Raw genomic sequence first — 61736 nt, forward strand, 5'->3', positions numbered from 1 at the left:
GGAGGGAGGTTTGAGGAGAGCTGGGTGTTGTGGGAGGAGGTTCTGCTTCAGCCAAGCCTCACCTGAGCTCTGGCTGTGAGCAGCAGTGGCAGGGAGTCAGCAAAAGGCAGGGAGTCAGCCCAGGGGCAGAACAGCCCCAAAATTCTGTGCTCCAAATACACTGCACTCCAAAACCACAACAGCTTTCTAAGAGGCTTGAAGAATAATGGATAAGCCAGACACTGTGAGAAGAGCTAAAGAATGGAGAAGGGTTTTTGCCTAATTGTCTTTGTTGTTCTCTATATTTTCTCTTTGAGAACAAGTACTTTGCCCTTTTAAACTTATGGTACATGGCTTTGGTTGAATGGAGTGTTACATGCAAGCCACGAGGCTGTATTGATGTTTTGAAGAGGTGCAGGTTCTGGTTTTTGCTTTGGAGAGTTAGCAGATGTGATACACTCATGACAGAATGAGGTTACTGCAGGAGTGACTCATTGTTGAATAATCAAGTGTTTACTCCACCAAAACTGCATGTAACCAGACTGCCACAGTTTTCCTGCTTTATTCTGAGATGTAGCTTTTAAATGTCAGTGCACCAGGAAGGAAGGTAAACTCCTTGGGTGGCTCAGATCTCTTTTTATGCATGTGTTTAAAGGCAGAGAGTCTTAGGGTTCTCAATGGAGAATAAAAACTACTGAGCGCATCAATTGAGACACACATTAATCAGCTGAGGAAGGGAAATTAACTGGAGAGGAAAACAAAATCCTTTCCTGAAGTATTTCTGAAGTAGACCAGATGGAGAAAGAACAACTGGTGTGAGGTTCTGGTATGGTTGTTTCATACATCCCAATCTAGTATCCCTCCTGACAAAAATGTAACAGTTTGAGAAAGCTTCAGCCAATAATTTCTCTAAAATTCATTTTTTCCTAACTACCTTCTTCAGCCTTTTGATTTTTCCTTTAAAGAAGTTAATTTGATGGTGCTTGTGCTTTCTCTGGCTCAAATGTATCTTGTCTAGCAACAGGGACCTAAATCAGATGAGGAAGAACTGGCTGGAAGAGCATCTCAGTCTTCTGACGAGATAGAGGGCCCAAAGGTTAGGTTCTGTTACAGGTCTAAAGTTCAGGTCAGGATGTAAATCCAGATCAAAGAGACTTTGAGGCCTTTCTCTAATACTCACTGTGTACATTGGGAGGGAGCCCAGTGCCTTATATGGCTGCTGGTTCAGCCCCTTCCCTGTTTAAAGGGCAGGAGGAGCAGGGCTGAGAGGCAAATCCTGGATCATACCCAAGTGCTCCCGAGGTTATTTGGGAAGGTCCTCCACCAACATGCAATCAAGGTGCTCTCTTAAAAAAAAATAACAGATCATGCATATTCCTTCTGTGTGGATAATCTTCCACGGAATAGAGAAAATTCACTCTGTGAAAGCAGGAAAGAGCTGAGATGGAGCTTCTGGAAGTTCCTCAAGTTTGAGTCTCCCATGGTCAATGCCCTTCTGGGAAACAGACATTGCCATCTTGCAGATATGCTCTAATATCAATGTCAAGTCAAGAAGTTGGTCTTAAGAGCTAAAATCCACTGTATTCAGACAAGAAGTAGTGCAGCTGCTCATAAAATTAAAGTTAGGTGAAACCTTGTCACAGGAGCAGTGACAGAAACTGGAATTTTAAAAGGTCTTGCTACTCAGACAAAAGCATAGCAGATTGAGGCTGTTCTAATTAGTTCTTTGCAGTCAATTATGTCCTGATCTTCCATCACTGTTTAAGTCTCTTATTGCAGATCACTACATAAAAAGAAAAAAAGCCTGAATTGTTCCTGGGGGTAACATCATGCAGGTTCCAACTGAATGAAAGTGCCAGCTTTAGAAGTCCAACTGGCTACATTTCTAAATCACCCCTTGTCTTACAGACCCTAAGTTACATTCAGAATCTTTATCAGATTCTCCCATCCTCCTTCTAATAGTATTGGATTAGGTTTGACTCTGTTGGATTGACTGTGCTGTTATGTAATGCTGTCAAGTGAAAATCAGGTCAAGTACCGTGTTAGGGCTTCCACACTAAGTTTTCCTGCCAAGTTCTGTGCTACACTGGTTTTGGGTTTAAAGCCACACCTGTGTTTTGGGTTTAAAGCCACACCTGTGTTTTGGGTTTAAAGCCACATCTGTGTCACTGCAACACGAGCTAAATTTGGAAGTGCAGTGCCCAAGCAGGACCTCAGTCGCCTGTTGATAGTGGGTGCAAGCAACACTTGCTCAAGCTCAGAAGCAGATGTGGGATCATTGACAAGATCACTGAGAAGCCCAGCAGCAGCCGTGGTGCAGGCTCTGAGCAGCTGTTAACCCCTTCCTTTCAGCCGTGCTCCCTGTGAAGGGCATCTCCTGCTGTACAGCCTCTCTCATGTACAGCCATGCTCCAGACAGCAGAGGAGGAGCTTCTGGAAAGGATGGAATGTGCAGGTCTCAAACAGTGTCTAGTTCTGGATTGGAATGTGCAGGTCTCAAACAGTGTCTAGTTCTGGATAAAGCTACCAAGAGCATTGCTTCCAGCCAGAAGAGGCCTCAGTTTGGTCCCCAAGGTAGCAGTCAGAAAGCCATGGCCCTGCATTCCCTGGGGTCACTGAAGGAAGCCCTTTTGTGACATTTTCTTTTACCAGCCCAGGGGAAGAGCCCAGGCAGTATCAGTGGCACAGAGCAGGAGCTGAAATTCTGGTTGGTGGTGACTGAACAAGAATGACTTAACCATTTCATGGAACATTCCCAGGCAGGCAGTTGTAACTGCCCAGACATTTCAAACACAGAGTGGAAGGCAGTCAATCCTGGCTGCACCACAAATGAGAGCTCCAACTGTGTTTCTATAGATTGTGCCCTGCACCAGCCTGCACGGATGGGAGAGATGCTGTTGCACAATCTCTGACCCTGAACAGTCCTCCATCACCATGTTCTCCTTGCTCAAGGTTTAACCCTCTGCAAGAGCAGCTGAGTTCTGTGCATCAGACACATTTGTTCATGCTCCCTGGGCAGAATTAGAAAGATTACAAGGCTTATCTCACCAATGACAACCAACAGCACAAGCAGTAGCAAACATTGAGCATTCAAGAGCACACCATGGGTCAATGACTTTGAAAAGTTAAACACGTTAATTTACCATACTTCATCACCACACAGGAGGAAATAGTCAGGAGGAAACATTCTACAACCCACTAGAAGGTAGGTTTCTTAACTCTTCCTTGCAAATTCTCACTTATATTTAGCAGTCATCCCCATTAGTTACAATTTTGAGAGAGAATAGGTCCACATTCCACAAAGAGCAGTTTCTGTTCTCCACTCTCACCTAAAGGTGAGATTTTATTTTGATTATTAACTTGCTTGAACTACATTAGCTGGGGGAATGTGAGCTTTGCATCCTTGTAGCACGTCCACTGCAGTTTCATGTGGGAGCTTTGTGTGTTTGCAGCTAGAGGATTCAAACTCTTTGATGTGTATTTGCACTCCTATCAGCTGAGTATCAGTTCAGCCTCCCAGAGGAGAAGGAACATCTGTATTAAGGCTCAGTATCAGCATTTCCCCTTCCTGATTGCACCACCTCCAGCAAAAGCTGTCCCCATCTCATGAGTGTGTTCAGCAGAGAAGCCCTGGAAGGACACCACGCTCAATATCAATATCAATAAGAATACTGATATTGATAATATCAATTATCAATATGAATAACAGGTGTGGGTGGCAGGGTCCCACGATCAGCAGATAATTCCTTCAGATCAGATGTCAGATAACCTTAGCAGTTTAACAAGGCTCCTGAAGTTGGATGGCTCATTCCTCTCCCAGTGAAAGCTAATGCATACACAGTTGTGTCACCTCACAGAGTCAGGTCTTTCATCCCTGCTACATTTTTGTCCAGCCCAGGAGGATTTCTGAATTGTTTGGGTTCTCACCCAGTGAAGGACTGAATGATCAGGGCATACCAGGGAGTCCAGTATCACATTAGTAACTTTGAATATTCAGCTTCATTAAGACTGGGGCCACTTTTGACTTAATGATATGAAGTAGTACACATGACTGGAAAGTGATAAATATTTAGGGAAAAATGCAACTGGAACCTTTCAATTGATCATTACTTATTCTCTCTGCAAAATTCTACTTCAGCACAGTTTATATGTAGATTCACAGCAACCAACTGGTCAGGCTCTCAATTTTTTTTACTCTAAACCTATGTCAAGAGAAATACTTCTCAGTGGGAATAATTACACTACTATTATCACTGTTTCTATTCCCTAATTAAATTGCAGACAAAAAACCCCAACCCATCAAATTCATTATTTTTATTTCTATGAATTCTTTTTAGAAATTCTAAAGGAGTTATCCTAAAAAGACATTTTCCTGAATTTCCTGGCTCAAAATTTGATTAATTCATTTTTAGTTTGGTTAAGGATGATTAAACTATTCACTGTTTTAAAAAGAAAAACAAGAAATTCACCAAAGCATAAAGAACTTTCTTTCAAGCCACAATATATAATTTCTTTTAATTACATCAAATGTTAGTTTAAATTAATTGAGTATAATAGGTATCTCAGCTGAGCACTTTACAAAGATGACATAATAGTCTATGAACTATCCACATGCACAAATTAAAATATATCTTTTTAAAGCCTATTAACACCCCTACTTTCAACAGTGTTTCTGTTCTTTCCTCTTCTCCAGGAAAGCTTTGCTAGGCACCCTTCCCTTTCTCAGCCTCTCCCCACTGTTCCCCCCTGCCTCCTTCCTGATTTTTGAACCATCCTGGCAGTGGGGACCATTTCTGCAAACTGCTGCAGAGGCAGCTCCCTCCCCAGGGCTGGGCAGACATCACCAACACTGCTCATGGGCCTCAGGTCAGGGCCCAGTTATTGGGGATTGGCATCCCAGAGATGTCCCTGACAAATGGGACCTTGAGTTTTCAGCAAGAGACTGCACCTGAGCCATTTGTGGTGCTTGCATCACCACTTCTGCATTTCCCTTGGCTTTTTCAGGACTGTGCTAGCTAATGCTTTTTGGCTGTCACACAGGGTTTTTTTTCCTTTCTGGCTTTCATATTGAGGCCATCTTGCTTGTTTAGAACACCGAGAGGTGTTTTCCATGAGGAAAAAGATTAAATCCATAAAAGGTGATAAACCAGTCTTTATTTATTTTACTGCAGACAAGGTTTTTAGACTTGGATTCTACATCTAAGCTCAAAGAAATCTGTGTTTGGTTGGCTAAACTGAAACATGATATCTTACATGAATACTTAGAGGTATCACTCTCTTCAATAGGAGTAGCAGATACATCTGACAATGGATTTTGCCATCCAACTTTAGAAGCTCAGATTGAGAATTTTGGTCCTAATGTTTGCTGCAACCTTAGATTTGGGTCCAATTCACCTGGCAGTGTCCCTTTAAAACAGGAGCTTCTCCACAGCTGCATTCTCTGATTCTGAGATGGTTTAGGATGCTTTTCATATACTACAGTTTCTGAAGGTCAGTGCGTACACATCTTAAGACACAGTGATTAGACAGTGTATGGAACTACTTGGCAGTATTTAGCTGGTACAGTTTCTTGTGGAAACAACAGAATTCCAAAATACACCACACTGAATGCTTATGGGTTATTACAAGCAAAAATCCCAAGACAGCGGGAATTAAAAAGCGGAGTTCAACAAAGGAACACTGATATCGTCGGTTGATATGAACAAAGGTGTGCCAAGTCTTCCTTCTCTGCTTTTTCAAGTGGAGAAATAAACTGGGAAATGAAACAGAAGGAAAGAAAGATTAAAAGAAAAGACAAAACCCAGGAGTTATTACAGTTAGTGTTGTGCTTTGTCTCACAGCAGTGTGTGAGGACTGCAAATACCCTTAGCACATCCCAGCTGAAGGAGCGTGGTGTGTGGCAGACACAGGGATGCTCCTGGGGAATTTGGAGGGGAAACTGGGGTAGAGAGCAGGGGAGACTGTGGCTCAGAAGGCAGAAAGGGCAAGGTCTGGCAGTGATGTTATCTGCTGTCCCCAGTACAGCAAAGCCATGTGCTGTACTGCATCCTCCTGTAGGCAGCACCATGGCAGCTGACAGGAATGGCTCCATTTGTCTGCACCCACAGCCACCCCCGTGGAGGGGATGGCCTTGCTCCCACTCAAATCAGACTGGAAAAGCCATGCAGGCCTTGTCTGACAGCACCTGGAGGCTTGATGTCTATGGCATTTAAACATATACTTGAGAGCTACTGGAAATAAACACAGCATTGAGTTAAATACACAAGGTCCTTCGTGAAGCTGCAACCTTTAGATGCAACTTATTACAGAGGAATCAAATAAACTGGGAAAATAATTTGAACAACAGGTACACTCAAATCTCACTGACCTGGTACTGGATCTCACTGTGGTGAGCTACAGCCTGGGTTGAATAATGTGACATTCAAGTTTGTGATTAAATACCCTAACTCAACCTAACCCACATCAAACCTGCACTGGCTTTTTCTTCTTCTTTTTTTTTTTTTTAAATTTAGCAGAACAGGCATTCAGCATTTTAAACCAGGATGAAACAATGTTCCTACTTGTATATGTTTCAGCCTAAACTTCCATGGAGGTTGATATGAGCTATCTTGACCACATTTTACTTTCTTAAAACTCACATAATGCTCAATGAGGAATATATACCCAGCAATTAGTTCAATGGCTGCACATCTTTTGTCTGGTTGCTGCACAAGGGCTGGTCTTTCTCTTGAGTACCCAGTTAATATAGTTAATTAATATCTAAGCATTTCCCATGCTTACTGTATCAGTGTTACGAAACCCTGGAATTATTCTGGGTCGCTCTGGTGCCAGCATTCATAGGGCTAATAAACTGTCACATGTATCTCATTCCTTTTAGTCATGTTTACAGGTGATCCTGCAAGCTTTCTTTACAGGAGCAACAGAGGAAAATGGAAACATGCTGAGTATCAGGCATGTAACTTGAGAGCTGGGAATTAACTCACATCCACAGTCTGGCCTTCTGCTGAATCTCTTCTGGGTTACCACCTGCATTGTGTATCTGAAGAATCTCCCTTTTAGGAGTTAATGCCATATTACAGTTATGTCACCTAAAAGCTGTTGCTAACACAGGGTTACATAAATGAAATGTTCAGTTCCTGTCATTACAAGGTCCCTGAGTCCCAACCAGCAGGACTGCTATTATTCATTCATAGCTACCTTCCCTACACAACTGTGTGGAACGAGATGATCTTTTGAGAAAAGAAGTCAGTGAGACTTTGGGCCATCTTTTAACAACATTTCGGCATTTGAGGTGCAAAAGGATCTTCAGAAACACTGACATCTCAAATTCTAGCTGATATGGCAGAAACCAGGCACCTACATGCTTTTAAAAAATTCATCAGATGCCTGTTTGCCTTCACCCTCTTTTTATAGGCATGAGGTATTTCAAGAATTACTGTTCTTAGCAGAAAACACTGGGACTGTGGCAGTCATCATCATCATCATACTGAAAGGAAGATCTCTGAGACTGCATAAAAATTTATTTAAAACATAAAAAGGGAGAGCTTTTAATCCTAGGGAAAGTTATGTAACATGCTAATGTTAAAAACATTAAATGTCAACAAATTCTGCCAATATGTGTCCAGGGAGTTTGCAGTAATTCTCACTATAAAAGCATAACACTAGAAGGGAAATTTCACAAATTAATCAGTTTAAATATTTTATATCCATTTTTTTTGTTACTTTGTTTTTTAATGTATCAGCCATTCTTAAGTCACAAGCTATTGAGAACATAAATAAAAGAGAAAATGAATTACTCACTTATAATTATAATGAGAATGACTGCACATACTACACCGAGGATGATCATCATCTATAAAAAGAGAAGATATGAGAAAGAAAAAGAGAAAGTCAGGTTTCCACGTCAGAGACATTAACCCCTCCATTTTTTTTTTCTTTTACTTAATGACTCAATCCTCATACTTTTAACTCTGTAAAGACTTACTCCAACAGAGTTGCTAAGGCCCCAGATTTATTGCTGGTTTTAAAATGAACCATGAGCAGAGCCTCTTGTCAGAGCTGGCCAGACACAGGTGGGTGCCAAGCAGAGCAGAGGCAGCTGTGCACAGCCCAGAGCAGCAGGAGCTGCCCAGAGCCCCCTGAGAGCCCCTGGGAGCCCTCCAGGGAGGCTGCAGCCCAGTGGCCATCATTACCCCAGAGAGCAGAAAGAATGAAAAACAGCAAACATGGGAATGTCAAATCAAAGCCTTCATTCCTCCCAACACGAGGACAGAGCCAGCCACTGGCTTGCAGGAGATCCTTTTTAAATTTCTTCCCTCTCTTTGCAGAGTTTGGGAGCCCGAGGAGGGGCAGGGGGATTGTTTGGCAGGAGAAAGCAGGAAAGGAGAATGAGGGCAGGTTTGAAGGTAGTGCAGCTCACTGTGGTGACTGCAGGCACATGGGTGAACCTAACTCCAAACCTGTGCTTGTAGCTCCCAAAGCCCTGCTTCCTGCACTTCTGGATTTATCAGTTGGGCAACAGCTAAAAGAGGCCCAGAGGACCTGCTAAGCTAAATTTCTAATGTAGATCCTTTTATTTCTGGAGTGTTTTTACATGTATTTTACCCAGAATATTTGGTATTGCTCTACATTTCATAGCACTGTGGATTGAAGAGACAAAGCAGACAACAGCCTAGTGAGGGACACATGTGGGATTCCCCCTTGGGAACAGCTGGTTTGATTTGGGTGGACATAAGTGGTCAGCAGGAAAGTTGGTGTTGAGAAATGGAAATCAAGCTGAACTTTTGGCACAGTGTTTGTGGTGGTGGTGCATGGGCAGGAAGAAGCAAAGACATGAGCCTTAGAAGAGCAAGAGAAGATGAAGTTTCTGGGTCCAAAATCCACAAATATTGGAGAAGGTCTGAAAAAGCAAAGGAGAGTGAGGCTCCCTCTGCTCTTGGGGAAGGATTAGACTTTGGAGACAGCAGAGAAGGCAGCTGGTTGATCAAAGTCCTGCTCTGTCCTCACCAGCCCCTCTTCAGAAGAGACTGTCATTTTATCCCTTCTCACAGCAGTTTGCAGAACCCAGTTTTGGGGATTTTTTATGGTTTACAATCCTGAAGAAAAATCAGATCAATGATCCCCACAAGGAAAAAACTTCTTTTCTCCCACTGCTAGAATTCACTGCACCTGATCAGGTTTTGTGATTCCCACAGAGAACTGACATGAATTAACATGGAATGGTTTCCCATCCCTATTTGAAGGCACTGGGGAAGCATTAAACATTGTATCTACATTTTATGTACTGCAGAAATTATGGGTTCTGGTAAAGATCAGAGTTGCTTGACTGCTGGAGCCTTGAGGTCAAGGCACCTCCTTCTCACCTTGACGAGAAGAGATGAGTCAGAGGTGCCATACTGCAGGCAAAGTCCCACTAAATGCAGGTGAAAGCAATTCCTGCCATGAAGTGATTCCAAACAAGGGTTTCTATTTCTTACCTTGCAATTTTTCCACCAGTATTTCCTCTTCAGCTTGGCTGCACTGGTCTCAAACTGTGAGGCACCTGCTTGCAATGCATCTGCCCGGTTGTCGAGCTCTGACAGCTTCTGGTCCCTTTCCAGCACCTTGTCCACGTTCATCCTCATGATGTCCACCACCTGTGAAGGCACAGACACACCTGAGACCCCTCCCACAGGAAAGATGAGAGGCAGGTCACACCCTGGAGTGTCACAGCTCATCCTAAACCCAGCTGTGGGAATTGGAGACACAGAAAATTCCACAGACACAGGAGGGTTGGATCTGCAGCCTTGGGAGAAGCCTGGATTGATGTAAAGATATAATACACAGACATTAAGCAGAAAAATTATAAACTTATGTTTCTGTAGTTGTAAGTAAGAGTATGCCTGAAGTAAGTGAGAAACTGCATTGATAAGGTGGTGAAGGGTTCTAATATAGGGGTATAATTGTGTAGAGCAGCTCAGAGTTTAGAGGTTATAACAGAAGCATTTGTGTGCATGTGAGACAGGAGCCCATTGGGTAAAAGTAACCACACTGCAGCAAAATTAAGTAAAGGTGACAGATTAGAAAAGCAAAATAAACCCAGTGGCAACTGTCCATTGGATCAGAAGGTTCTATATTGCCTTGTAATGAAGAACTTGTGACTGCTTTGAGCTGTGGCTGACTGCTTGCTCCTCTAAAATCTCACAGCCTCTGAGACTGATGTTTATCTGAGCAATATATTATTCTCAGCCCCAAAATAGTTCTATCCTTCATTAAAAGCAGCAACAGTGATGCCCAGCCTTTTGCCATGTGGTGTGTGTGATGGCATTCCCTGAGCACTGCCTCAAAACCCCAGCCTGTGGAAATACCCTCAGTGAGCTACACTGTGCTGGGTGTCTTTAAGGGAGAAAATAAACAGACCTCATGAAACACCACATTTAGTTTGATTAAAGTTTTTGACTTCTTTTATACAGCTACAAAGACCTGATGAAGATCTCTACAGCACAATTTGGTTGGCATCACTAAGAACAAGCCATTGTTTTCCTTTACATTTAATACCTTCCTTACCTGAAGTAGAGAAAGCAGACAGACAAAAGCCACTCTAAAGGGAACTGGGTGCATTTCCTTACCAAAGCATTTCCTCATTCTGCAGATCTTTTGGGCAAGATGACTTCTCAGCCATCATCTGAAGTCCTGCTTGGAAGTGGAGGAGGAGAACGTTTCACCTGAGCCAATTCACCCAAAGAGCAGCAGAGAGCCAGGATGCAACAGGCAAGGGCTGCTCATGCATGGATTTTATACATTAGCTAAGGTGAAAATCCTCTTCTAGCAAGCCAATAACTAAATAGGAATCCTGCAGAAAGTCACCACTAATGGAAATGTCAGACAGCATCACAATCTCTGTAAAGCTGGGTCCAATTTTTCTAGCAGTGAATGAGGCTGATGGTCTGTTAATTCTCACACTCTATAATAAGGAATTCCATGTTATACATATTTAATAAAATTTAACTATTACCTGCAAAAATCCAGAATTATTTAAAGGATACATTATTCAAATACAGCGAGAGGAAATTGATAGTGAAAGAATCTTTAACAGGACTGGAGAAGGTCTCAAAAGACTTGTTTCACTTGTCTACCAAACCTAAACCAAAATGAAATATTTGGGTCAATCCAAATTTTCATACTTGCTTTTCCAAACCAAAACCTTCCAAGCACTTAACTTCATATAAAACAATGCTAATTTTTTAAATTATTGATTTCTCAGCTAGTAATTAGTTGAATTCTGTCTTGCTACAACGATTTGTAGTGAAAATTATAAACTATTTTAAAATGCTGATACAAAATATTTTGCTATTTCCTACCCATTATCTTCATTTTTTTGGGGTTTTTAGTTGGGCTTTTTTGTTTGTGGTTTTTTGGTTTGCTTGGTTTTTTGGGGTTTTTTGTTTTGTTTGGTTGGCTGGTTTTTTGGTTGGTTTGGTTTTGGTTGGTTTAGTTTTTTGTTGTTGGGTTTTTTGTGTTGTTTTTGGGTTGCTTTGTTTTGGTTTTTTTAGGTTTTGGTTTGGGTTTTTTGGGGGGTTTCTTTTTTTGTTTTAGTTTTGCTGGGGTTTTTTTGGCTTTTTTTTGTTTGTTTGTTTTGTTTTTTGTTTTGTTTTGTTTTTTTTTTTTTTGCTTAGTTTTGTTTGTTTGTTTGTTTCCCTAGAACTACTTCTTGAATTTACCCTGGCTGCAGTGAACACTCACCCAGCTGGGATTTCATTTTCTCAAATAGATAAATGTTTGTCTGGGCCTTAGAAAATAAACTCTAGAGGAATCGGGGGGGAGCCCCAATAGAGGAACAGCTGAACCCATCCCCGGGCACTGGGGCAGCATCACCGGCACCGGAGATCCCCGAGCCCGGAGCTCTGCCCGGGCTCTGCCGCCACCTGCGGGCGGCACGGAGGGAAAAGAGCCGGGACAAAGCCAAGGTGAGGGAGAAAAGGGGTTTGACTTCGGTATTTCATGAGTATCGTTGTTGTAGTGAAAAATGCGTATTTTATGAGTGGCTTTTCGCAAGTATTAAAATGAATATTTTATGTGTTGTGTTAGAAAGTAATGCTGTATTAATTCTCTTAAGTAGTGTGTTAAATATAGTTTTAGGTTATAAAAATTGTTAAAATAGAAACTATGCTATGTTGGATACTCTTTTTGAAAAGAAAGGACTCGCAGTGAGACAGCAGCCCCAGGACACCTGAATCTTTCAGAGAAAGAGAATTTATTGCTCCACTATCAGAAGAAATGAACTTCTTCCTGCCTCAAAGGCACTGTTAGGATTCAGAGGAAGAAGCTGACACTACCCAGACAGAATCCTGTGTTGGAATGGAATTTATGCATCATGTATGAGGTGTATGAATATGCAACAGGCTATTGTTTTTAAGGGTTAATCCTCTGTAAACGTGGGTCCTTCTTCAGGCTTGTGCTGCCCAGAAAAGGTACCCAGACCTCCGTAACTCTTTGTTTTTATTGTCTCATATTTTCCTAATCCAAATTGTCCAAATTATTGTTACTGTACTTGTATTACTATTTTTATAACCATTTCATTACTATTAAACTTTTAAAATTTTAAAAACAAGTGATTGGCGTTGTTCACAGTAGTGATGCCTCTGGATTTTAGCTTTTATATTTTTCACATCCTGTACTGGATCAGTGCAGAACTCTAAACTCACTGTAAACTCCATAACCTGTCAGCTGCTGTTCTCCCTTTTATTCAGACAAAACAATTCCTCTCCAGGCCTGGAACCCAAGGACACCCCACAGCCTCAGAACCCAAAAGGTACAAACAAAGGTGAATTGGGGGGAGCAAACTGGGGGTAAATGACTTCATTAGCTGAAGCTGTAACTGGAGAATTAACCCCTGATATGTGAATGGACCAAACTTATAATTGTCTGAAAAACTGGTGCCCATTGTCCAGCTTGGGTGTAGCCTCTGGGAGGCTGTGGCTGCCCAAGGTGTGGCTGTTGAAGGCCTTTAATAAATCCCCACTTTATTCTCTAAATCTTGTCTGGCCTCTGTTCTAGGCAGCCCCTCCAAGGCATCAGTACAACAATTCATCAGGTGCAATGTGCTGAAATGCACACACACAGGAGATCATGTATGTAAATGTACAGACCTTGCAAATTAGCATGTCTAACAAAGATGCCTCAATTAAAGAGGCTTAAATGAATGGCCTGACACCTCCCTATTCTAAAGTATTCCCCCCCAGAGGGGCCTAATTTTAGTTTACAAGATATTTTAGAGTTTTAGAGGGGGCCTTGGTATCTCAGGATAGTGTGAGGCTTTCCAGTCCTCAGCTGCAAGGCTTTTCAGATGTTTGGCCTTCTGGCATAGCAAAATACCAGGACTATGTTAAGATATTAAGTTTAAAAAGTTACAAATATGCTTGTTAAGGGTATTGAGAATGCATAAAAGGCATATAAAAATAAAAGTAAAAAAACCCATCATGGCATCACACACTGGATCCCTTGGTGTTACAAACCAGCATCACTCCAGCAACCTCACAGTGCTGGAAGTGCCAGCTTGCCTCCCTTGGCTATGCTTATATTGTGATTTCCCTGCTAAAAAGGACCTGCTGACCACGTGCTACCAGCTCCAAACCTGTGAACAATTCTTCACAGAAAGAGTGACTGGGCACTGGAAGTGTCTGCCCAGGTGGTGTCACCATCCCTGGAGTGTTTAACAAAGCCTGGATGGGGCACTCAGTGCCATGGTTTGCTTGGTGAGGAGGTGTCAGGGCACAGGTTGGACTAGATGACCTTAAAGTTCTTTTCCAACCCAGATCAGTCTGTGGTTCTGTGACAGCAGCAGCCTCTCTCTCAAATGGCAGCAAAACCCCCACGAATCCTGGATTTCACCAACATAATCCTCAAATCCAAGGACTACTCATTGCCCCCATACTGGGCAAGAGTAACATCCAAAACTATCTCATCTTCTCCACAAAAAGACAGATTTTCATGGGTCTGAGTGAAAAGAATCAGAATACAGAGTATCTTAAACACAAAGCAGGGGTTCACTACCCTCACTGATGCCATCTCTACTGATCTACTTGAAGAGCCCTATGTATCTGACAGGCATCACTCATTTTAAGATAATAAAAGGCAATTTTTATCATCTTTTAGGGATAGTTACTTTTGCTGCCATTCACATAAACGATTACAGGGCCTTCATGATGGAACATATTGAGGACAAGAAATTTATTTCATTATTCTGACCAAAGACAAAAGTTAAAATGTAACGTTCCTTTCCCCACTGGAAGAGGAAATAAAGAGATTAAGAGAGAACCTAGTCTAGACATTTCTGCAGGCATTTCTGCAGCCAGAGGATGTTGTGAACACATCTGAGCACCAACAATGGGAAGACCAGAAAGTTCCAGATTTTCAACAAAGAAAAGCTTCTCAAAAAGACACGGCCCATTTTGACAGGTGTATTTAACTCATCTTAAATTCATTTGAGTTGGATATTTTGAGGTCTTCTCTACTATCTTTAAAGCGTGCCCAAAGCTTTTGAAAATAGAGGCTTTTAGGCATGTAAGTTATTGTATTTGCAGGGTGCCCTGTGGCAGGAAGGATTGATGAGTCTGACTCCACGTTCTCAGAAGGCTAATTAATTATTTTATGGTACTATATTGTATTAAAGAATACTGTACTAAACTATACTAAAGAATACAGCAAGGATACTTACAGAATGCTAAAAAGATAATAATGGAAACTCCTGACTCTCTCCAGAGTCCTGACACAGCTTGGCCCTGATTGGCCAAAGAGTGAAAACAACTCCCAGCAGAATCCAATGGAACAATCACCTGTGGGTAAACAATCTCCAAACACATTCCACATGAGCACAACACAGGAGAAGCAAATGAGATCAGAATTGTTTTCCTTTTCTCTGAGGCTTCTCAGCTTCCCAGGAGAAAATCCTGGGCAAAGGGATTTTTTCAGAAAATATGAACATCACAGTAAGTACATATTTTCTAATGTGTATTTTATCAGATTGGCTTTTAAGAATCACACAAGCTCTGTGCACTTCTCCACAGACAGTAAGCATGAGTGACTTCAGCCTTTGGAGGGGTTGAACAATATTCTTTCCTCAATAGCCAGCACACAAAGGCCCCCAGCAGGTGTGTAAGGATGCTACAGCTGCTGCTTCCTCCTGCTGCACCCAGGAGCAGTGGTGTGCTCACTGTTCCCATTCCCACAGCAGCTGGAGGGACTCTGGCATTACAGCCAAGACAAAAATTTAAGAATGTGCTGGAACAGGCACATGGCCCCCCAAGATCAAGAGAAGGAGTGGGGATTTGTTAGAGATGCTGTTATGACATCATGTGTGGGTGCCTTTCTTTGGGAATAAATTGAGATGATTAATTAATAGAGCTCCTGCTAATGAACACCACCCTCAGTAGCTCAGTTCTGGTGGTTTTAATCTATCTGGGAGAGGCTGATGCTCTTCTGTCTCTGTGACACAGTCTGAGAAATTAGCATCTAACCTTTAGGAGTGCAGAACACACTACAAGAGCTGCTTCCACTATGACATCTCCTCCTGAGCAGACTGGGAGGAATTGCTGAACTGGCAGTGTTGGGGAAGATGAAACAGGAAATCTTTATAAATATGATTGCCAGGCAAAAGATATTGAGAATATAGAAATTTTAAGTGAGATTGAAATGAAAGCAAGCTTTGAGATACTTTAATTACTGAACAACTAGAAAACAGTGTATGGCCAGCTGAAGGCAATCCCCTTTTGATGGAACAACACCCTCTGCTTGCAGACAGGCCCAAGGGTCAGAGCAGACCCTGCCAGCTTGGCAGAAGGGGCCCAAAGAGGAGTTTTTAGGGTTTAGAATGTAACACAGTATGGTAATGTAGTGATTCTTACAGGCTGTATGGAAATGCTATAGGATTTGTATCTTGTACTAGATTGGTTAGTGAGAATCAGAATATTCAGCACAGAAGAAGATTTATTGTATTGTAACGGGAACCTCGCTCTCTCATCCATCCTCTTTTACTCTTCCTTGCTCTCTCATTTTCTCTTTACCACACTCTTGCCTTCTCTCTCTTTCCCTCTCTCTCCCTCTTTGGAGCCTGCTCTGAGCTGTGCCTGGCAGCTCCCAGCAGGGCCCTGCACCCAGGCCCTTTGCAATGAGCCCCAAGTTCCTGCCCTGGCTGCAGAGATCTCTGCTCTCTGTCCATCCCCACCATCCTGCCCCTGACACTCCTGCATGGCATTAATGCCCACATTTAATCTGCAGAGCTGTTCCTGGTGCAGGGATGTTTCTATCCAGGATCTCTCTTTACTCTCTGCCTCCTCTGGTAAATCTCAAGTTCTGGATCCTTCAGAAGAGCAGGAGCTGCACAAGGGGGGACCAAGCACAGGAGTACCTGGTGCTGAGCACTCACCTCGTCCACCTGGGCTTGTGTCTGCTGCAGCCTCTTGTTGCTGGACACGTTGGTGGCAGGAGGGGGCCCTGCAGCCCCTGCAGCCCCTGCAGGACCCTGGGCAGATGCTGGAACAGACCTAGGGCAAAACCAGAGAACCTGAGTGACCAAACCATCCTGACTGGCTCACAACCCCTTTTCTGGAACTCATAAAATGTACCTTTCTCTTCAAAGAACTTCTGAAGTTTCAAAGCACTTTCTTTTTCTTCAAAGACCTTTTCCATTATTTCAATCCATGTTTTCCATTCCTGGATCACAACCCTACTGTTCCATTCTGTCAGACAGTACTATTTTCTGACCCAGAGATGGCATTTTAAACACTTTTATTCCATTTTCAGTCTCATGGGAAGGGTGAGACAATACAGATGTTACAATTCACACCATCACAATCAGAAGCCAACTCTTTTTTAATTACAAAACACTCTAAGCCTTTCTTGGCTTATCAGCTTTTAGCCACACCATGCTGCAGATGCCTTAAAGCCAATAATTTAAAAAGCCCTCATGGGTCCTACTACAGTGCCTCTTTCATACTTCTATTTCTCCAAAGTATCCAGTCTTTTTTATAAGGCCATCCTTTGAAACTTGTTTCTAGTTCCATTTCTCTCTCAACAATTCCTGTCCTATTCCATGGCATTTCTAAATCAGCATTTCTTATCTCAAGGTTTATATACAGAGGCATGCTATGTGAACCTGCTGTCAAGTTTTGAAAATTTTCTACAAATCTACTTCTCACACTATTCCTTCTCATACCACAATCAGTTTTTACACTATTTCTTGATGGGACTTTATCAAACTCTTCCACCTCCCTTGCTGCTTTTTTAAATGACAAACAATTCAAGTTATCTACCCTAAGTTAGGCCAATGGCCAAAGTGACCACAGGCCTGAGTAGCAGGGCAGAGCTTCTGTGGCACAAGGGAACCCCCTGTGCTCTGGGCACTCTGTGTTACTGCAAGAGGGGATGGGCTGTGACCCTCTCAGTGAGCTGATAAAGCTCTGCCCTGCTCCTCCTGTTTGGAGCTCACCAAGCCAAGAGAAACAGAAGGAAACAATCTGAAACAGGAGGAGATCACATCCATCACAAACAGGAGAGAGGAGAAACAAAGAGAGTGTCAGAACTCAGTGCATCCCTCTGGGTGTCCAGAGCTGCTGGGACCACTGCCAGGGGCTCAGAGACCCTGGCACACAGCCCAGAACACCTGGGGGTTTGATTATGACCCCTGGAGCAAATTACCAGCTTTGGATGAAGACCTGAAAGCCACAGAAGTTTAAATAATGTAATAATAAAATTATCACTGGGTGAAGGGGTAGATTTTGGGGTTTTTAGAATGGGGGTTTTGGGGACAAGATGGAGGGACTTGGGCATGTCCAGCCTTTCTTCTTCTTCTTCTCTCCCTCCATCTTCTGCTGTGATGTTGGCACTTTTGGATTGGTCTAGAGTAGAAGCTCACTGTCTAACACAGGTGATAGGTATAGGAAAGTAATTGTAAACATGTTATCTGTAGTTTGTAGTATAAAGAGATAACACCGCCCCAGGGGCGGGCAGAGCGCCGCTGTCTGTCCTGCTGAGCGCACCTCGGCTGGACAGGAGAAAAATTTAATAGATAAGATACAACAAACAACTCTGAGACTGAGAACTGAAGAACTCCGACTCATTCTTTGAACGTGCAGTCTGAAACAGGGACTTTTCCCGTGTCTCGGGGCTGCAATAAACAGCAAATCCCGAGAACAGAGGAGGAAATGGGGATGAGAATTGCACACAGCATGGGGTCAGTCACTCTGGCACCAGCGCTGCTGACCCTCCCCATCTGGTCCCCAAATACCCCCAGAGCAGCTCCAGCACCTCCACAGCCCTGGAGGAGGAGGTCAGAGCCCTGCAATGATGACCTTCCCCATCTGGTACCCAAATGCCCCCAGAGCAGCTCCAGCACCTCCACAGCCCTGGAGGAGGAGGTCAGAGCCCTGCAATGATGACCTTCCCCATCTGGTACCCAAATGCCCCCAGAGCAGCTCCAGCACCTCCACAGCCCTGGAGGAGGAGGTCAGAGCCCTGACCTTCTGCACAGCAGCTCCCAACCTCCAGCACTGCCCTCCTCCAGGCTGCTCTGTAACAAAGGACAAAGCAAATGTCCTGAAAACCCAAGAGCAGATCTGCTCTGTCTCAGAGTGTGAGTTTGCGCACTCAAATCTGCCCCCCAGAGCAGGGTCCCTGAGCCTCAGCCAGTCACACCCACACTCCATCCTGTGGAACCTCAGCTCTCCTTGCAAGGGACCCCTCACTGCTCCCCACAGGGAAATAAACCCTTCCTCAAGCTGCAGAGGAAATCCCTGAGCATGTGAACTGCAAAATATCACAAATCCCACTCATGCATCACCAATGCCTTCCCACAGTGACAGACTGAGAGAACACAGCGTTTCTCTGTGAATCATTCCCTTCTACATCCTGGGCTCTGATTAATGCTGCTGGAATTATGGCCTCATTAATGCACTGTCAAAATGCCTGGGGCACTGAAGTTGGCTCCCCAAAGGCGCCTTTGGCTGCAAAATTCAGTCTGGCAGTGTTGCCTGAGGGCTGGGATCCCTGTGGGCAGCAGTGGCTCCAGAAGCTCCCAGAGCTGTTTGCAGCCCTGCTGGGGCTCACACCTCACCCCTTCACTGGGGCTTGAGCTGAAAGAGCAGAAACTGAACCTTGCCCACCTCACAGCCACTACTAAAACCATAAAAACCAGAGGCTGCTGCCACCTGCCAGGGAACCACTCCATCCATGGCCACATCCCAACAGGATTTATTTTGAGTTGCCACAAAGGATCAAAATCTGACTATAACACACATCACACACAACACAAAACAAGATCTCCCTGGAGCATCAACAGCCTCAAAGGAGATCCTTCCACAACAACAGAGCTAAAATTAAAATTGTTAAACTTCTTTGCAGTTAAGGAAGCAAATAGGCATTTTCCCAATCAGCACAAGCAGATTTTCTCCTGTGGAAACACTGTGTCACTACTACAAACGTCAGGAGAGCTCCTCTCTTGAGTTATGCACTGTTGGAATCCCAGAGACCACAGAAGAGCAGTATGTGAGAAGAGTTTTTCCCTGCCACATGTTTTGCTGTAAGCAGAGCTTATAAATTCAGTGATGTTCTTGGTCAGAGCTATGAGATAACTCCACATTTGGAGCTCTGCCAAGCACCTTTTCTGCCTAGCAATTCTCATCTGTTTTTGGCAGCTCCCAAGCTGTCCTTAAAATGACTTGACATACAGTAGATACTTTCAAGGTTGTTCTCTTCCAGCATTCTTGCTGCCATCTAATTTGGTTTCAGCTGCATTTTCTGAGCTTCTCTGCTCCCTGCACAAGGCAGGAGATGATGGGAAGGATGGGTGGGTTTACAGCTGCAGGAGTTGCAGGATGTGGAGCTGTGAGGGTCCCCAGGACAAGGTGAGAGATGAGAATCTGACTCCAAGTTCTCAGAAGGCTGATATTATATTATTATTATATTACATTATTACATTATTACATTATTATATTATATTATATTATATTATATTATATTATATTATATTATATTATATTATATTATATTATATTATATTATATTATATTATATTATATTATGCCATACTGAAACTATACTAAAGAAAGAGAAAGGATATATCAGGAGGCTTAACAAGAATGAATAATAAAAACCTGTGACTGACTCAGAGAGTCTGACACAGCTGGCTGGGATTGGTCATTAATTAAAACAATTCACCTGCAACCAATCAAACATTCACCTGTTGGTAAACAATGTCCAAGCCACATTCCCAAGCAGAAAACACAGGAGCAGCAATCAGATAATTCTTGTTTTCATTCCTCTCTGAGGCTTCTCAGCTTCCCAGGAGAAAATCCTGGGCAAAGAGGATTTTTCAGAAAATATGACAGTGACAGCAGGAATTACTGCAGCCACCAAAGAGAGGTGACAATCTTTATGCTCAGGCACAGCAAGCTTGTAATTAACATGCCCATCCTAATTAATTACCTAAAATCTCATCCAAGCTTTCTGGTAAAGAAGGGAACTGAAGGCCTGCATCACTTGAAAGCACAGACATTCTCTGCAATATCACAGAGCAAAAATTAAAGCTGGAATTAAAGTCCAGCCTACATTTACATCATTCTTCCTGCATTTACATAATTCTTCTATTATTGCCTCTGGACCATGTCCTATCAGCTTCTAATTTCTCAGAAGTGTTAGTCAAAGAAATTTATGCAAAAATATTAGCACTGTGTTGTAGAAGCTCCCTTTTGAAATAAATGAAGCAACACAACTTTAAAGTATAATTTCTCATGGTCTGGCATGATTTTGGGGAGCTACAAAGAATGCAAAATCCATATAAAAGCTCCATCACTAGGCCCCCAGCCATCAGACTTGTGTACATTTTTTTTAGGAAAAGAAAAGAAATTACCATTGGTGCTGAGAACTGCCATTCCCAAGAACAAGTCAAATTATTTTTGAAAGAGGAACAAAATTCTGCTATTGTTGCTGAAAAAGGCTACGAATCCCTAGGAAACACTCTTGATTGGCAGCCACCCTGTGCCATCAGAGCACCAGGAGATGTGGGTCAGTCAGCAAACTGGGAGCACTGCAGGCTCTGTGTTTGCAGCTACCTTGGGAGAAACGTCCAGGGATTTTCTGAGTGATTCAGCAAAATGGGCTCAGCTGACTCAGACATGCTCAGCTCTCCCAGCTGGGCCTGGAACTGGGGGGTCAAATCCATGCCTGGGAGGTTTTGTCATCTCACTGAGATGTTTTGGAAACAACTTGCTGTTTGGATCTGACAGTGAAAGGCAACTCTTACTTGAGAGAGAATTGGAGATACCCAGTGTTACTGGTTTGCATTTCAGCACTGGCTGAAAGAACATTAAGGATGATTGTGTATCTAATATTTTGGCAAGCCATCTGACACACACTTTCATTTTTGTTCATATGTGTGAGCTACAGAGCAGAATTTTTCCCTTAGTCAGGATAGGGAAGGGAGAGGCAAATACCAGGAGGATGCCAGGCCTTGGTACAGTTCACATGAGGACCTCCAAGGCTGCTTTCAGCATCTTTTATCTATCCAAAGTGCTTCTTAAAGCCTTCAGCTGCAGCACCTAATCCCTTCAAAGGCTTTATCCTGACAACAGACACTGAGCTAAGGAGCAGCTGCTATCCCACACATGCCAGGAACAGGTACAGGAGATGAAGGGGCTTCTTTCTCCCTGGCACAGAAAGCTGGGGCAGAGCAGCCTCCTCACTGTCCTCCTCCTGCTCCTCTCCCCTCTGACTCCAGTCAGAGCTCACAACCTATTTCTAGCAGCAGGAGTTATTTTCCACCCCTCAGACTCAAGCAGTGAGAAAAGCTGAGGCTGTGCCCATGGAAGTGAGAATCCCATCAGGCAGCTCCAGGGGGTGTCAGTGGCACAGCCCAGGGGAGGGGCACTGACTGTGCACCAGTGCAGCACATCTGACTCATGATCCCTACCAAAAATGAAAAGAATTGTTTAAGAACCCCAGTCTGAGTCCTCTTTCCTCAAACTCTTTCCCTGTTGTTCAAATAAAAAAAAATTGAACAGCCTCTCTCCCCTTTTTTATTACTTTCTTTTTTCTTTTTTTTTTTACTGTGCAGGTATGATATTTGTGTAGTACATATTTACTGCTGTAACTTACACATATTTAAGACACTTTTTCTACATGGACCCCTTCAAAAGGCACCCACCCATCTGGGCTTTGCTGTGGGAGCAGAGTCTGACAGTCTGTGGTTTCAAAGGCACTTGAAAAATACACCACAAACACCCCTTTGTTCAACTGTAAAGTAAATCAGAGCACTTCCATAGCTTTGTACTCTTCAGATTTAACTCTAAAACAATGACTAAAATTAGCTACAAATGCACATTTATACACTATTTTAGTGCATGTCAGTGAAGGTTCTGGCCCAAGGAGCAGCTGCAGAAACAAACCCATCTCCCATTGTCCCTGGTGCAGGAATGTTCATCTGGGAATTGGGATGCTTTGAGGCACAAGGGTCTCTAAAGAAATAAAGGAGCTCCACAGCCCTGGGGGTTTGCTGTTAGTTTTGGGCTTGCCTTGTTTATCCCTATGCAGTAACAGCTAAACCAATTTTTCCACTGCTGGTTTGCAGGGAGGGAGTTTTACTGCCTGTGCTTGGAGATTTCTGCATCCTGGGGGAATTTGGAGCTTTCCAGATGTGTTAATCCCACATGGGATTTTATTTCTGCATGGAGTCAGTTTAGCCAAGCCTAGCTCAAAAATCTTTCTTCCCAATCAGCGTGGCCATGTGAGGTTTGGCACCACCCTAACAAAAGCCAGCCTGACAAACAGAGCAGACTCAAATTCTGTGCTCCTCTATTCAGGTGTCACCTCTCAAAGAATTGATATTTAAACTCCTTAAGATTCTGAGCCTTCAGACTCAGAACCAAGCTCAACATCAGCATAGGTCCACCACAGCTGTGGGAGGACAGTCCTGTTTCTCCTTGTGTCCAGGAAAGAGACATTCATTATCCACCCCAGCACCTCCCACCAATGTGTTTTTGCTTTGCCACAGTGAAATGGGGTAATGCCAAATGGCAGGTCCTGCTACTCTTTGAAAACCACACACTAATTCTGTCAGGAGAGGTGCAGAGAGACTTCCAGCACCCCCATAAAATTAAGTGTTCTTCAGGCTCTCATTCCTCTCACAGGTAGTTAATGAAGTTCTCTGCCTGCAGGGTGAGGACTCTCCAAGGACAGCCCTGGCTGGAGACCATCCCCTCCCACTTCTGAGATGCTCTCAGAGGGGTAATTTGCTTTTCAGTTCAGCTGTATGTATTCCAGATTTCTAGCCCATCTTCCCCCCCCAGTTACTGCCCAACCTATTTTAATAAGCCAGGTTTCTCCTTGTTTGCATTCTACTCCTCTCACTGCTGCAGGGGAGCAAACAAAAGCTGCTCCAGGGGAGTAAAAAAGCCACGATATCATAAAACTGGTTAGGCTGAGGAGATAAGAGCTGAGTGACAGAGGAATATCACTGCTGGGCTGGTGGCCATCTGCAGGGATTTTCAGACTACAGGAAGATGATTTCAGCCCTCTGAGATCTCTAGAACTAGCTCCCAACAAGAGCAAAGAGGCTCCCTTCACCTACAAGAGAACAGAGATTGCTCTTCATTGTCCTTTTTTTCTATCTGAGCCCTTCAGTATTCAGTAAAAATGTGACTATTGACAGGTAAATGGCTTCAAGCTTAGACTAATTCCAGTCCAGGACTATCAAGTTTCAAATTATTCCTCATGTTTTTTGTAATAACTGTGTCATGATTAATAGTGAATTGGTGGTAGAACAAAACCCCAGGTATAAATAATTAGCATTTGAGATGTCTTCATTTTGGGAAGAAAGTTCTGCTTTGAACACAGCTCTGTTCTCAAATGTGCTTTTCATGTATTACCAACAATATTCTACAAGGACTCTCCCTTATTACCAAATATTTACTCTGATCACCAGCCAAAGAATAATGCTCTGCATTTAATGTCCTGGGAACACACTTAATTAAATATTCCCACTAGTTTATTATGACTGCATTAACCATCTGGTGTACTAAATATGCACACAGAGGAAAAGAAGAGGAACCCTAAGACATCATCTTTAATTTGATCAATGTTTGTTAGGTTAGTGATGACCAACTGATTTATCTTCTCCAGTATCTTCTACTCAAACCAAATGAATGTTGCTTACTAACTTGAAGGATTAGAGGAAATTCTGATCTACAGTGATATTTTTAAGAACATTCTTTCATCATTTGAAGCCCTTGGATTTACATACCTGCACCTTGAAATTTTTTTCATAAACACTATTTGCTCTCTGTGTTGTGACTCTGAGGTTTTTGTGTTTCCTTTCCTACCAAGAACAGAGAAATATTTTTATTTGTCACATCTTCATTTCTAGCATCTATAATGTCGTATTCATTTAGAAACACTTCAATTTCTGGACACTTTGCTGCTGGATACAATAACAATGCAGATCTCAGTCTCTATCCACATGGTTCAGCAGTACAGAATTGATGCAGGTGACTGATGGAGACTTTCAGCCATGCCTTTAGATCCCATTTGCCCAGTCCCATCTTCACATCTGCAAATTTATATACTCACATGCAGAACAATGAAAAAAACCCAAACTAGCTCTAAAGTAAATCTCCTTTTGTGGTAATTTCCACAGACTGACCTGTGACTTCAACCAATTTTAGTCCCATACTATGTGCTTTTTCTTAGAAAAGGGTTAATTCTCATTGGCTGGTATGAAACTAATTGTAATTTTTATACTAAATGAGATTTATTTTCATTAGGGAATGAAAGCAAATACAGGTGTAAGCAATAATAAAAAACATTTCTCTTAATATTTATAGAGATATTAACATTATATTTTAAAAGGAGACAAATGTCATTTATGGTTTTCTACATTTTGCTTGTTTAAATTCATAATTTGCTTAATTTCCATCCGGCTGCTTTCAGACAGAAATTTGTTTAGTAAAACATATGGAAAATAATTTCTGTGATATGTTCATAATAGTTAAAAATAAAATCTATCTTCAGTGCAATATCTACAGAAAAGAACACCAAAACACTGTATTGCACTAAAGTCAGCTTTCAGAAGGAAGTGTTATCTCTAGTTCCTAGGTAGTATTGATTGCACCTTCTGTTAATTCTTACAAGGTTTCAGAATTGCCAGGTTGCAGGGTCCTGTAGTAATTTCTCTTCACCAGCTGAAAGAACACAAAACTTCTTTTTTTCCCCTTTTTAATTTTTTTGATGCTTTTCATCTTGTTAACCTTGAGTCATCTGGGTGAAGATGTGGGCTAAAGGCAATAAAACTGGCACAAAGATCAGCTCTGTGATCTCCTTTTCTCTCAAAACAGTTACTATTTCAATACAGATGAAATCTAGTGGATGTAAATGGACACACAGTTACAAAAAACATCCAGAATTTTCTTTTACCAAGGTTCCTTATGCTCCATTAGCCCCATCAGTTATGTTAGTGGGGTTCATTGGAGCTGAAGTGGCCCTTAAATCCCTTTCAGCACCTTCAGCTCTGTCCTGCACACTGAGGTTACACCCCTGGAAAGAGAACCCAAATTCTGACCATCACAGGAAGAGGTGCACTTTTCTCCCCAGAAAACTTTATTAAAGGAATTTTAGTTTATAAATAGGAAAGTGCTTTTACTGGGCATAAGAAGACACAACCCCCCTCAGCTACAGTGACAAAACCCCAACAAACCAAAACAAGAGAATCAGCAGAGAAGTCAGATCCTGGATAACACTGGAAAAATAAAAGTAAAATAAATAAATAAAATAAATAAATAAAATAAATGAATAAATCCTGGATAACACAAAGCCTCTTTTTCTTGCCCTAAGTTACTGATGTGAAATTAAGGAAAGAAAAAGGTGATTGCAAACACACACCGCTGGATTGGAGCATAAATCACCAAAGTACAGCAGTACAGAGAGAGAGGAAGCCTAACAGAACAAAGCTTTACTCAGAGCCTTGGTGAGACACATCTGAAACAAAGCAAGAACAAAACAATAAATGAGTCACTGTCACTGCTGCCATTTCTTACTGGAAGCTAAGAAATGCAATCTGCCTCCATAGCAAACTATAGGGCAAAGACATAAATAGCAAACACGTTGCTAGAGAAACGTCTCCGAAATTCAGGACTCCAAAGCTGGAGCAGATTTGAAGAAGCCCAGTGAGGTTGAACACCCTGGCATGGTCTGGCAGAGTTCCAGACTCACAAACCTGGAAGGAGAAGCTTGTCCTTGATTGTCAAGCAATTTGTATTCTATTTGCCATCTGTATGGCAGTTGTGTTCTGTTCACTGGGCAGTTTTCCTTATCTCTTCCACAACTGGGGAGACATCTGCTGATAACAGCTATTGAATGTCACTGCATGGCTGATAAGAACTACAGCATCCCATTGGGAGATGTGAGCCCAGGGGGAGGAGCCAAGCATTCCTACCTGGATATAATCTGGAGATTCTGGAACACCAGCACGGCTTCTCCACTGGATTCCCAGAGGAACAGCAGCTGCCTCTTGCCCTGGATCTTCAGAGGCAGAGACTGCACCTTTCTCCAGGATCCCTGCTCCAGCAGAGCCACCCCTGACACTGCAGGAGGGCTGAGCCACAATTCCAATGGGACTGCTGCCAACAGCCTGACCCACAGGGTGTCAGGCTGGGTTCTGACTCTGTCAGTGTTGTTCCAGTCTACTGCATTGTTTATTTTATCCTTTCATTTTCTTCCCTATTAAAGAACTGTTATTCCTGCTCCCATATTTTTTGCCTGAGAGCCCCTTAATTTAAAATTTATAAAATTCAGAAAAGGTGGGGGGGGGGGGGGGGGGGGGGGGGGGGTGTGTTACATTTTCAATTTCAGGGGGGGCTCCTGCCCTCCTTAGCAAACACCTGTCTTTTGAAACCAAGACAAAGCACCAGAGAAGTCCCAGACAACACAGGTCAGCTCTAAGCAAAGTTCCTGTCTCTGGGCAGGTGTTACCTGCAAAGTTCCTCTTTTTTATGTGTCACCTCAGGGTTGGACATCACCTGTGCAGAGAAGTGAGAGCATCCCCTGCTTCCAGCTCCGTGGGGGTTACTCCAAGGAGTACCCAGGGAGCAGCTGGGCAGGGCTGGAGGGGAGGAGCAGGGCAGCCTTGGCTCAGCACCCCTTGCTCCTGACTCACGGGCTGCTGCTGACATTTTTAAAAGAGCAGAAACATAGAGGGAAAAGATTGGTCAAACAGTACAACCCAGCTTGTGATGACACTGTTGACACATGGAGCAAGGCTCAGAGAATTGCAGGTGCAATATTCTCACCTCAGGCAGCGTCAGGAGCAGCCCTGGCCCAGCTGGATCACATGGGTTGTTGGCAGAGCAAGCAGGCTCGTGCCAGCTCCCTTGCACTGAGGGACAGGTTAACAGACACCAACAGTGTGAGAGGAGCCCTTCTTCAAAACAGGGCAGCAATTGATTATTTATTGCTGACACATGGGCACAGGTGTGAAGAGTTTGAAGGAATGTGCTGCATGAACTTGTCTGATCACTCAAAGTCAATTCATGAAAACATAAGGCAATTGCAAGAAGATATGGCCAAACTTGGAGAAGTTACTGGATCTTGGCTAAATAGTGTGTTTGATTTCTTTGACCCTTCACCATTGTGGAAGGAACTTTTGAAAACAGCTTTTTTACATTTTAGTAGAGCTTGTAATTCTCCTGCTCCTTTTGCCATGAGTTTTTCAGTGCATGTGATGGGCCATGAACAGGGCTGCAAAGGAGGTGTTCTTGGTGCAAACAGGAGAGGGAGATGCCAGAACCCAGGACATTCCTCTGGCTGCCCTGGAGGACTCCAGACCCTGGCAGGGGCTCAGAGACCCTGGGATGGAGTCACAAACACCTGTGCCTTTGATTTTAGCCCATGGAAACAATTCCCAACTTTGTGTGAAGAGTTACAAGCCACAAGGGTTTGAGTAAAATGACAGCGAATTTGTCACAGGGTGAAAAAGTAGAATTTTGGGGATTTAGAATGGGGGTTCAAGAGGCAAGATGGAGGAATCTGGGCATGTCCTGTCCTTCTTCTCACCCTCCATCTTCTGCTGGGATGGTGGCATTTTTGGATTGGTTTAAAATAGAGACAGACTGTCTAACATAGGGGATAGGCATTGGAAAATTATTGTCAATAAAGTACAGGTAGCTCTTGGTATAACAAGCCAACACCACCCCAAGGGCAGTCAGTGTGCCTCAGCCTGACCTGCTGGACAGACCTCAGCAGGTCAGAGAAGGAATGGAACAGATAAGAGAAAATAAACAACCTTGAAAAGCAGAACCAATGAATCTTGACTTCTTCTTTGGTCACAGGGCTGGGAAAAAAGACCTTTTAATACCTCAGGGGTCATCCCAACCACAGAAACCTGGGAGCTGCAGCCAGGGAAAAGGGAACTCTGACACAGCAGCAAGGAAGGCTCTCAAAGCACTGCTGAGGCTGATAAGCTTTCCTTGCTTTTAAGCAGTATTTCCTTAAGAGTGAAAGATGGTTTTTCTTCCTGTCATTTAAGAGACTCAGATTAAAACCCAGAGAGACTTCTAGCACTCCCATAAAATTAAGTGTTCTTCAGGCTCTCATTCCTCTCTCAAATGGGCAATGATGTTCTCTGCCTGCAGGGTGAGAGGACTCTCCAAGGACAGCCCTGGCTGGAGACCATCCCCTCCCACTTCTGAGATGCTCTCAGAGGGGTAATTTGCTTTTCAGTTCAGCTGCCCACTAACTGTATGTATTTCAGATCCAAACCCAGGAGGCTTTGGGGCTTCCCATTTTTCTGTACATCACTTCCCAGCATTGCTGATTTAGAAGCAAATTTTAGAATGAAATAATTTTAGAATTTCTGCATTTTAGAAGTAAATCAACTCTTAACATGTTTTTTGTTTGTTTGTTTTTAAAGTCCCAGAAACAACAAAGCAGCTGAAAGAAAGTCACATTTCCTTCAGCAGTGAAGAGTTTTTGTAGCCTATGTATTTGCCACTGCTATTCAGTGGCAGTTTCATCACAGCTAAGCTTCACGGGGTAATTACCACCTCTACTTAAATCTTAATTATCAGGAGGCTTGTTAAGTTGAAATCTTGTCTAGCTACTTGGCCAAGCAAACTGCAGTGAATATTTTATCCCACCTATTCATTACTTAAATAGCAGCCTGTGCAAGTGTCAGAGAACAGCACAGGGATCTGTACAGAGAGCCAAACTCTCACCCTCATTGCTCCCAAAAGGTCACACTCAGTTCCTGAAGAGCTTCCATGAAGTGCAGCTATCATTTACAAGTGTCTGTCACAGGGGCTGCACCTTCCCACAGTGATATATTCACACTTAATATCCCTTCTTCCCAGTTTCAACAGCCATCAATTGCTAACACTGGATTCCATTTAACCAATGAAATACATTGAACCAATAAAGGGTAACTTCTCACTTCAAGTTCTCATTGAATTGAAAAAAACCTCTCCAAAACCACAGAATATTTTGAATAAAACAAAGTCAGAGCTTTAAAGATCTTTTTTAAGATTTTTGAGATTATTTGGCCAAATAAATTGCTTGGTAAACTGATGTAAATTCATTACATACAGAAAACTATGAACTATATTGAAACTTCAAATATGCCAAGTAAGATTGGTCTATAGCATTACAGCCACCTCTCCTGAGCTCCTCATCCTCATGGGATGCCCAAGAGCCCTGTGGTTTCTCCTTGGGCTAAGCTCCCACTTTTATTTTACCATCTCTCTTGCCCTCCAACTCTGATTTTTAAAGATCCTCTTTGCATTACACAGAGCCCATGTTTAAATCCCATTTCCAGAGCCCTGGTGTGGTTTCTGGAGCTCACAGCCACGCTCTGTGGATTAGTGCTGTGAACATCTGCAAAATGCCACAGGCCAGAAACTGAAATTCAAGTTTGCTTTTCTTCCCCAATAAATCTATGAATATCTACTAATTCAGTAGAGACCAGTTTACTCTGGTTGTATCTTTCAGGTTTGGTACATTCTACCTCTTGCTATTTGTGAAAATGCCCAAACATTTTCCTGCCTGAAAATCCCCAGAGATTTGCAGCATTCAAGCAGCCCTTGGGGCTCTCTGGGTAAATGGAAAGAGTCTCCTCCCTGTCTGCTGAGGGAGCATTTCTACTTTACTTTCCATTCCTCTGAAACTTGCAGGTTAATTACTTCTACAATACTTCAAAAGTAATCACTTGTTCCTCATGTCCTTCTTTGGAAATAAAAGCTCCTTGCGATTGAGAAGTTTGAATTTATGCTTTAAAAGTCAAAGACTCAATAAAAATTTGAATTGCCCATGTTATTGAAGTGACAAGAAGAACTGGTGACAATCATACTTGGGACAAAACAACACTTTTCGAATCAGCCATAAACTCCTGTTGATATAAATAGAGCAGAAATCAGCTGACTGGAACATTCCCATGGTTGGCATTCCCTGCCCTCAAAGCTGCTCTTCAGGCTCCCTCAGTCTTTCCATCTGCTACATCATTTGAAGGGCAAAGGATTACCTGCTGCTACTACAATTCTGATACAGATACAAACTTTAAAAGTTAATGTTATTCATGCATTTTATTTCCATAAAACTAAATAACTTTCTACTGCTAGCCCAGCTGAATATAGGGAATTACATCCACCTATCCACAACAAATTCAGCCTACCTACAGCAAGATTCAATGCACTGACAGAGTTATTGCATTTTATTACTATTATGGCCTCTGTGTCCTTGTGCAGTGCAGTCATCGCTCTGGGGCAGTGCTGGGCTGTGGGATCCAGCCTCCAGTGCTGCTGGAGCCCTGTGGATGGGATGGATGCCTTGTAGAATGCCTCAGGATTTCAGCTTTTATATTTTTCAAATCCTGTGCTGCATTAGTGCATAACTCTAAATGTCATATAAAGTGTTAACTACCGTCTTCACATTTTGGTCAGACAAAACAATCCCTCTGGGCCTGGAACCCAAGGACACCCCACAGCCTCAGGACCCAAAAAGGACAAACAAAAGTGAATTGGGGGAGCAAACTGGGGGTAAATGACTTCATTAGCTGAAGCTGTAATTGGAGAATTAACCCCTGGTATGTAAATGGACCAAAGTTATAATTGTCTGAAAAACTGGTGCCCATGGTCCAGCTTGGGTGTAGCCTCTGGGAGGCTTCTGCACTGCCCAAATTGTATTTATTGAAGGCCTTTAATAAACACACACTTTATTCTCTGAACCTTGTCTATCCTGCTCTAGGCAGCCCCTCCAAGGCATCAGCTGGCACACCTGACAGGCAAAGAGAGGAAGGAATGAGCAGGGCTGGAGCCAGTTCCCTAGGTAACCAAGAGATGTTTTAAAAGGGAAAGTGGTGATAAGTAAATAAATGCACACAATAAAGGCCCACACACATGACTAACTTTCCTAGATACCATGGACAATGGAGGGGCAAAACATGGAAATTCATCAATCTGTGAAGAACCAGACAAAATTCTCCCCCCTGAAATGGTTACATAATACCCTCATTCACAAGCTCCTTGTGATGCCTGGAGGTGGCTACCTAGAACAGAGGCTAGACAAGATTGAGAGAATAAAGTGGGTATTTATTGAAGGCCTTCAATTGTTGTTATTGAGTAAGAAATGATACAGACTTACTAGAAGGGTGACTGGTACAACATGTTGTATATTTGGATTTGTTCTTTTTTATAAGTTGTTTTGATCTAGGTGGATGTGATTGGTTATTTAGTTAACACATTTTACCTGATTGGTTAATTAACAAGATGCTTTTCTTATAAAAAAATCTTTGAGGAAAACAAGAAAATGGAGAGTAGGAAAACAACACCTGTGGGCTATTTATAATAATAAGCTGTTGTGTTATATATCAAGAGTTCTATTACCATTATAGTGCAAGGGTTCCATATCAGCCATATCAAGAGTTTCTTACCTCCCTGATGTTCCTCGTGGGCAGCTCCTCTAAGCACTGACTGTTCCTGGTCCTTGCAGTAACCCTCTGACTCCAGATGCCACCAATCCACTCTTTTATGCCACTGTTCTTATTGGCTACAGGTGTGGCCTGTTAACATCAGGCCTGCTCCTAACCTTTAGTAATTGGTTCAGCTGGAACTCGTTGGGGGATAAGATTACATCCTACACCACCTTCATTTACCCATACTGTATCCCCCTACAATAACCTATTATTGTTTATTTTTAACTCCCTAAAGTCTCTCAGGCCAGTTCTGGGAAAACTTATTTGGTTTTCTCTCTCTCTCTCTGACCAGGCTGTCACATCCACATTCAACAGCCACACCTTGGGCAGCCACAGCCTCCCAGAGGCTACACCCAAGCTGGACAATGGGCACCAGTTTTTCAGACAATTATAACTTTGGTCCATTTACATATCAGGGGTTAATTCTCCAATTACAGCTTCAGCTAATGAAGTCATTTACCCCCAGTTTGCTCCCCCCATTCACTTTTGTTTGTCCTTTTTGGGTCCTGAGGCTGTGGGGTGTCCATGGATCTCAGGCCCAGAGGGATTGTTTTGTGTGACCAAACTGTGAGGACAGGAGCTCACACTCTGTGTGGAGTTTGGAGTGATGCACTGATGCACTACAGGATCTGAAAAACACAAAAGCTGAAATCCTGAGGCATCACTTGCAGGCAGGCAGGAGCACTCTGCTCCCCTTCCCTCCCCATGGCTTCCCCACCTCTCCCATCTCAAGCAGCTCCTGAGCAGCTGGAGCTCTGCAGAGCTGAGTCACTGCCCTGTGGCTGATTTTCTGTGTGTGGAGCTCAGCCACCTGTCAGTGCTCAGCCCAGTGCTCCCAGAAATCCAGCAGGATCCCTGAATGCAGACAAGCTCAGGAACCAGCCCTGCTTTAGAAGGATGCAGTTTTAAGCCCCACCTTGAGCTCTGTCACACTGATGGTTCTGGCCTGGGCAGGGACTGCTCCCTGCAGATTGCTGACACATGGCAGCAAGCATTTCACACCAATAAGGCACCTTGAAGTTAAATAAACAATAGATTAGTGTTGGAATAGTAAAAAAAAAAAACCCTAGATTTTATTTGGATGACAATAGGAAATCATTAGGCTTTGGAATGATAGTAAAAATCATGGGAACTCTCCACACAAGGTCAGTCAGTTCCCAATGTGAACAACTGATTTTGACATGACTGGGAGTGTTTCTGGCAGGAAATTCCCTTCTGTATGAGGTTTTAATTTCTTTTTTTTTTTTTACTCCCCCTAAGACAACAATGGAAAAGAGAAAATTGATGTGAAAAAGGACTGGAGAGGCCACCCTGACACCCCTTGTCTCCAGGGCTGAGTGAGTGCTGCTTCTGATCTGCCCCTGCCTTGTCTGTGCCCTCCCCAGCAGGATTTGTGTTGGACATTCTGGGGCTCTCTGAGCACTTCTAACCTTGCAGGGATGCTCTGCAGTGCTCAGGGTCCCCAAAATGCACCTGCAGCATTTCAGCCCCTGCAAGCAGGAATCAGCTGGGAGACCACAGCACCCAGAAAAGAAAGAATTTTGACTTGTGAGGACAAGGAAATCCTGGTGCCTGCATGAAAACCTTAAAGTCAAGCTCTTTATTTTATCCATGAAGCCCTAGAGTGGCTGAATATCCATAGAGAAATTCAGTACAGAAATGAATAGGAGTAATTTTCTCTGCTAAAATTTCCTTGGATAATCTTTCCTTTCCTAATCTTCCCTGGATAAAGTTGTACCTTGATAGAAACCACACTTATTCTGGAGAAGTGTCTATGAAATCACTGGCAAAGTACATTTTACCCTGTTCTGTGCCCCCTCTCTTTATATCTTTATAGCTTTGATTCTATATATCTATATCTCTTTACATCTTTATAGCTTTGATTCAATTCCCTGGTCTTAATCAGAACTAACTATTAAAAATAATTTAATAATATACTCATCAAAATGTTGAAATTTGCAGTCTGTGACCTGCTGCCTGTGAATATTTAAATTATTTAACTAAGGCAATATTATCAGAAATACAAACTACAGAGTCATTGGGAAAAAAGGTTTTGAAGTTGGATTCCAGCATTGAAATGGAGGAGAAAATAACAGAACTAGTCCAGCCTAGATGAACAGACCACATTTCCATTTTTACAATAAAAATTTTTAAAAAAATTAAATTTATTTAATTTAAATTTATTTATTTAAATTTATTATTTAAGTTATTTGAATTTAATTTTTAAGTTTAAATTTATTTAATTTAAATTAAAAAATTTAAATAAATTTAATAATTTTAAATAAAAACCACCAACAGCTTGTGAGTAATCCACTGAATAGAAGTTCCCAGAGATTACTTCCAAATGATTAAAAAAAAAATTAGATTATCAGACTTCTCATAGGCAATTCTGAATTGAAAATTTAAATAATAAACTGTGAGGTATTCACTTCAAAATCACAGAGGTTACTAGCACAAGAGTTTGTTATGCTACTTAGGAACCTGAAGGAATCCCACAAATATGTAAGCATGGATATATGTGCATGTGTACCTCAAAACCAGAAACCACCAGAGCTCAGGGAGATGTCAGACATTAGATTATTCTCCAATCTAGTCAACAAAGTCACAATGATCCAGGATTAGTGGGTTATCAATTTAAATGGTTAAATGAAGGCTAAATTTCAATTTTAAAAAGTTGAACATCAACACACTAGTCCCTGCTGTAATTCAAAAAAGTTGTAGTGGCTTAAAGAAGCTAGACTGTGAAATTATCTACACAACACAATAAATCAGGGTTTAATGGCATTTTGGCCTTAGACTGTGTTCCAAGCTGCAGTTCCTTTGAAAAAAAAATCAATTTCTAGCTGAAACAATTTGATTTCTATCAATAGCTGTTAAATTAAATTCAGATGAAGTATATATTTGGTGATTATGCTAATCTCTCCACCTTGCTACGTCCAGGTTATTTAAGTACATGAATTGTAATCTGTAACTTGCAGAAAAAAAACCCCAATTTTGTTGACAATCTCACCTTCTGGGTTGTTGCTGATTCTGAAGGCTTTGATTTGCTCACACACTGTTTATTCACTCACTGAGCACTACAGAATCCTTTAGGAGTGAAAAGAGCAGCATTCCCTGTCCAGAATGAGCCAATAATCCCCACAGTCTCACCAACACCATCCAACCAAGCAGGGCTAAATTATCTTTTACTCTGTGCTCACACAGGGAGCAAATATGGGGAAAAAAACGGGATCCAACTTGTTTTATCAATGGAAAAACTCAGCAGTTTCTCCTCTCCTGCATCTGCTCTGGATAAAGCTGTCCCAAACTCCCAGATTTCCCCCAGGCAGTCTCCTGAGGAATCAGGACCTCACAAATATTGGAACAAATATTAGAAATATTAGAAGTGACTGCACAGCATCACAGCTTTTTAACAACAAGTGCAAGTTCTTTCCAGTTGCAATGATTTTGTTGCACTCCATCCCAGCAGCACCAGGTGCAATGCACCCCCTGCCCATGTGGATTTACAGCAACACTTCCATGCTTCCAACCAGCATAAAAGAACAGTTTGGGAGTTATTTTGATATTTTGACACCCCATAAGAATATGGGGTTCAAATATTTTGATATTTTGACACCTCATAAGAATCTTTTATGGCAGCGCCCCAGAGAAATGCAGCTTGTTTCCATGCACAGCCTTCCTGAGCAGCTCTAGAGTGACAAAGAACCTTCTGACACCTTTTCTAACACCTTTAAACATTTTTAAATGAAGATTTTTACTTACATTTAATAGGATCTAAGAGATTTTAATGGCCCAGTTTTCTTAAAAATATTCTTTTCCAGGAGTTTGTAGTACCCCACTTTGTACTGGGGTTTTTTGTTTGGGGGTTTTTAAGGTTTTTTTTCTTTCTGTTTTGGATTTTTTTTTTTGTTTGTTTGTTTTTTGGGGTTTTTTTTCTGGTTGTTTTGTTTTGAAAGAGCTTCAACTCTGCCTCCAATCTTGAACTTGCAGAGTTTTATATCAGGGATTAATTACAGGCATTATGCAACTCCCCACCTGATGGTTTGTGCAGGTAGTTCAGAGATTTTGCTTGAATTCAGCAGGATTACTGTTCTCCCATCATAGAGGGAAAGGGGCTAATCTGACACAGGTATTTTCCTGCTGAGAAATGCCTTGATGAATTGCTTTTAATCTGAAGAACTTTCCAATCATGTAAATTCAGAGCATTCTGTCAGTGAGCAGGCCTGAATCACACATCTTTGGTTTAACTCACACAGAAAAAGTGACAGCAAGTTCAGCAGCCTGTCATCTCCTGAGGAAAGCAATTATAGTAAAATATTACTGTCACTGCTCCAAAGTCTATCAGGCAATGTCCAAGGGGCTTTTAGCTCCATCTCAGCCCTTCAGCCTCCTCTGGTGCAACTGCAGACAACAGTCAGTGTGCAAAAGGAAAGAATATTTCCATTTGATTATCATTTCTATGTTAGTTTGCTTGGAAATGAAATGCATCAAAGCAGGACAAATACCCCATCCATTGGCTTATTTATTTATAGAACAAACTTATGGTATATTATCACACTTTTTCACTTTGCATCAATTTCTGCCTTTTTTTGTGGTTGGGCTCCCCTAGGAGCTGTTATTGATACTGAGCCTTATCCCTTCTCCTGGTCTAAAACATGAGAATTACTCCATTTATCCCCTGCTTTATGATGTTATAATTATCAGCAAAAAGAACCTTTGTTGCTGCATTATGAACTGTTCCAGGAGGAACTAAACCAAGAACGCCTGGCTCCATCCCCAAATTCTACATCCCACCAAACACCTTCAGCTCACCTCTGTTACAGGCCTTGCTTACCTGCAGTTCCTGCAGTTCCTGCTCCATCCCCAGCCCTGCTCCAGCCTCTCCCTGCAGGGAGCACCAGCACAGCTCAGGTGAGGTCCCAGCACGGCTGCAGCAGCAGGGAGAGGCTCTGAGCTGCTCCTGCCCTCTCCTCTCAGCTGCCACCACTCCATGGGCCTCTCCTCCACCTGCCTACTGAATTTCCCACCTGCCTACTGATTGATTGATTGATTGATTGATTTTCCATCTGGCTACTGATTTCCACCTGCCTACAGATTTTGCACCTAGCTACTGATTTCCACCTGGCTACTGCTGATTTCCCACCTGCCTACTGTAGGGGGTTACAGTATGAGTAAATGAAGATGGTATAGAATGTAATCTTATCCCCTAAAGAGTTGCAGCTGAACCAATTATTAAGGATTAGGAGCAGGCCTGATGTTAACAGGCCACAGCTGTAGCCAATTAAGAACAGTGTTATAAAAGAGTGGATTGGTGGGAATTGGACTCACTTGGCTGCTGTGAGGACAAGGAAGAGTCAGTGCCCAGAGGAGCTGCCCACAAGAAACATCAAAGAGGTACAAAACTCTGGTAATATGGAACCCTTGCAATGTAATGACAACACCTACTGACTTAGCACCTACTGATTTTCCACCTGGCTACTGATTGATTTCCTACCTGCCTACTGAATTTCCACCTGGCTACTACTGATTTCCCATAGGAATCTGCATCTCTGAGCTTTTCCCCACTCCATGGAGTTCAGCAGCATGGTAAAAGGGCAATCACACAAACTGGCCAAAGCCAGCACCGTTTAAAACCCTTGTATGCATCTCTTTTTAGCCTCTGCTGTTGCTTTTGCTCCTCAGTTTTCTGCCTCAGCCACACCAGTGGCTCCCAGGGGAGGACACTGTTTATTTTACATAAAAGTGGTGTAAGACATGAGCAGCAATCATTCACCTTCCAAGGAATGCTGTTGCTCTGCTTTTCTTCTGCGTTCAGTCACTCAGCTGCCCTGAATGAAGCAACATGAAAAATGTGGGGTGCTTGGAAAGTACAAATAAAAGAAGCCACCACAAATGTTTGTATTGATCTCAGTTCAGAAGAAATTTAAAAATGCTTGCCTGAAAATCTAGCTCTATGGCTACTGAATGTGTAGACCAAAGATATTTCCATTAAGAAAGATCCTACTGGAAAAGCACAATAGAACAATTCAATTCTAAATAAACACTCCAAGTCCTGTGAATCTCCTTACAGAAGTCAGTGCCAAGGAGTCCCATTTCCACCACAGGCTCACACAGTAAAAAAGGAGCCAAAAAATGTTTATTGGTTAATAAGTAGGCAAGTACATGCTCTTGTGATCAGTTTGATGACAGGTTTTAAGAATTTAATTTTGAATTAATTTTCTAACAACTCTTTCAAAATCACACACTTGGGGGTACACATGAAAACATGTACAGACACCAACTGATTAACATGATGGGTCTTTAGTTTCTGTAATTTAGCATTAACTGATCACTGATTTTCTTCCAACCTTATGCACATCAGTCAATATTGTACTTGTTTCCATTGGTTTTTAAAATCTCTTAAACATTTTAAAATCCCTAGGGAAAAAGGAAGTGGGTAGCTCATTAGAAAAAAAGAAAAGCTGGGGCTTCAGAGTCACTTCTCTTTGTAGCAGCTGAAGATCAGCCTCAGAATTTATCCAGCAAAAATACCAATCTTCAAGCACTGTTATGAAAAGTTTTGTGGTTTTTTTCAGAGCTTGTAATTGGGTGAAAGGTAAGTAACAGGTGCCTTTTGCAACATCTTTAGAGTTTTACAGATGAGTAAATTAGCTTTAAAAAAATCAATTCAGGATTTCCTTTAAATTTTATCTATTGCTGCCTGCTGGAGTCTGTTGTCTAAACTGAACAAATATTTCTAAGTTATTTATTACTAAGAGTATTGGCTATGAAATCTGCCCCTTATTCAGCACTTGAGTATTTCACACTCTGCATTTTCTCCTGTTTCATTCCTGATCCAGACAGCCCAAATGTATTTCCCCCCACAATTCAATTATTATGAGGGGAAAACCCTCACCCCACACCCTGTGTAAGGCTTGCACATTACATTTTCAACTTGTGAATGTCTACTTCTCAACAAGATCAACCAGACAGTAAATGTGCTTCTGCAATTAGTTCTTTAAAGTGAGATGTATAGTGAGATTCCTGGTATTGCTTGGTTTGTAATCTTTGGAATTACTGAATTCCCATCCAATTAGGCACAAGTTCTGAGCAATGAGCCACCCTGACTCAGAGTATCTAGAATGCAGATAAAAACCTCTTGTTTATTCAGCTCCTTGTAAGGACAGGGAGCATCTCCTCAGTATTTGCCCATGATCAAGGAGAGCAGAGACTCTGAACTCCCCTGTTATACCAAACAATAACAGTTTTAATGTGGGTCTGATGCTCCTTTCAAGCAAATATGGAAATTAAAGGAACACCCAAAGCTCTATCTCAACCACACTAATCCTGTGAAAGCAGTGACTCACCTAGTAATGGCTTTCCATAAATTAGGCAGCTAAAAACGGGTAGGAAGCATGAAATCATTCACAGTTCCTATAGTGTAAATTCTCTCACTGCATGTGAAGAAAATCTATGGCAGTAAAAATAAGAGATGAAGGTGTCAGCACCCGTCATGTTTAAGTATGCTGTTAATAATTCAGATTTTCCTCCCTTGGAGCCCATGGCTTCAGAATGAATCACTCTATTTCCTTCCTCAAATGAAAACTGAGCTGCTGTTGCTTCTTAATCCGTTTTCTTCCCAACCATGAGAAGAGAAGAAGCCAAGGTGGCCAAATGTGTTGTTCACAGTGGAACAACGATGTGAGACAGGAATGTTGATTTTTCAATATGTCCACAGCTAATTCTTGCTTTTATCCCACCTTTATTTTCTGACACCTCTTGCAGCAGCACTGTGTGTGCTGTCACCTTGCACCCTCCACACTGCCATGGACATGACTGATGTGACCAAAAGTGACCCAAAAGCAAAGCCCCTCAGAGCTGAGTGAAACAGGAGGAGTCACTGCATCTTTGGGAGCAGCACTCCCTTGTTCCTGCTGCTCTGGGCCTGGCAGGGACACAGTGCCAAGGGCTGCCCCTCTCACTGCTGCTCTGCACAGGTGCACCAGGGTAAAATAAGGGTTAAAACCCTTAAGGGTGGAAAACTGAAATTTTGGGGCTGGTATCTAAGCTTAGCTGGGAACTAAGATAGCAAAAAACAAACCCCAAAAACACAACGAAAAAGTGGTGCCAGACACAACAAAGTGTGCAATTTTCTCATGACACAGGAAGGACTATAGCAGAGCATCCCAGAAAAAAAGGTGGGAACACATGGCCTCACACGGGGAGCTGGCAAAGGCCTCGACACTGTGACAGTTCTTGACATCTGCCTCAGTCACCCTGTGGCCCTGGCCAATCACTCATGTGAAATTCTGTTGGCATCCAGCTATCAAGAATTCTGAATATCAGATATTCACCTCAAGGTCTCTTACCTTCTCATTTCCAGAGCAATAACATCTCTCATCAAAACCATTTGTTCTATCCAACCCAGTCTTGCTGCATCTACTTCCCATAACTTCTTGGGATTTGTTTATACTTTGCCAAGCTAAACAAGATCTTGAGAGAAGATAGCAGTGCTTTGCTATTGAAGGCTGAATTTTGCACTCATGTTGCTCCATTCCTTCTGGACCATGCACCCACTGAGATCAAATCCTTTCTCTAATTCCTTCTGATCATGGGGACAGATGAGAGATTGCTCTTGCAGTCACTCTTGCTTTAACACAAGGGAAAATTGCTAGTTTAAAGTAACTGTCTAACCAAAAGAAAAGCTTAGAATTTATTTTTAATTTAGTTACATTTTTTTCATTCCAGGTTGTGAGCTGGAAGCAGCAAATGACTACATCAGTTTAGGCACTTCTTAGAAGAGCAGAGGAGCACCCACAAAGCACAGGCTTTGTGCTTAAGGAGGAGCCAGGGCTGTGTGACAGATGAGTAATGCAATCATTGACTCTCACAATTAACAGACAAATATCACGTATATAGGCTAAGAAAAGTTTTATGTATTTATAGTTATGTTTTACCCCCTCACCTGGTTATCAAGGGACACCTGGGAGGGCTGGCTTGTCACTATGGAACACCTGACCTCCAATGAGGATTTGAGGAGGAGATCTCCACCACTGGACAGCGAAGAAGGGGCTGATGGACAGAACTTTGGGAGGGGTTAAAGGGTTAAACAGGGAAAACCTCCATGGTGAGGGGGCTGAGCACACGGTGGGGAAAATCTTTTGCTCCCAGCGCTGTAACCTTTTTTCTTTATTCAGTCTTCTGTTGTATTCTTGATAAGGTTAATAAACCTTCCTAAACTATGAAAAGTGAGTAGTTATTTCTCATAGCTGGGATTTTCTAGGGCTTCCATTTCCCTCTGTCCCCATCTGGTACCAACACCCCTCCCACAGCAATGGCCACAGGCACAGCTCTAATGGGATGTGCTGAAGTGCACCCCAGGATTGTTCAGCTCTCCATCAGAGCAGCAACACAGAGGTGACACACATAAATAAATTTGCTGTGACCCTTCCTTAGGGTCTGTGAAAAACGCCAATCACTTGTTTTTAAAATTTTAAAAGCTTAATAGTAATGAAATGGTTATAAAAATAGTAATACAATTAGAGTAATAATAATTTGGACAATTTGGATTAGGACAATATGAGACAATAAAAAAAAAGAGTTACAGACGTCTGGGTACCTTTTCTGGGCAGCACAAGCCTGAAAAAGGACCCACGTAACAGAGGATTAACCCATAAAACCAACAGCCTGTTGCATATTCATACACCTCATCCATGATGCATAAATTCCATTCAAAGGATTCTGTCTGGGCAGTGTCAGCTTCTTCCTCTGAATCCTAACAGTGCCTTTGAGGCAGGAAGAAGTTCCTTTCTTCTAAGAGAGAGCAATAAATTCTCTTTCTCTGAAAGATTCAGGTGTCCTGTGGCTGCTATCTCACTGTGATTCCTTTCTTTAAAAAAAGTATCTCACATAGCATAGTTTCTATTTTAACATTTTTATAACCTTTTTTTAAAACTATATTTAACACACTACTTAAGAGAATTAATACAGCATAACTTTCTAACACAACACATATAATATTCATTTTAATATTTGCGAAAAGCCAATCATAAAATACATGCATTTTTCACAGGTCACTATACAAATCTGCTGCCTTTACCCAAATGAGCTTCTGCAGACAAAGACAAGAGAGGCAGGTTGTTCCTTAAAAACTGAAAAGGCAAAGGAGCAAGTGACCCAGGAGAGAGGGCAGGCAGGTGCTGCTGAAGGGCACTGAGTGTTGTTTAGGCAGGATGGCAATGAAGGAAACAAGCAGCAGGTTTCTGGAATGCTCCAAAATTGGAGCAATAAACCAGAGAGACCAGCAGCAGCACCTGCAGGTGGCTCTGAGGGGCTCTCAGGACATCCAGCACTCTGTGCTTAGGGCAGCTGAACTCCTGGCTCAGGTGAAGCCTGGCACAAACCCTGGCACTGCTGCTTTGTGCTGAGGCTCAGGGAGGGATGGGATAGGAACAGGACAATGAGGTGCAGCTCTGTTGGACCCAGCCTTGGACAGAGTCACTGATCTCAGCTCCTGGAGGCTTGGCAAAGCCTGATTCCCCCTGATGTGCCACTGACAGGGACATCCTTGAGACCTGTCTCTGCTGCTCAGCTTTAGCTGCTGTGGCTGTGACAGAGGAGAACTGCAGCAGTGAGTGAGGCTGGGCACCTCCAGCAGGGCAGGGGATCTGTAGGGGGACACAGTAAGGGTAAATAATATAGAATGCAATCTTATCCCCCAGTGAGTTGCTGCTGAGCCAATTACTAAAGATTAGGAACAGGCCTGATGTTAACAGACCACACCTGTAGCCAATAAGAACAGTGGCATAAAAGAGTGGATTGGTGGGAACTGGAGTTAGATGGTTACTGTAAGGACCAGGAACAGTCAGTGCTTAGAGGAGCTGCCCACGAGGAACATCGAGGAGGCACGAAACTCTGGCGATATGGAATCCTTGCACTATAATGATAATAGAACTCTTGGTATATAAGATAACAATGGTGACCCTGATGTGATTTGGGACTAAACTGTATTGCCCTGTGGATTCAGGATGACCCATGGATTTGGGACTAAACTATATTGTCCCATGGATTTGGGATGACCCATGGAAACCGGATTTGAATACTAAACTATTGGCAAAATTAATCAATTACAGCTATTGGTGTTTGTTAAATATGAGTGTAAAAGACCTTGAAGATAAGTGCTATGTAAACTGGGAAAAGCTATAAAACTGAACTAACATTTAGAAAAATACATTATATATATCTGTACTATAATATGCTGTTTGAACCTTTGTATAACTCTTAGTTCTAAATGAAATATATGAATTTATTTGAATATGTACTTCTGGAAATGATGCAACTCTGTGGTTAAAAGAAAAAGGGGGAATTGTAGGGGGACACAGTTTGGGTAAATGAAGGTGGTATAGAATGTAATCTTATCCCCCATCGAGTTGTAGCTGAACCAATTACTAAGGATTAGGAGCAGGCCTGATGTTAACAGACCACACCTGTAGCCAATAAGAACAGTGGTATAAAAGAGTGGATTGGTGGGAGCTGGAGTCACAGAGTCAGATGGTTACTGCAAGGACCAGGAACAGTCAGTGTTAGAGGAGCTGCCTGTGAGGAACATCGAGGAGCTATGAAACTCTGGTGATGTGGAATCATTGCACTGTAATGATAATAGAACTCTTGGTATAGAAGACAACAGGGACCCAGCAGGGCAGGGGATCTCTGCTGACATAACCTGAACCAAAGTTTTTTCCCAGAGCTCTCCACCCATGAAGATTTCCTAGCTCACCAGATGCATTTCTGCCTTTCTTTCTGGGATAAGCTCCATGCTGTTTCTGACCCTGGCAGGACCTGCTCAGACTATTAAAGTGACTTTTTAAGATTAATTGCAATTATGTCAGTCTCTTGTCAGTCTGTCAGGATCTGTTTGCAGGGTGCATCAGGCTGCAGTCACTGCATAGGGCATTGCAATAGGGCAGGAATTTAGGACTACAGCTCCAAGGTTATTTTGACACCACAGAAGCGGAGGCTGCACCAGACAGGAAAAAAGCCCCAATTCCCACTAATAACCCTTTAGCTACAACATATAATCTCAAGTACTTAGCCAGCCATCAAACTACCCTTTATCTCCAACAAAAAACCCTACTCCTTCCTATTCCCCTCTTTTATGTTTGAACTAACTATTTTCTCCAGGTGTTTTTTTACCTTGTCATAATCCATTACCTTCATATGCTTTGATCTTTCCATAGAGAATTTATTTTCTCTCTTCAAAGATCTTTTCTAGTCAGAAGATATTTTCCTCACTCCACAGGCTCTGTTCCATTCAGACATCCCAGCGTGATGCTTGTTTTTCCCTGCTTTTTTAAATTTTTTTTTTAATTTATGAACATTTAAGAACTCAAATTTCAAATTAGAACCAAGCCAGGCAAGTTTATTCCTGATGACACAAGAAGTGGCCTCTGATGAAAAATCTAAAAGACACACATTGTGTACACACTGCTGGAGCAAATTCACTCCACAGAAGGTTTTGTGAGGCAAAATAGTTACAGGAGAGCAAAGATATTCAAAGGTCAGTCCTAGACCAACAGTTGTTATTCTGAAGGAAAATAATCCAGAAAATATATTCTATACAGCTACATTTGCCTTAGTTTTCCAAGGAGATTTTAATTCTTCTTTGGTTCATTTGTCAATGTTTTTGTTGTGTAAATCTGTGCAGTGCTGAGGTTGCCAGCATTGCAAGAATCAATTTGCTTTCCTTACCATGTACATGACAGACTGGGCACAAACAGGCAAGAGAAAGATGCTGGATGCATCCTCTTCCACCTGGTAGGGTATTGTATTATTATAGCCCAGGATTTTCTTCTTCTATGAACAGGGCCAGTTCCTGTGCAGGCAGGGGTCACCCATTGTCCTTCTGTGAAATAAATTCTCCACTTCTCTGATGCTGTAAGCACAAACTTAAAATAATTGTTCCTGGTTTGTTGTCATTAGATTTATTACAAATGATACCTTCATGTGGAGAGGGTGAGCACCAGCAGCACATCCTGGGTAAAGCAAAGTGACAAGAAACAAGAACTCTGCAAAGCCAGATCCCCAGCCTGGACAGGAGCCACCCCAGTGCACTGGACCCCAAAAACAAAATGTTAAATTCCAGCATTTAAATTTGTCAAGTAACTTCTCCATTGTAGATATTCTGAACAACAAACAGAACAAATTTCCCATCCCAAACCAAGGCATCTAATGCACACACCACCATAGAAAAACCAGCAGCCTCTCAGAGCTTGATTTCTAAAGACAGAACAAAACACTGAACTGTCAAACAGAACATGCTTGAAATCATAATGTTCATATGTAAAATAGCTCTTGCACCGCATCATGGAAAATTCTGAACTGATCTTTCTTTATACACATTTGCACAAAGCAACTGTCTTTATAAATAGCAGCAATTTGAAAAAAAACATCTGCATGCTCCCAGACAGAGGTGTTTGTTCCTGTGCTGAATATCTTCTCACCTTAAATCTCACACTTCTTGGGGAGTGTTAATATCTTCCCTTAATCCTTGCAAGGTCAACTTGTCTTTGTGATGTCTGAGCTATGCACCCTGAGCGTTTATCTGGACACACCCAAGAGCAAATTCTGTGTAAAATCTATGTAAAAAAAATCACATAGATATTTAGAAATACAAAATACACCACAAGTAAAGTAAAGGCTTTAAGTAAAGGCCTCTCAAGAAGAACCCTGCTTTGGGTATAAGGAGTTCCCAGCTCCAAACAAGCCCCCACTACTTGGGCAATGGTTTAATAATTGAAGATAACTAAACAAAGTCCTTTTCTTTTTTCTTCTTCTTCCCTTTGTTGTGCTTTGCAGACCGGAGGCAGAGACAGCAGTAATTTCATTCTCTGCACAACAGAGAGGCAGAGTGATTTCTGGGCATCCCAGCCAGGCTGTCCTTGTGTCCTCCTCACTTTGTCCATCATGACAATTCTCAGTTTTCTGTGCTGCTCCCAAAAAAAAGGATCTACCAGGTAGGAGCTTGTCAGAACAGAAGATGCAAAGGCTTTAGAGAAATTCAAAAGTTCTGTAAGAAAGAGTCGAGGCCCTCACCTCAATCCCTCACATATTCTAAATTAATTTTCTTCTGACCCCAGCCCACATCCAGTCTGTTCTGTTATGAAAGAATGAGCAGAGTTTGCCTAGTTTGTTCTCTCCAAGAGACAGCCAAGAAGAATAAATGCAGATTATTCTACTTTGACCAAATTGAAGGAAATTGTAGCTCAGAGCAGAGGGATTCCCTTTGTTCATCTGACAACACAAAGGAATTACTGCAATCCTGTCTGCTGTCACCACTGACAGGCTGTTGGATGTGTTTCTGTTGCTACTCCTTCCTCATTTACCTTCAAAATCCCTTCAGCAAACTGCACCATCAGTTTCAAAGCAAAACAAAGATAACAGAAATCAACCTCAGCCACTGCAGAAAATCCCTTCCACTGGAGGGGTTTTACAAATGGTTACATGTGCCCAAACAGTGAAGCACAAACACTCTGCTCCACTTTGAGGAAACAGCTGCCTTTGCTGTAAACACACAAGAAGTACCAGAACAGACCCAGAGACAGGCACCAGCACCAAAGGACAAAAAAAACCCAAAAAAACACCCCCCAAAAAAGCAAGAAAAAAAAAAAAAACCTAACAAAAAACCCCACAAACAAACCAAGGGAAAAAAAAAAAAAAAAAGAAAAAAAAAAAAGAAAAAAAAAAAGTGAAGTTTTAAATTAAACAAACACTTGGCCAGTCACATTGATGTTTTGTTAAATGTCTAATATTTTGCAATATTTGGGGATTTTTCATGTTCACTCAGCAAAGTACTGCTCAATTCATTGGGAGTTACCTTCTAAACTACTTTTGGCTACTTTTTTCGTGTTTCCCTTCACACTGTGCAGTGCTCCTGCAGTGCCTCAGAGGGAAAGCCCCTGGTACAGGAGGATTTGGCTCTGAGCTGAGCCTGATCCACTCAGCAGCCACGTTCTGAGCATTCTGGGTTTGCCTCCCCACACAGATCTGGCCTTCTGCACCCCTTTTCCCTTTGCTGCTTAGCACTCATCTCCTCAGGGCCTTCAGGCCTTGCAGCCCCTCAGTGCCACCAGATGTGTGAGTGCTGGTTCCTGCCCTGGACCAGGGCCTGCAGGTTCCTCCAGGACCACAGAGAGTTACTGAGAAACCCTGGTGCCCCTTGGTCCCTGCCAGCACACAGGAACGGGGGATTCCAGGAGGAGCTCTGCTCTCTGGGGTCCCTGTTTCCTTTTCCAAGGTTTTTCAGAGGGGCTCTGCTCTGTGGGTTCCTTGTCTCCTTTTCCAAGGTTCTAGAGATGAATTTTGCTCTGTGGGTTCCCTGCTTCCCTCTCCAAGGTTTTTCAGAGGGGCTCTGCTCTGTGGGTTCCTTGTTTCCTTTTCCAAGGTTCTAGAGATGAATTTTGCTCTGTGGGTTCCTTGTCTCCTTTGCCAAGGTTTTTCAGAGGGACTCTGCTCTGTGGGTTCCTTGTTTCCTTTTCCAAGGTTCTAGAGACGAATTTTGCTCTGTGGGTTCCCTGTTTTCCTCTCCAAGGTTTTCAGAGGAATTTTGCTCTGTGGGTTCCTTGTTTCTCTCTCCAGGGTTCCAGAGAGGAGCTCTGCTTTGTGGGTTCCTTGTCTCCTTTTCCAAGGTTTTTCAGAGGAATTTTGCTCTGTGGGTTCCTTGTTTCCTTTTCCAAGGTTTTTGAGAGGAGCTCTGCTCTGTGGGTTCCTTGTCTCCTTTTCCAAGGTTTTTCAGAAGAACTCTGCTCTGTGGGTTCTTTGTCACCTTTTCCAAGGTTTTTCAGAGGAATTTTGCTCTGTGGGGTCCCTGTTTTCCTCTCCAAGGTTTTTCAGAGGAATTTTGCTCTGTGGGGTCCCTGTTTTCCTCTCCAAGGTTTTTCAGAGGAATTTTGCTCTGTGGGTTCCTTGTCTCCTTTTCCAAGGTTCTAGAGATGAATTTTGCTCTGTGGGTTTCCCTCTCCAAGGTTTTTCAGAGGAGCTCTGCTCTGTCGGTTCCTTTTTTCTCTCTCCAGGGTTCCAGAGAGGAGCTCTGCTCTGTGGGTTCCTTGTCTCCTTTTTCAAGGTTTTTCAGAGGAAGTTTGCTCTGTGGGTTCCTTGTCTCCTTTTCCAAGGTTTTTCAGAGGAGCTCTGCTCTGTGGGTTCCTTGTCTCCTTTTCCAAGGTTTTTCAGAGGAATTTTGCTCTGTGGGTTCCCTGTTTTCCTCTCCAAGGTTTTTCAGAGGAATTTTGCTCTGTGGGGTCCCTGTCTCCCTCTCCAAGGTGCAGGCTCTCTCTTTGTGTTCACACACACCAACACTCAGAGTTGTTCTTCCTTCTGCCCCAATATTTGGTGTTTGATTCCAGTTGTTGTGTTTTACTCCAAGCCCTTTCTGCAGGACAGGTTTCAGCATCCAGGCTGCTCCTGGAGCAGGAAGGGCTGGGCTGCCACAGGCACACCAGGACTGAGCAGGATTTGTCCCCAAAGCTGTGCTGGTGAAGGAGCTCTTGAGCAAGCAGCTCTCTGGGAGTCAGCACCAAGGAAAACACCAAGTGCAGAGTGCCTGACTGGCTTGGCCAGGTGGGGTTCAACAGGAAAAGCACCTGTCAGCTGTGATTCCTGTTAGGAGATCATCCTACTGCTAAGACATCTCAGTCTGCACAGAACTTAATCAAATCTGCTCATTCTCCCCCAGAGTCAAGTGCATAAGGGTGTTTGTCACTGCAAGGGCAATGAAGATGCTGATGGAAAGGTCTGTGCTGGAACATTGCTGCTGCTGAAGCCACAGATCAGGCACAGAGATGAAATACAAGAGAGCACATCACCTCATGTACATGCAGCAATGAGGCTGATGTGGAAATGTCATTCCTGCCAGCATGCCAAGAGGTGTGGGGCACATTCTGCCTTCCCATTCCCTCCCCCATCTCCCTAAAATGTTCAATGCAAAGAAAAAAGCATCAAGGTGTTAAGTGACTTGAAATATTTTTGTATTTGTATCATCTAGTAAACAAAGTTGCTGAAAAATGTCATTGTGTGATCTTCACATGTGTGTGGGAGACCAGCTCAGCTGTCAGGGAATGACTGTACAGCTCCCTGCTGGAAAGAAGAAGTCAAACATTTCACAAGCAGACTTTTATAGCCTGCTGGGATCTCTGCTGAGCACTTGGGATATCCAGGCTGGCAGTGGCTTCCAGGAGGGTGGATATCTGCTGATTCATGCTGGCACTGCCCACCCCACGGGAGCTGTCCCAGGTGCCAATCAGCAGAAATGCTCCCAGCACAGCTCTGACACCAGCTCAGCAAATTCTGCCTTCAAACCCTGGGTCAGCCAGTGGGACAGAGGGCACCACCAAACCCCAAACCCCAAACCCCATCACCTTCTGAGGTGCAGGAATCAGCCCAGCAGCCAGAGCCTCCTGGAAGGGCTGCTCTGTCACTCAGTGCCCTTGGGATGTTTTTGCTGCTATTGATTAAAGCTCTTTGTTCCTCTGCTTCCCTTCTCCTTTCCCCACCTCAGCTGTCACAGGGTGGCAGCTGCTGGCACCAGGTGCTGTCTCTGGGCACACCTGGAAGTGATTCTGCTGCAGATGTGTGAGGGGAATCTGTCAGAGTATCAGCAAACCCAGCTGCAGTTCAGAAACAGGTTCAGTTCAGAAACAGGTTCAGTTCAGAAACAAGTTCAATTCAGAAACAAATTCAATTCAGAAACAAGTTCAATTCAGTTCCCACAAGTCAGCCTAAAAAGAGTGAGGGGGAGAGGGGATGAGAGAGTTGTCTCTTCTTTCAGTGTTGCTCAGATCACTGACAGCAGTAAGGAATGTACAGGCACAGAATGCCCCTTAAACTCCAAAATAATGCACAGAACACTGACCCCTGCAGCAGTCTGTGCCACCAGCTGGTGGGGCCAGCAGAGCAGGTCTGTGCCCTCTGCCTTGCTGCAGCACACTGGAATTCAGGCCCTGCACAGGGCAGTCACCAGCAGATAGAGAGGAGCTATTCTTGTATGTGAATCCAAATGAACAAATGCAATTTCTAACCATTGACCTCCTGTAGTAGATAACAAGTGGGTTTAGGGATAATTAATAATTTTCATAATTTCTAGGAAAGCTTTATCAGGATCCTTACATTTCTAAAATGCTGACACATCACACGACCCCAGACCTCAGTGTGTGAAAAGCACTGAGTGCATCACAGCACCCCCAGCTCCCAGAGGTTTCTGTGTGTGCAGGGGGTGCTGAGAAGCCCAGGCAGGTCCCAGGACCTTTCCCTGATGGATGCACAGCTGCCCTCACACAGGCTCCATGCTGTGAGCTGAGCACTTTGATCACTCCCTGGGAGGGTTCAGAGATTGATTCCAGCAAGAAATGCAGTTGGCATGGGAAACTCACTGCTCACCTCCTCCAGAGGCACACAAAATCTACAGTGAGGAGGGAGATCTGAGAGGCAGGGAAGGTGCTGGGCTAGGGATCCATCCAGCTTCTGATGGTGCCTTAAGATGTCAGCTTTTATATGTTTCAGATCCTGTAGTGCATCAGTGCATCACTCCAAACTCCACACAGAGTGTGAGTTACTGTCCTCACAGTTTGGTCACACAAAACAATCCCTCTGGGCCTGAGATCCATGGACACCCCACAGCCTCAGGACCCAAAAAGGACAAACAAAAGTGAATGGGGGGAGAAAACTGGGGGTCAATGACTTCATTAGCTGAAGCTGTAATTGGAGAATTAACCCCTGATATGTAAATGGACCAAAGTTATAATTGTCTGAAAAACTGGTGCCCATTTCCAGCTTGGGTGTAGCCTCTGGGAGAAGCCTCTGTAGCCTCTGGCTGTTGAATGTTGATGGGACAGCCTGGTCAGAGAGAGAGATTCCTTAGGATTTTAGCTTTTATATTTTCCACATCCTGTACTGCATCAGTGCATAACTCTAAACTCACTGTAAACTCCATAACCTGTCAGCTGCTGTTCTCCCTTTTATTCAGACAAAACAATTCCTCTCCAGGCCTGGAACCCAAGGACACCCCACAGCCTCAGGCTGCAAAAAGGACAAACAAAAGTGAATGGGGGGAGCAAACTGGGGGTAAATGACTTCATTAGCTGAAGCTGTAATTGGAGAATTAACCCTGATATGTGAATGGACCAAAGTTATAATTGTCTGAAAAACTGGTGCCCATTGTCCAGCTTGGGTGTAGCCTCTGGGAGGCTGTGGCTGCCCAAGGTGTGGCTGTTGAAGGCCTTCAATAAATCCCCACTTTATTATTTGAACTCTGCTCTAGGCAGCCCCTGGTGCCCTGGCCAGGGGCACTCCCTGCCTGCTGTGGGTGACCCCTCTCCATGCTGCAGGGGCAGGGATTTTCCTTCTCCTCTGCTGTGGCCTGAACACCCCACTTGGTACCATTTGGTTTTATTGAAGTGACCACTGTGCTCTGCTGGGGCAGCACTTCCAGGAGCAGCTCCAAGGCTGCCCCCAGACCCCCAGGCCCTGTGACCCTTGCAGGGAGCTGGGAGCTGGCACCAGGCTGGGGCAGCCTGTGCTGAAGGTGAGAGATGGCAAAGCTCACTTGCAGAGAACCTGGGTTTTGTTCTCTGTGGGAAGAACACAAACTTTTGCATCCAAGACAAATTTAATAATGCATTTTTCCAAGCTGCTCCATTCCCTCCCTTCCTGAATACCATATGTTTGCCCATTCTATCACAGGGATTTCTGTGGCATCCACTGCCAGTGGGTTGAAAATCAAAGTTATCATGGATGAAACGTCAGGATCTTGAATGTTTGGGAAACAGCCAAATGTTAGTTTAATTAACTCCAACATACTCAATTATGAGTGACCTTTTCAAAGAGAGCCAGAGAAGCACTGAGGCTGGAAGCAGCCTCTGGAGATTATCTAGTGCAACCATCTGCTCAAAGCAGAGCCCATTGCATGGACTTGCTCAGGACACCATCCAGTTAGACCTTTCATTATCTCCCAAAACAATTTTCCAAACATCTCTCCTCAACACAGGCACTGCAAGAAGTCCTTCAAGAAGTTACTTCAAACCAAATTTTCCAACTTCCTTTCCTTGAATGCAAAGAAGTGTTTTGATAATTCTGTAATGACACATTTTCCAGAATAGGAAATAAGAAAAAAACACTTTTGCTACAATGACTGCATTTTTAATACTGTTTGCTTTTCAAATTTCAATTACTAATTAAAAATGTAACATTTCAATATACAAATTCCCACCTGGATCTTGTGTAAGATCACATCTTAAAAGAAAACCAGCACCTCTCCAGTACCAAGCACTGAGAAGAGCCCAATTCAACACTCATCACTGTGTGTTTCCTCTCTTCAGCTCTTTTCCAGATCACATAGGGAGTTCTGGAAACTCTGGGGACACATTTCTGCCTGCTCAGACTCCAGCCCATGGAGCCTCATCCTTTTTAGGGGCCACTGGATGGGACAGGACCCACCAGAGCCTCTGGGCTGTTCCCACCACGCAGCAGCTCTGCCTCTGTCTCCAGCTGCTTGCAAAGGCTGCTGCAGTTCCCTGTGCTTTCCACTGGCTCCAAAACAATGAATTTCCACTGAGGGTCACAGCACAGACCCCTCACAAACACAAACTTCCAGCTCTCTGGTGCTTCCAAACGTGCAGCGCCCACATTTTGGAAACCATGACCATGCATCTACTGGTTCACACTGGAAGTGCACTGCAATGCAGTGAGAGAGATGAGAAAGATGAGAATGTACTTAAAAAAAAACCAAAAACCCCCAAACTAAACAAAACACAACCCCTGAAATGTTATGGGATTTTGGGATTTATCTTCTAAAAGGTTGTCATAGGAGAATCTCTGCTTTCCAGAAGAGTTCTCTTTTGATGCTGTGATACTGAGTCCAGGTGTTAAAACACAGATAAATTAAATTTTTCTCTCATTTATTCTGAAATATAAATACTTTTATTTCACTTATTAAATTTTCCATCCAAAAAGATCAAGGAACTGGATCATGTAATTCAGATTATTTGGTCAGAAACCTCCATTCTAAATATATCACCCAGCACAGAAGCAGCAATATAACTGCAACCAACCAAACACTTGCAAAGGTACAGACAGCTCTATTTCAATGAGTTACTCACTAATTTACACTGAAAAAACATGAGGTTGTCATAGCTGAGCAGTTAAAAAACCCCACCTTGCAATCACTTGATGCTTCTGCAGTGAATAATGCAAAAGGGTTTCGAGTGCTCAGCCACAGGCAGAGAAAAGGAATTGCATCATTCCAGAAACCCAGGCCGGTTAATTGCAGGTAATGGCCATGAATAATGACAGCAGAGAGTGCTCAGTGACGTAGGAGAGTAGGAGAGGCAATATTCTCCCTCTGAGCTGGAGCTGCTTCAAACAAACACTTTGGTCAGCCTGAGCTCACTGGTGCCTGTCTGTGCTGCTGGAGCTGGAGCTGGGCAGGTTGGGCTGGCAGGGAGCAGCTCCAGGGGCTCTGCACCCACACACTGGCAGAGGAGCACAGTGGGGTTCAGTATTTCTGATTTCTCTGTCTGGTGGTTAATGACTGGAATGCACAGAGCTGATGCTTTGTTGGACTGGTTGCTCCCTCTTTGCCAGGACCCAGAGCATCCCTCTGGCTGTCCTGAGCAGCCCAGACCCTGCCAGGGGGCTCAGAGACCCTGGCAGGGAGCCCAAAACACCTGTGGGTTTGAATATGACCCATGGAGCAAATTATCAGCTTTGTATGAAGATCAGCAAGCCACAACAGTTTAGGTAGAATAATAGTGAAGTTATCACAGGGTGGAAAAGTAGATTTTGGGGTTTTGGTATGGGGGTTCAGGGGGCAAGATGGAGAGAACTGGGCGTGTCCAGCCTTTCTCCTTCTTCTTCTTGGCCTCCATCTTCTGCTGTGATGTTGGCACTTTGGGATTGGTTTAGAGTAGAAGCTCACTGTCTAACACAGGTGATAGGTATAGGAAAGTAATTGTAAGCACTGTACACATTGTAGTTTTTAGTATAAAGACATAACCCCACCCCAGGGGCAGGCAGAGTGCCTGGAACTGTCCTGCTGGATGGACCTTGGCAGGGCAGGAGAAAGAATTTTATAGATAAGAAACAATGAACAACCTTGAGACAGAGAAATGAAGAGCCCTGACTCCTTCTTCAAGCACCAGGCTGGGAAAAGAGACTTTGGAACTCTTCTTGGGGTCACTCTGAGCAGCCAGAGACCCCAAGAGCTCTTTTTTCCTGCCTTCCACCCTTCTTCCCACTTGGTAGAAAGCCCAGTGGCAGTCAAGGAGAGGGAGAACATGGAACCCATTCCTGCCCTCAGCCCTGCCTGTTCATCCCCCACCCAGGAACGTTCTCCACACCCCTGCACACAAACGTGGCTCTGCCTGGTGCTCTACAGCCTGATCAGGAAGACATTAATTACAGAAAGAGTTCCTGAAGAAGGAGAAATGTTCCTTTGCCAGACCAATTCATCTGCTGCTGCAGCCACTCTCAGTGTCCTGTGAGTCACTCCACAGCTGGAGCTGTCTGTGAAAAATGCTGGGAGTCAAGGGGAACAAGCTGTGGTGATGCACAGCAGAACAAGGTACTTGGGTTTCATCTATTTCACATTAGCCAGTTTGGAAGAATGTTTATTAGGACACAATCTTTGCCTGCACTCGTCACATATCCTTCCCATTAGCTCCTTTCTGAGATTACTTCCTTGGCTGAGGCCCTCAAGACACCACACAGTTTGATCTCCACACTTTCAAACACTCATCACCCAAATATCCAAAAGATTTATGACCTACTTGGGCCACCCTTACTTCCAAGAGCAAGGTGAGTGTATGAGGAACAGCACCTCATGTGAGCTGGAAGCATTTATTTCTATTGCAGTACATGGAGCTGATCTGTGTCTGCATGATGCCACAAGGGAGCAAGTCAGGGGAAGCCAACAGTGAATAAAACACCTGAATCCCCCTGGTGATGTCTCCAGGCAGCAGATTAAGCAGCAGCTCCTACTCCTTAAAGGCTCTTACAAAGAGCTGTGAGCCTCAGAACCAGCACAGGGGTCAGGACAGAGCTGTGCTGAAAGTTGGGCTCTTCCCACTCCTCAGCATCCTTTCCCAATGTCCACAGCCCTGCTGCTCTGAGCTCAGCCTGGTTATTTTCAAGCTCCATTACAGGCCCTGGATGAGAAGAGCAGCTCCACAGCCATGGCTGTGTGAGCCAGCCCAAGCCATCATCTCTGGCTGCCTGCAGGAGGGGCAGAATGGCAGAAATGTCACCCCTGACCTGGGCTGGCTGGGAATGAGCACTGGCCACCAGGTATGAAACCCTGACAGCTCCAGGGGGCTCCCATCTTCCTGCACCCTGGCTCTACAGAGCCCTTGTGGAAGACATTTCTGAGGGAGCACAGACACAGCTGCATCCCTCTGAACGTGTATTCCCCCATCTCCTGCTTGCTGGACCTGCCCAGGACATGCCCTGGCTGAATGCACTCCTGTAAGGCACTGAACTCCCTGCAAGCAGTGGATCAGGACTGTGAAGAGGATTATACTGAATTGTTTGTCTCTGCTGATTAGTACAAGAAAAGGGCAGGGAGATTTTGACAAGTTTTATAAAATTATAGCCACAAAAGCAGGGCTAAGCACTGCTCTGCAAACAACAGGAGACAATAGTCACGACATTGTTCTCAGAGAAACTGAACAGACACTCAACCAGAACAGACTCACTCTGCTGCTGGAGCCATTTTAATCCCACCCATCCCCTCCTTGCTGCTCTAAAACAAGCACAAGAATAATTTTTTTAAGAAGCTCGAACTGCTGCCTGGGGAATGAGGTAGGACTTTGCCCCAGGTGCTTTTGCTGTCTCACAGAAGGTGTCCCTGCCATGGTGCTGCACTAATGCAGCCAGAGGCACCCTGCAGCCTGGCCACTGAGCTGCCTGATGGCCCCATGCCTCCAGCTGCGATGGTATGGGATTGCCCATTGAGCTGTGTGAAAAATGCATGTATTTTATAATTGGCTTTTCACAAATATTAAAATGAATATTATATGTGTTGTGTTAGAAAGTAATGCTGTATTAATTCTCTTAAGTAGTGTGTTAAATAGAGTTTTAGGTTATAAAAAAAGTTAAAATAGAAACTATGCTATGTAAGATACTTTTTTTAAAGAAAGGACTCGCAGCGAGACAGCAGCCACAGGACACCTGAATCTTTCAGAGAAAAAGAATTTATTGCCCCATTATCAGAAGAAAGGAACTTCTTCCCACCTCAAAGGCGCTGTTAGGATTCAGAGGAAGAAGTTGACACTGCCCAGACAGAATCCTGTGTTGGAATGGAATTTATGCATCATGGATGAGGTGTATGAACATGCAACAGGCTGTTGGTTTTAAGGGTTAATCCTCTGTTAATGTGGGTCCTTTTTTGGGCTCGCGCTGCCCAGAAAAGGTACCCGGACATCTGTAACTCTTTTTTTTTATTGTCTCATATTGTCCTAATTCAAAGTGTCCAAATTACTATTACTCTCATTGAATTACTATCTTTATAACCATTTCATTACTATTACACTTTTAAAATTTTAAAAACAAGTGACTGGCATTTTTCACAAGCTGTGGCCATTGCAAAGGAGACAAAACCACCACTTCACCTGCTGCTCCTGTCCTGTTTTCCAGCCAGGAACAAAGCCCAGGAGCACCTCAGCTCTGAGCACCATTTTGTCCTTCACCGCTCCTCACATCTCCTCCAAATGAGTTTGTATGCTCTTCCTCACACCTGGAACAACTTTCCCAGCTCTGCTGGCAGGCCTGACCTTTCCCTGTTCTTGCTTTAAACACCTTTTATGTCCTTCTCCTTTCATTTCATTTCATTGATGTTACAGCTTCCCCTCCTCTGCCTGCGTAAAGGTGAAAGTTCTGTTACCTGGATGGATCCCACCTGCCCTGGGTTGTGCTCACTGTGAGAGGCCACAGGCACAGATTCCCACCTGATGTGGACCATGCAGCTCTGCTGGGGTGACACACAGCCACGGGTCACAGAAAACACGGTGAATAAGGAACACTCTTCTCTGGTTTCCAAAACAAGGGCGAGATCAGGCAGAGCCTGCTCCATGTCAGCTCCAAACCAACAGGGAGCTGCTGCCACACACTGCAGAGCTCCTCAGCCAGGACACCACAAACTGAGCACCTGACACCTTACTGAGAGAACAAAACCCACCAGGAGACGTGAAATACAAAGAAACATGAAATACAAAGAAACATGAAATACAAAGAAACATGAAATACAAAGAACTCCCCCGAGGTTCAGACACTCCCCAAGCTGGAGACTTTTTCCTGAGCTGGAAGCTGGGAAAGCGTTCTGGGAATAGCTCAGCACAGCCCTGTACCTTCCTGAGCAAACCCTGCAAGCTGCTGCAGGGGACAGCACAGGGGCTGGGTGGGGCTGGCACCTGGCCCGGGGCAGATCTTTATCCCAGCAGTGGAGTCAGAGCACCCTGGGTGTCAGAGCAGGTCTGGGCAGGCACAGGAGGAGCCCAGCACGGCCACAGCTGGCACAGCAGCACGAGGGACCTCAGAGAACAGCTGCCTCTGATGGCCAGGCAGCTCCAGCTGCTGCTGCAAGGCAGGAGCCAGCCCACCCTCACCTCTGGGGCTCAGCAGCAGCTCCAGGGACATGACAGAGATGGAGGTGTTCAAAGGAAAGGTTTCATTACAACATCTGGCAGTGAGACAGAAGCTAGCTGACACTCTCAATGGCAAGGTGCTTATTTGTCTTGGTTTTCTTTCAATTATCAAACTGAAAGTCCATTTGGCTAAATTAGACAGAAACTGCCTTCCCATTTTCCTCTAATTTTTGTCAGAAGTCTGATGTAAAGCACCTACAGAAGAAGTATGACCAAGTTATATCAGTACCACCCTTTCTACTTAATTTACAAATACTCTCATGAAAACCTACATACACTGAGACTGAAACACATACAGGTTATGTTAAACATCATCTGATTATTGCTTAGTGTCAGAACAGCTCAGGTTGTACAAAACTGCAGCAGCAAACTCATATATTAATCATTGAAGAACAGCTCACGTACAAATAAAAGTGTTTGATGTCATCATCTGGCTCAACAGAAACACAGCCAGGCAACAGGAGCCTACAATGAACTGGCTTTAACTGACAGGCTTCAGTGTTTGCATAAGGAATCTTCTATTAGAAAGTGGTTTTTTGAATTCCAAGGAGTTCCTTGCTTTAGAAATATTTTGGACAAAAGCTTCTTGTCTGAGATATTATCTAGGAAACAGCATTAAAGACAAAAGCTAACGTTTCAGAATATGCCATTGCAGACTCTATTTTGAAAATGCCTCCTGAAGAACAGTTGGTTATTGGAAATATTTTTAAAGCAATTTAATCACAGATTCCCAAGGCAGTCTGCACTCCTCATGTTCTCTGAATCAACCAAGCTCCAGTCCTTGCAGGATCACCCAGTACCAGCACAAGTGACTGTTTGTTTGAGACATCTTCCTGGGCTCTCCCTTAAGCTCACTGGGAATGAGCCATGAATTGAGGCAATAGTAAAATGATGCATTCAGCTGCCTGAATCCTTTTGTGAATGAAGAGGGGTCTGATCAATTCCTCTTTACCTCAGCACAGTTCTGATTTCAGAAGGGACTTTGGGGGTTTCATCGCTGCCTACCAGAGAACGCTAACGCTTCCATTAATGCTCCATGTAAAAACTTGGAGCAGGTATTTGGAGAGATGGGAACAAGAAGGAACAGATTACTACCAAGCACTGCTGACAGGAAGCCATAGGCACTGGAGAAGGTGAGGCTGGCCTGATCAGACAGCTCCCGTCTGCGAGAGAGCGTTTCATTAAACACGGCAAGCAAACAGGACCCGTGTGCCGGGAGCAGCAGCGCCGGTGACTCATGCTATTGAACCACCCCGGCTCGAACCTGTTGAGGATCTTGGCCCAGCCTTCCCTTTTCAGCATGAATCCGACCAGAAACGAGCCAGTAACCCCCGGGCTGCTGGATAAACACGGGGAGAGCCCATCCGTGCGCTCAGGTGCAGCAGCAGCAGCAGCAGCGGGTCCGACGGGCGGTGCTGCCGCAGCTCCGAGCGCGGCACCTGCCGAGCCCCCGCCCTGGCAGCCGCCCCAGCCCCGGCCGTGTCCGCCCCGGTCCGTGTCCATCCTTGCCGTGTGTCCATCCTTGCCGTGTGTCCATCCCCAGTCCTTGTTCATCCCCGACCCGTGTCCGTCCTTGCCATGAGTCCACCCCCGATCCTTGTCCAGCCCCGGCCGTGTCCATTCCCGGTCCTTGTCCATCCCTGGTCCGTGTCCATCCCCGCCCGGCCCCTGTCCACCCCCGACCCGTGTCCATCCTTGCCGTGTGTCCATCCCCGGCCCCTGTCGATCCTTGCCGTGTGTCCATCCCCGGTCCTTGTTCATCCCCGACCTGTGTCTGTCCTTGCCATGTGTCCACCCCCGATCCTTTTCCATCCCCGATCCTTGTCCACCCCCGATCCTTGTCCACCCCCGATCCTTGTCCAGCCCCGATCCTTGTCCAGCCCCGACCCCTGTCCATCCTTGCCATGTGTGCAGCCCCGGCCCGGCCCAGCCCCGGTGCGGTGCCAGCCGTGTGCCCGGCTGCCCGGTACTCACATGGCGAGCGGGGGCTGCGGGCTGCGCTGCTCCCTCTCCAGCAAAGATGGCTTTCGGCTCCGCGCCTGCTGCCAGCCGGCTCCTACTGTTGCAGGCTGTGTTGTTGGGAGAGGAGGGGTAGGCACCGGCTACTGAGCATGCCTGCGCCTCGCATCACAGCCCGGGAGCGGGGCGAGGCTCGGAGCGCCCCTCCACACCCTCCTGCCCGGAGCCGGCAGCGGGGACAGCGCCGGGTGTGGCACCGGGGGGGCTCGCTGCGGCCTGGGGGACAGATGGACAGCGCTGGGTGTCTGTCTGACCACCCTCCCTCTGCCTCTCCTCGCCAGAAAGAAACATCTTGAAAAGGAGAAGAATGACGGAAGGTGCTGCCGTTCGATCCCACGCTGTCGTGCGTGTTATTTCACCCTCAGAGCAAGTCCAGAGAAAGATAAGCTACCAGGTCAGGCACTGATTCTGGAAAGGTTGGAAAGGTTGTGTCTCAGAGGAGGTACAGCCCGTGCTCCCACCCTCGACCCATCCAGCCTCACCCTCCATGAACACCAGCACCTCCCTGGCATGCCCATTCATTCCCCTGTGCAGAACTGAAACTGTGAAACAGCACAGGCTCCTCTGCATCCAAACCAAGGCCTTCACATGCTCTAAACAGAGGTGAAGGAATAAGAAAGTCAGCATGGTTTTTCAAGAAGTGGCATTTAACACTGCTGCCCCAATGATACCTTGTTCACTTATAAAAAGAGGCTTCACCTCTTGCTGCCTTCACTAATTTTCCGTGGGTGTCAGTGGCAGCCAGCACTGGCCATTCAAACCAGGTGTTGGGGTAGGGCAAGTAGCTTTGCTAAGCTTTGCCTGGACCTCAAATCTTGGGGTGCCTGTTGGGAATAAAGGGCAGCAGTGTCATCAGATCAAATCTATGTTTTCTGATGTGGAAATCTAAGAAAAGATGAATTGTTCCTCAAAGCAAGAGGCAAAGGCAGCAGAGCTACTGGGGGTGAGCAAGGCATCAATCCCCATTTCTCAGCTTGTTATCGACCAGCTGAGTGTTTTCATGCAGAATGTAGCCAGGAATGTGACATCAGCCCCAGCCCAGACATCAGGACACAGCTACTGCCCAAATCTGGGCTCAGGTGTCACCACAGATGTGGTGTCACTGACTCAGATGTGAGCCATGGGCTGCCAGCTCTGAGGGGATCCAGCTCCTTGGGGAACCAGGGAACTCTCCCAGGGACAGTCACAGGAACCCCTCTCCTTCTCTGCTGCCTGAGAGTTTGGTCACTGCACTGGAGACTCCTCACACCTCCTGCCACTGCACTCTGTCTCTTGTGCTGGAGCCAATTATCTGCATGAATGAATAAATGTCACTTTGGGCAGCACTTCCAGCCTTAGGTTTTTGCTCTCATATCACACTCATGAGAGCCTGGCCATAGAAACTTTTCCTGATGGAAGTAGAAAACACTTCAAACTGCATTTTCTCTATGTAAAGATGGAGTTTCAACCATTAGGCACACCCTGATGACAATCAGGAGATTCCCAACTACCTTCAAGCTTCATCCACCCACAGATTACTCAGCTCAGCACTTCTCATCTGGAATCCCTCCATAACTATTCCCTCCCAAGGAGAGTTTACTTTTCAGATATCCTAGACAAAGATACATTTGTATCATACTTTATATATATGATTGTTTATATGATACATTTATATGATTATTCGTGTGGTGCCACAGCAGCACCCACACTCAGGCTGGCACCAAACACAGGCACCTCCTGCTACCAGGGACATCCTCACCTACATCTTCAAACCCAAGCCACACCTGAATATTGAGAAAGTGACAAGTCATGGAGCCTCTGGGACAGAGAGACCTTACACCAGCCCTTCTTACCCTTCCTGTGGTCTCACTTCCAGTCATTATTACATGCAGGGTGGAACAAGTGGTGGTGCTAGACCAAAGCTCACAGGTCTCAAAAAAGAAAAAAAACCAAACCAAAAAAAACCCCAAAAAACCCCAAACCAAAAACCTGGAAGACTCCAAACCCAACCTATTGAAATGTTTTATTATACAAACTGTCCAGAGCAAATGGTACAATGTTTGTGCTGACCCCATGGCAGCTTTATCCTGATTGAAGGGGAACAGAAAATATCCACACAA

At 44.0% G+C, this 61736-nt stretch overlaps 1 protein-coding gene across 1 annotated transcript; it reads right to left on the minus strand.

Annotated features, from left to right (window-relative positions):
- Positions 1 to 3039: 3039 nt before the first annotated feature.
- LOC139594756 (vesicle-associated membrane protein 2-like) lies at positions 3040 to 59794 on the minus strand. Its single transcript, XM_071437152.1, has 5 exons — positions 59593 to 59794; positions 16382 to 16499; positions 9456 to 9614; positions 7780 to 7831; positions 3040 to 5731 (listed from the first exon to the last, which is right to left on the minus strand). Coding segments are annotated over exons 1-5 (348 nt in total). The 5' UTR covers positions 59595 to 59794; the 3' UTR covers positions 3040 to 5714.
- Positions 59795 to 61736: the final 1942 nt, after the last annotated feature.

The sequence above is a fragment of the Agelaius tricolor genome, unplaced genomic scaffold (genome assembly GCF_023055355.1).
Source record: "Agelaius tricolor isolate 1412-34295 unplaced genomic scaffold, bAgeTri1.0.p SCAF_12, whole genome shotgun sequence".
Taxonomy (NCBI): Eukaryota; Metazoa; Chordata; class Aves; order Passeriformes; family Icteridae; genus Agelaius; species Agelaius tricolor.

What these genes read in the sequence shown, in the direction of transcription:
- LOC139594756 (XM_071437152.1), bottom strand. An exon ending in CACAAGCCCAGGTGGACGAG is followed by an intron (nt 9,615 to 16,381) that starts GTGAGTGCTCAG and finishes GTGCCTTCACAG; the next exon opens with GTGGTGGACATCATGAGGAT. An exon ending in ACTGGTGGAAAAATTGCAAG is followed by an intron (nt 7,832 to 9,455) that starts GTAAGAAATAGA and finishes CTCTTTTTATAG; the next exon opens with ATGATGATCATCCTCGGTGT.